Source organism: Dama dama, chromosome X (assembly GCF_033118175.1).
Source record: "Dama dama isolate Ldn47 chromosome X, ASM3311817v1, whole genome shotgun sequence".
Lineage (NCBI taxonomy): Eukaryota > Metazoa > Chordata > Mammalia > Artiodactyla > Cervidae > Dama > Dama dama.
The window spans coordinates 60878295-60950097 of NC_083714.1; the positions used below are offsets into that span (position 1 = coordinate 60878295).

A 71803-nucleotide genomic window follows, 5' to 3' on the forward strand; every position below is an offset into this window, starting at 1 on the left:
TTAGTGTGCAGTTGTCATCCTGGAACCTATCTTTACCCTCCTCTGGAGCTTCCCTTTTGCCTCTTTCTTAGGCTGGATCCTCTCCCCACTAACCCATTTCCTTCTTCTTTCTTGGTTTAAAGAGATTTCAAACATGGAACTATATCCTGTGATAAACAATAATGGAAAAGAATATTAAAAAGAATATATATATATGTGTGTGTGTGTGTGTGTGTGTGTGTGTGTGTGTTTGTATAACTGAATCACTTTTGCTCCACATCAGAGATTGGCACAGCATTGTCAGTCAATTATACTTCAATAAAAAATGTGAAATAAAGAGCTTCAAGAGGTTTAAAAAGATTTCTTTCTTGGTTTCAAAAGATACATGGGGGTAAATATTTTAAATTAGTTTTTATTGAAGTATAGTTGCTTAACAATGTTGTATTAGTATGAGGAGTAAATTTTTGAGACCCGACTTGTCTGAAAATGTATTTTTCCTATCTTCACACTTGATTGACACCTTGGCTGGGTGCAGAACTCTTAGTTGAAAATAACTGTTCTTCAGAATTCTGAAGGCATTTTTGCTAATCTCCTAGTTTCTAATGTCATATTGAAAAATTCAAAGCCATGTGATTCCTGTTCCATTATATGTGACCTGTTTTAACTTGTAGAGCTTGTAAAGTCTTCTTTTTAACCCAATGTTGAGAAATTTTATGAAACTGTTTCTCTGTGTGGGTCCATTTTCATCCATCAAGGATATTTCAATCTGAAAACTCATGACATCCACTTTGGGGAAAATTTCTTGACTATATTAAATATTTTATTTCCATTATTTTCTCTTCCATTTAGAATGCCTCCTATTCAGCTATTGATCTGCTGGACAAGTCCTCTAATTTTCAAATATTCTTTCCCCTATTTCAATCTTTGTTGTTCTGCTCTCCTTTCTGGGAGTTTCCTTCAGCTTTACCTTCAACATGCCTATTGAATTTTTCCTGCTTTTATATTTTTGTTTCCAGAGAGCTCTTTGTTATTGTAATTTTTCCTTTTAAAAAAGTGCCACTCATTCCTCTTTATGGCTTCTCTTAACTCTAGGGATACTAACAATAGTTTTTGGTTTTTTATAAAAAGTCTTTTATTCTCCTTTGTAGCAAACACCTATGGCAACCCACTCCAGTACTCTTGCCTGGAAAATCCCATGAACAGAGGAGCCTGGTAGGCTGCAGTCCATGGGGTCGCTAAGAGTTGGACACGACTGAGCAACTTCACTTTCACTTTTCACTTTCATGCATTGGAGAAGGAAATGGCAACCCACTCCAGTGTTCTTGCCTGGAGAATCCCAGGGATGGCGGAGCCTAGTGGGCTGCCATCTATGGGGTCGCACAGAGTTGGACACGACTGAAGCGACCTAGCAGCAGCAGCAGCAAATACCTGGTATGCATTGCTTCACATCCTCTCAGCCCACAGTTTAGCCCAGCCATTGCTATGGCAATTCTTTTTTTTCACAGGAGTAATCTGACAGTGCCTCACTTTAGCTGCACCAAGCATTGCTTTACACCCTAGGGCTCTTCTGACCTACATTTATGTTTGAGGGATTCAGCTCTCCACTGCAGCCTACACAACCTAGAAGTGCAAGGTAGTTGACATCCTTGACCAATGAGGGATGGGAGCCATTGGATTAATGCTCTCCTTTTTCATACCTCAGGAGGATAATTCTGAGGTAGGCTAAACATAGCTCCTCAGAAGGCACTGGCAAGATAGAACCCCAGTTGTCAACAGCAGTGACTACTTAATAATACATCCTTTTTTTCTTTCCATTTTACTATCCCAAGTTTCCATTCTTGTTTCCTGGGATTACATCCCAAAATAGATCACCTGCAGATAAGTCTACCTCAAGCTCTGCTTCGGGGTAGAGGAAACAGAAAAACTTTACATACCATTTTTGCTATGTTGGCCATTATCTGTCATATTAGAGACTTATTAGATCAGATGTGTACTGATCTTTGGCCATCTGATTATAATTAACAACAGGAAACTCAAAAGCTAACTGAAATTCAAAGCCTGTAGTTGGTGTTAATTGTGACACTCACTGTAGGATAATGTAGTCAGGCCATTTCATTGGGGAACACGTGACATCAATATATTTAGGTCTTTATTTTGGGGCTCTTATGATTCTCCAGAGAAGAGTCTTTCAGTCTCCTATCTGGAGGACACATACATGGCCACCAGCTTTCTGGAAACTGAATGGAGAAGAGGAATAAAGTATCAGTATTCAGTATGTAAACGTTCACGTAAGAAAGAGTTAGTCGCTCAGTCATGTCCGACTTTTTGTGACCCCTTGGACTGTAGCCCGCCAGGCTCCTTTGTCCACGGGATTTTCCAGGCAAGATGACTGGAGTGGGTAGTCATTCCCTTCTCCAGGGGAATCTTCCTGACCCAGGGATTGAACCCAAGTCTCCTGCATTGCAAGTGGATTCTTTACTGTTTGAGCCACCAGGGAAGCCCAAACATTCACTTAATCTCTATGCTTATGGTTGGATAACTTTGTCCTCAATTGTATCCTCCGCCCCTGGCTGGAGGTTCTCTGTTTTATCTTTTCCATAAAAGAAATCTCCAATCTTTTGCTAGGAAAAAGAACAGTTGCTATATGCATGAAATGAAGGAAGGATTCTGGGGATTTGCTTCTTAGACTTTCAACCAATGCCCCTATTTTCAGCCTCATCTTCATTCCCACTTTCAAAGGAGCTGTCAATTCCTCAGCCCTTTCGGGGGGTGGGGGGGCGGGCAGTGCAAATTGTTTTTTAGTATTATTATTATTATTAGTTGGAGGCTAATTACTTTACAATATCCTAGTGGTTTTTGCCATATATTGACATGAATCAGCCATGGATTTACATGTATTCCCCCATCCCGATCCCCCCTCCCACCTCCCTCTCCACCTCGATCCCTCTGGGTCTTCCCAGTGTTTTTTTCTCACTATTGTTATATATCTTCAGCCTTGTCAAATCTGCTGGGTAAATTACCCAATTCACCATTTGCTTTCCAGCTCTCAAAATACTATCTATGCAGTCTTTTTTCCTGGTTTTTTTTTTTTTTTTTTTTTTTTGGTTCTTGTGGGTTATGCCTTTTTAAAAAAATCCCTTCACTGTCATTTTTACATATTAAAAACACTTATTCTGGATACTAGTCCTTTTGTTATTATTTTGCAAGTCTTGGAGGTTTTCTTTCATTGTCATTTAAATGGATCTTGGTGAAGGAGCAAAACCAAATTCATATGTTCAATCTGCCAGCCTCAAGTAGAACCATGCTTTGCTTTTACAATTTAAAATACATATTTTCACATACAAGTGAACATTTCCAGAAGCGTAAAAGTCTAATGGAAAACATCTTCTTGGCCCCAGAGTCTTTCCAGAACACTTTGGATCACACCTTTTTGACTACCACTGAAACATCAGTTCCACTGTGGAGAACTTTAATGAACTGCAGTAGCCAGCATGTATCATGGATAGAAAGAACTGATAGAATACTGTGAAAATTTGCCATTACATTGGAAAGTGCTTTCAGTTCCTGTCTCAGCTTGCTAAGTCAGGGTCCCTGCCAAGGCTGAACAGACAATGTTTGTATGACATGATTTCAGGAAAAGGTCTCACTCTCAAGTTTGTATACTCCCTTCATTCTGCCATTGCCACCCTCCTTGGTGCCTGAAATCCTTTTAGCCAAAGACACTCTTTCTTTTCACAATCAAAGGGCAAACTCTCCAGGAGAGGAATGTGATGATATATGGTCACAAGAGGCTATTGATGGGTGCAGAGACTACCAGAGTTCTGAGTATTTGAGGTCAGAGAGAAGGCACCTTGAAGAAGGGCTGGGAGCATAAGAATAAGGGGAGGTCTAGAAAAGGGAAGCTTGGAATATTGGAAGTGAATATTTGAAGTTTTCTACTTCACAGTGCTGCCAAAGTTGGCAGGGGTGGAGCCTCAGCCTGTTACAGTTTAGAAAACACTTTCTTCACACTTATGAAGAGTCAACATTTCAATTCTTATCCCTGCTGACCTGCAATAAGATGGTAGGAGTCCAGGAAGACATGTGGAGAAGCAGCAAATGCAAGTGAAGACAAGTGCCACAGATGGAAGAAATATCAACCACAATAACAATGATGCATTTGTCTTTTGGATGCCTCCAGTGAGGTTATTTCAAAGTTGACAATAGCAAACAGAAAATAAGTATTTCAGGGAAGTTTAAAGATGCACTAATGTACCATTCGGCCTTGTGCTTACTAGTCTATGCCCTTCAGTCACAGGGCCATAGGCAAAATCACATGGTTGGTATAGACAGCAGACAGTGTAGACTCATTTGCAATCAGGCTGTCAGGGCTGTTTAATGTGTTTTGGAACGTACTTCAACCTCAGGCAGCTTGTGACGTGGCTCATAACAAGACAAAGCTTGCCACATTACTTTGGTCCTCATTACTGTCAGGCAACCCATTTGTTTTTAGCACAGGCTATGTATAGGGAAAATAATGGGATGCAAGCTCTGGTATGTATCTGTGGGATGAATGGTGAAGAAGGTGAAGTCTCTCCTGTGCCATGAAGGCCAGAGTTACCAATTTGATCTGCACTGGCTATATGGAGAGATATAAAGAGGTCTGACCTCTCATGCATTGGTGATGGGAATGGAAAATGGCATAGCCCCTATGGAGAGAAATTTGTCTCAATCTAGTAAAATTAGAGTGCATACATAAACCAATCACACTTTCCAGAAACTATTCCAAAGGCATACTGGGGGAAAAAAGCAAAAATGGCATACGTTCAATGTATTCATTGTGATATTATCTGTAATAGCAAAAGACTGAAAGAAACCCAGTACATCCATGAAATGGAATAATATACAGTTACTTTGGCTACCTGATACAAAAATCCAGCTCATTGGAAAAGACTCTGATTCTGGGAAAGACTAATGGCAAGAGGAAAAGGGTGTAACGGAGGATGAGATGGTTGGATGGCATCACTGACTCAATGGATATGATTTTGAGCAAATTCCAGGAGACAGTGAAGGACAGAGACACCTGGCGTGCTGCAGTCCATGGGGTTCCAGTCAGACATGACTTAGCAACTGAACAACAGTTACAAAAAGGGATAAAGAGAATTTTCATGTATTGACATAGAATGATCTCCAGGATATACTAAGTGATAAAAAAGTAAGATAGAGAAGTTTCTATAGTTTGCCATTTTTCTGTACAAAAAGGGTAGAAATCATATTTGCTTATATTTTTCAACAAGAAATATCAATAGTATAAACCAAGCTCTTTAAAAAAACTGGGAGAAAGAAAGAAGAGTGCAGTGATAGGAATGGAAGCTAAATTTCTCTGAATGTACCTAGTTATCTAGTTTTGATGTTGGAAGCCTTATTAAAAGTAAAATTAAATCTGAAGTAAAATAAAAAAGCAATCCTTAAAAACTGAAAACAAACTGAAACAATTGAACCTCACTGTATATTAAGTTAATAGCATAATCACACAAAGAAGAGAATCATGTCAAATGACTATAAAAAACAGTATTTTGGCTGTGTATTCCTAGAAATATATGGTCTAAGAATAAAATGATCCACAAAGATGGGAATTTGGCTCCCAGTGCAGGGGACATGTGTTTGATCCTTGGTCTGGGAACTAAGATCCCACAAGCCTTGCAGTGTGTCTTAAAAAAGAATCCCACGAAGAAATCTTAAACTGCTTTCAGTAGTTTTATTTTTAATCTAATATTGGCATGTTATTTTTAAATTACTATTGGCTTTTTTACAAGAAAGCAAATAAGTATGATGTATTTAGAAACCAAGATTATTGGGGTAAGAGAAAAAAAGATAAAAGTACAAAATAAAGAAATTAGGTAAAACCCTATACTATTATATTTGAATTGGAAATATTATAAACTCATATTTTTTTATGTTTTCAAAATATTTTCTTTAGCTCTATCCAGTGACAAGCCTAGAAGGAATGACAGCTCAGTAGCAACAAATGTCCAGGTCTGAGTCAGTAAATGTATAAGATGAGCCTGAGACATCTTGTAGCAAAAAGCAAGGAAACTATCAAAGATTACTGGGATTCTGTCAAAAGGAAAACAAGTCATTTTGAAGGAGATTCCACTGGCCAATGATGAGACAATTTGTGCATTAAAAGTAATGAATAGATATCTGCTTTTTTAATTTATTTATTTTTAATTGGAGGATAATTGCTTTACAATATTGTGTTCATTTCTGCCATATATCAACATGAATCAGCCATAGGTATACGTATGTACCCCATTTCTTGAACCTCCCTCCCACCCCCCATCCCATCCCAACCCTCTAGGTTGTCACAAGGTTTGAGCACCCTGCATCATACAGTAAATTTCCATTTAGCTCAAGCATATTAAGAGCTTGGAAGTGGAATTGCCATTCTTACAAAAATTTTTTTTAAACAATGGAGGGCACCAAAAATGGTGGAGTAGGTAATTCCAGGGTTCAGTCCATCCACAAAAGCAACTAATAAGCTATCAAACTTTCAGAATCAACTTTCTGGGATCTCTGGAATCTAGTAAAAAAAGAAAAACTCATACCAACCATGGGAAAGCTTAATGAAAAAGATGCTACATCACGAGAGGACAGTGGAATTTTTAAAAAATTGTATTTATTTATTTTTGGCAGTACTGGGCCTCCGGTGCTGCTCAGGCTTTTCTCTAGTTGCAGAGAGCAGGGGCTACTCTTTAGTTGCAGTGCACGTGGCTTCTCTTGTTGTGGAGCATGGGCTCTAGAGCATTGGGGCTTCAGTAGCTGCAGTTCCCAGGTTCTAGAGCACCAGCTCAATAGTTGTGGCGTATGGGATTAGTTGCTCTGCAGCATGTGGGATCCTCCCAGATCAGGGAACAAACCTGTGTCTCCTGCATTGGCAGGTGGATTCTTTATCACTGAGCCACCAGGAAAGCCCCAGGACAGCAGAATTTTAAATTGTGTGCTTGCCATTTCTCACTCCAGATTGGCAGCAGCTGTGGAGACAACAGCCTGTACTCCTGGGGCAGGTTGCTGTGCCAGAAGAAATGATGATATAAACCTTATGCTCCAAGAATTGTGAATGTGTATTTTGACCTGTCAAATCTGTTGCTTCCTTATTACTTGATTCCAAAAACTAGAGTATGGGGAAAATATTACAGCAGAGGAACCTGGCAAACACTACCTCAGCCAGGTGATCAAGTTTAACATCATTACTTATGTCATGTTGTTAGCATGTATCCTTGATATGATATGATGATGGCAAGCTTTATCTCTGTGATCTTCCTCCCAAGAACATGTAACTCCAGTCGAATCATAAGAAAAATATATATAAATTCTACAAATTACCTGAACAGTACTTCTCAGAACTGTCTTGGTCATCAAAAATAAGGATAGTCTGGGAAACTGTCACAGGCCAAAGGAGGCTTAAGGAGACATGACAGTTAAATGTCCTATTTTGTCCTGGGTGGGATCCTGGGAGAAAACGGGCTCTAGGGAAGAACTAGGAAAATCTGATTAAATGATGGAGTTTAGTTAATAAGTATATCAATAAGGGTTTCATAATTGTGACAGATGTACCATAGTAATGTAAGATATTAAGAATAGGAGAGGATATATATATATATATATGTACACATACACACACGCACATATAGTTGATTCACTTTGTTGTATAGCAGAAACTAACACAACATTGTAAAGCAATCATACTTCAATAAAAAAAAAAAGAAACTGGTTCATGAATTGCCCAAATCCAGAGTGCATGATAGTCTACAGAAAAAATGAGCCAGTTTCTTCAACAAATCAGTGACTTAAAAAAGGGAGTATGGACTATTATGGAATAAAAGAGACTTGAGACCCATTACCCAAGTGCAATGCACGAATCTTGTTTGGATCTGGATTTGAACAAACCAACATTACAAAGACATCTTGAAAGCATTTGTGAAAATTTGAATACAGACTGAAGTTAAGGAATTATTGTTAATTTCATTGGATGTGATGATGGCATGGTGCTTATGTGTATCTCTTAATGCCTTTAACAATTATAAATTGCACACCAAAGTAATTATTGTAAAATTTCCTTTAAAATCCTCCAGTCAGATGAAGAGAAACAATGATTGGAAGCTGATGAAATAAGAATGGCAAAATGATAACTGTTGAAGCTGGGTGGTGGTACATGAGAGTATATTATATCCCCTCTTTTATGTATGTTTGAACACTTTTATAATAAAAAGGTTTTTCTAAAGAAATGCAGATTAGGGGTATGAGCCCTACATCCCATTATGATTTACCCTTAGTTGTGTAATTCTGGTCAAGTCACTTCATTACAGTACCTGAACTCTTTCCTTAATGACTTAGAAATATAACTGATAAAGTGATGATGATAAATTTTATTGTCTATTATGTGCCTAGAATTATATCAAGTGATAAAAAGGAACAAAGAACTGCATATATCCTATTCTCCAGGCATCAGGGTTGGGGTGTGAGAGCTAGAGGAGAGGAAATATGGCTTTGGAAATGTAAACTATTATATGGAAGAAAACTATCATTTGTAATTCCATCATGCAGAAATAAACACAGTAAGATCTTGGTATATATTTATACACCTTCCAGACATTTTACTATCTACATACACTTGTCTTTTAAAAAAAAATAAAATTTGAACTATTCTGTATGTGTCTTCTTGGGTCCTATTTTTGCTTGTTTTGTTTTCTGTCTCTGTGTGTACTATTATGCCCTTAGAGTAATCAGTGGACACTATAGTATATGGAAACAAAAATAGGTAACCATGATCTAGTTTCTTTTTTCCCTTACACCTCTTTGAATAATTACAATAAGCCCTTTAATGAATATGTACCACATATGGTCATCTCTAGCTTAAATTCTTTTTTTTTTTAGCTTAAATTCTTGAAGCTGGTCTCTTGATATCTAGTTTTACTCTCTTGCAATTCATCCTTCACACAACACCAAAGTGATCTTCCTGAAATAGCCCTAACTACATCACTCCTCTGCACAGAAACTCTCAATGCAAGAGGTTGTGCAATTCCATATGTATGACATTCTCAAAAAGACAAAAGTATAGGGAAAGAGCACAGGTCAGTGGTTGCCAGGGTTCAGGGGTGTGGGGAGGGTGTGACTATAAAGGAGTAGTATAAGCAATTTCTTTTCTTTATTTATTTTTGTTGCACTGTGTCTTGTTGCTGTGTGCAGGCCTTCTCTAGTTGTGGCGAGCAGGGGCTACGCTTCATTGTGGTGCACAGATTTCTCATTGCAGTGGCTTCTCTTGTTGGGGAGCACAGGCTCTAGGGCACATGGGCTCAGTAGTTGTGGCACATGGGCTTGCTCCATGGCATGTGGAATCTTCCTGGGCCAGGGATCAAACCCATGTCCCCTGCATTGGCAGGTGGATTCCTATCCACTGTGCCACCAGGTAAGTCCAGGAAATTCTTTTGGGTATTGAAATTGTTCTTTGTCCTGATTGCAGTGAGCCAAGCCATGGGGAAAGAGCAAATTGAAGGGTCAAGTGAGGCAAGCAGAGGTGGGTAAACCAGAGAAGCAGAGTCAAATGGGTCAGAGAGCGAGAAGGGACTAACGTCCAAAGCCAAGAATATGAGCACATGGAGGACAGGAAATTATATAGAGTATGCTAAGCCATAGGATAGTTTGGGTAAATATTAGAGATAAGCTTTCTTCGTTCCCTTCTGTAAATGCATCTGCCCCCTTTAAAGAGCCAAAGCTGAGTATAAAATATCAAGTGAATTCAGTCCTACCCAGTTTAGACCATCTGACCGAACATCTATGGGGAGCAGGTGTATTAGAATAGGAGTGGTGTGAGCTTTGGAATAAAAAGACCAGGATTCAAATTCTGACTCTTTCCCTCAGCACAATAGTTGTGTGACCTTAGGCAAATCCCTCTCAACTTCAGTTTCTTCATCTGAAAAAATGGAGATAGATAGCATCTACCTCAGAGGACTGTTGTGATGAAATAAAATTATGTAAATGATCCAACATGAAGCTTGGTATCTAACAAGCACTAAACAGATAGGAGCCCACTTCCTTCATAGGCATCTATCATACTTGGCTTTATATTTCTAGTGAGTTGTATGCACTACATCTATCCCTCTCCAACCAGATATTAAACTTGTTGGGGACAGATACTGTGTGAATCATTTTTAGCATATATTTACTTTTTAAAGTAATATATTTTTCAGACTACAAACACCACATAAAATTATACAAAAGTCAAATATTGCAAACAACACAAAAGAAATCCCCAATCATCTTCCCTGCTTCCCCAACCAGAGAACTGCAGTAAAGAGTGTGGAACATTTTCCTCCAGCTCCTCCCACCACCATATTGTTGTTTTAGTTGTTTTTTTTTTTTTTAACAAAAAATGGGATCATTGTTGAAGTATGAGTCTCAAAATGTTCAGGAAAAGTTTTATACAAAGAGTGTGAACATGTGTCAAAGTTTAATTTTAACTCATGAAGGAGGAAACCAGCAGGATGGTAAAGTTAACTCAAAACAGGATGTGAGAACTGGTATTTATATACACTCAGTTAAAAAACAAGAGATTGCTAAAATAATATTGCAAAGTTAGAACCAAAGCTGATTAATGCCCAAGAGGGCAATAAGAACCAAAATCATGATGTCTTCTTTAGGTGGGCAGAAAGTGTCATTGCATCAGTTTTACAGAATTGTAAAATGACTAAATCCTCATCAGTTGTGCTAAATTACACTTCTCTAGACCCAAAGAGTCAGATGACACCTGAATAGGTGTGTTGGAAAATGCTTTCAATGTGACATTAAAGCATTAAGTAATCATCTCTTCCCTATGTATTAATTTCCTATGCTGCTTTAATAAATTACCACAAACTAAGTAGGTTTTTTAAAAAAATATTTTCCTATAGTTATGACAGTCAGAAATCCAAAACCAGCTTCATAGGGCCAAAATCAAAGTGTCAGCAGGGCCTGGCTCCTTCTGGATGCCTTATGGGACAATCTATTTCCTTGTTTTCATCCTAGAGCTTCATTTCTCAGTTTGTAGCCCCTTCCTCCATCTTTTTTTAAATTGTTGTCAACATATATTCCTTTTAATTAATTAATTAATATTTTCTTGGCTGCACCACCATGGGGTCTTAGTTCCCCAACCAGGAATTGAATCCGTGCCCCTTGCATTGGCCAGGTGGCACCAGTAGTAAAGAACACACCTGCCAATGCAGGAGACAGAAGAGACTCGGGTTTGATCCCTGGGTCAGGAAGATTTCCTAGAGGAAGAAATAGCAACTCACTCCAGTATTCTTGCCTGGAGAATCCCATGGACAGAGGAGTCTGGCGGGCTATAGTCCATAGGGTCACAAACAGTCAGACATAACCTAGCACCCTTGCAGTGGAAACATAGGGTCTTAACCACTGGACCACTAATGAAGTCCCCTCTTTCTCCATCTTAAACCCAACATTATAAAACCTTCAAATATCTCTGCCTCCATCTTCACATCATGTTCTCTCATAAGGATCAATATGTTTATATCTAGCATACCCAGATAATCCAGGATAAGTTCCTAATTCAAGGCCAACTGATTAGCAATTCTCCCTTAATTCTCCCTGGCCATATAAGATGGCATATTCACAAGTTCTGAGGATTAGGACAAGTAGACCTTTATGGCAGAGCAGGAGGTGGTGGGCATCATTCTTCCTATCACACCCTTGTTTCCAAGTTTTGAGTAATTCTTCATAACCTTATCCTATACATTTTGTTCTCCAACTTGCTTTTTTTCACCTATCTTTTCACTCAGCACATGCTGTATACACCTACATGATTCTTCTTAATGACTGGACAGTATTCCAATTATGGAATTGCAAAAATTTAATCTTTTCCCTATAGTTGGAAATTTAAGTTAATAGTTTTTCATGGAGACAAACAGTGCCTCAATGAATATCCTTATACATATTTCTCTGAACAATTGTGGCTATGTTTCCATAGGGAAAAATTTTTAGAGGTTAAAATTCTGAGACAAAAAGTATGCCATGTAATTTTGACAAATACTGACAAGCGACCTTCTGAAAATTTGTGCCAATACTTTACTCTCATACCAGTAATATGAGGGTGCCTATTTATCTCCAACATCACTTACACTCAATATTTTGGATTCACTTGTCTTTCAGCATCTATGTAGCTCTTTAAGATATCTACATAGACTCTGCAGGCACAAATTAAGAGTTTAATAGTTGATTAACAGAACTGAAAATTAGTTATTGTATTTACTTAACACACTCATGGCTGAATTTACCTTTGTTACATCCTCCTTGCTAGGCTTCTTTTTTTTAATTGAAGTATAGTTGATTTACAATGTTGTGTTAAGTTCACGTTTATAGCAAAGTGATTCAGTTACACACATGGACACACATATATAGATATATTCTCTTTCAAATTCTTTCCAATATAGGTTATTACAAGATATTGAGTACAGTTTCCTGTGCTATACACTAGGACCTTGGTGTTCATCTATTTTATATATAGTAGTATCTATGTGTTAATCCCATCCTCATAACTTATCCCTCTCATTAGAACAATGCAAATCCACATGTACAACTCAGAGGGCTTGTCCTAACAATGACACATTGGTAAGAGAGCTAATATGTATAAGTGTGTCTTGAATATTATAAAGTGCTATTCAGATGTTATTTCCATATATGGAAATGTGTTTTTGCAGGTAGCTTTCATATCTTACACAGACTGGCCTTGCTATTTCCTGGATTCACATGGCATTTGTTTTGTTGCCAAGGCCCATAACGTACTTTCACTGTGCACCCCAGAGTTTCTAAGGCCTGAAGTATATTACTGATGGTGCCAGTCTTTCAGGAGGAAAGGCATAAAATTGCGGGCATAGGCGTCTTCTGAAGACAGTAATTGTGTGGCTGAATCAAACTGACTCCATTTTGTCAGCTCTTAGGGCCAGAGTCCTACTCCCTCCCCTCTCTGCGTGACTTAGCTTTAGCCTACTCACTAGGAATGCACCCAACCCAGTTGAGTTCCCTATTAACTTTTAGCTTTGCCTTCATCTGATATGAAAACTGGAAGAATACTTTTTGCTGATCTGGATAAGTAATGATAATGAGACTCCTTGGATGGGGGAGGAAAGAACCCTGGTTCCTATAGGTGCAAATGTGTGTCTCCCTTGGTAGCCAGATTCTATTTTCAGCTTTGATCCCTTTTCAACTCCCCCATACCCCTTTCCGGGGCACAGAGTGCAGCTGTGAATATCCCTGGGTCATTGTCCACCAGATCCTGCCTATGCCCACAACAAACTTCATAACTGCACATTATGGAATTGCCTGCTTCATTTTTCGGTTTTAAAGCTCCTTCTCAGTTCAAAGGATATAACTCAATATCCCCGCCTCCCAACAGTAATAAAGCCCAAAAGCAAAAACTTCAGAGAAGGAGGATCTCCACTCTTGGAAATATTTTGGAGGGTCCACAGTCAACTGATTTGTACTAGAAGATTTGTCAGAGACAGAGTCTCGTGGATTTAGATGGACTGTCTGGGGGAGCACCCAACCCTACAGCCGTCAACCTCACCCTATCCCAGGAAGTAGTAATCAGTTCTGTAAAGCTAAAGACTATGGCCTTGTGAGGTGCAGGCATGAGGAGGGCTAGCTGAAAGAGCACTCAAGGTTGACCTAGACTCTCAGAGCTATGATGGCTCCAGGAGGGGTGTTATTCTGTAGTGTCCCCATTCTCTAGCATGCTCTGGGGGTCAGCTTCTCAACAGCAGTAAGGGCAGTGTTGGCCAGAGAAAATTATAAGAGAATGGGCTTCAGTACTCCTCTGCCCTGACTGGTTATTGCTGGAGGAAGTGGTCATACAAACCTGACTGGAATTGCTCCCTCCAGTTTTACTTCCACAACCGGGATCTGGAAGGTGTGTGTCTAAAAACATAAGGAGTCAAAATCCTGAAACTAGAAAGGAAATGATTCTCTTCACTATCCTTCCCCTCCCCGCCCAACCCAATTTCCCAACCCTCTCAGTCTCCAGCCTACAAGTGCATGTGAACACATCCTCGGTTTTCCTCCTAGGCTTTTCAGGACTTACCCTTCTCTAGAGTGAATTGAGTGGTACCCCTTGATAAGGAGTATTTGTGATAAAGCATGCTTGATACAAATCCAGCCACAGTCCATAAACTATTCTTGAAACCACTAACACATTAAAATAATTTCACAAAGGACCTAAGAGGACTTAGAAATTTACATCATGATCAAGAGTATAAGGTCTGGGGCCTGAGTGCCCAAGACTGAATCCTGGTTCTGACACTATCTGTGACCTCAGGCAAGTCACTTCACTTTTCTATGCCTTAGAATCTTCATCTGTAAAATGTGGAATCACAGTACTTACCCTCAAAACAGTTGTTTTGAGGATTGAATGAAATAATGCATATAAAGCACCATGCCAGACATATAGTAAGTGTTCATAAATATCAGCTAGCGTTTAATTCTCCTACAGTGCCTCATGGTTCTATGCCCATAGTCTTTAAAACTGACAACTATTAGTTTATTTATTAATAATACATTTCCTTAATATGTTCATTTGTCCATACTTAGCCTACTGAATTTTCAATGACATAAGAATAGTTGTTGCTACAATGGTCTAGCATTTCCCCCCGCACTTTGTAATTCTGTACTCCTTTTCCAAGGTCCATTTGCTGGCCCCATCTCTGCCTCCTCTCCCACTCAGATTTGCCCCTACAAAAGTACCCTGTGTTGAACCTCCCCCCACCTCCCACCCTTCTAGGTTGTTACAGAGCCCAATATTGTAAAGCAATTATCCTTCAATTAAAAATAAAATTTAAAAAATAAATAAAATAAAATTTAAAAGTACCCTGTGTTGCTTTAAGATTTCAGAAGGTAAAAAGGAGTAATAAAAGAAGTGTCTGCAGATGGAAAGGAGCACACTCCTCTGCTCTACTCTTATATTCCACAATGCATCTCCTGTGCATCTATAAGATTGCTATGGAACAGAAAGGCCACCACCTATATAGGAGGTTCTGAAGGTTCATTTGTGTAATGTATCACTGGTCTCTTCTCTGTGGATAAGGGCAGCTGGTTTTTCAAGTGGAACTTGCTCCACAATCTTCACCCTAAACTCTCTGCATTCCTGGCATATTAAGTCACTGAGGATGGAAAGGATACATGCAGGAAAATAAGTCTAGTCTGGTGTGAGCCACATTTTTCTGCCCTCTGTATCTCCACGTCAGCTCCAATTGGCTTGCCTGGGTCAACTGTGTGTCTCTATGTTCTCATAGCACCTGATCCTTAAGTAGCTGACTTACATGGCTTTTCTGGACCAAATTATAGCTCCACACTCCTCTTGCTCTTAAATAATAGAAGGCACATTAACCACTAGGGAGAAATTATTGCTTGAATTCCAAAGAGGCAGTGTGTTTTTCTGGAGATTTGGTAGGTTATTTCTTTCAAATTTACCTTGAATAACAATCAGAGGACAGTGGTGTGTGCTTTTTATGACAACCACCTAGATCTCCATCATGAAAGATGAGGATGAGGAATGAGGGAATTATGTTGAAAGAGGAAATCTCCACTTCTCCAAAGTCACTTTACTCTTCCCCAAACTAAGTATCCAATCCTTTCAGCCCCAAACAGTGGTTGAAGATGGCAAAACCACACGAGACATGTCAGGAAATAGGACAATTCTGGCTCATGCACTGCTGCTTAACAGAGGAAGTTATTCCAATATTAGATAAAAGGAGGAGAAATGGCAAAAGATAAATTCTTACCGAGATCCCAAGAGTAAGACTGGATGAGAATGAGGAGTCTTAGGTTAGATTGTTCACAATTCCTCACAGCATTGTGGTGGGCACAACTGATTCATGCTACCAGGAGTTCATCTTACTTTCTTGGTCTGTGAGGGGCAAGCATTAGTTAGGTAAATGTTAAGATACTCAGTCCCAATAGTCAGTGGCCATAGAAGCTTCATATCCTTGGTGATGTTAGAGGCATCCAGCTGACTTTCTCATCAAAATACCCAACTCATATGCGTGAAAGTTACTTAGTCATGTCCAACTTTTTGCAACCCCATGGATTATACAGTCCATGGAATTCTCCAGGCCAGAATACTGGAGTGGGTAGCTGTTGCCTTCTCCAGGGGATCATCCCAACCCAGGGAATGAACACAGGTCTCTTGCATAGCAGGCGGATTCTTTACCAGCTGAGCCACCAGTGAAACCCAAGAAAACTCGAGAGGGTAGCCTATTCCTTCTCCAGTGGATCTTCCCAATCCAACACATATGATATATAAACATTAAGATACATAAGGAAGGGAGACCTGCATTCCCCCACTGGGGGTGTAGGAATGAGCAGATGGTTGATAAGCACATGCTCCTTATTAGAAAATAAAATCTTGTGGGCAGAAAGCAGTACTGATGATGATTTAACGTGATCTGGTTTTCCTCCTCTGCCTTCACTCCACCTTGGGGTGTTAGCCACTCTCCCAACCCCAAACAACATAAAGTTGATGTCCTAGGTATTATTACCTCTTGTTCTCTGAAAAAAATGAATCAACAAAATACTCAGGAAAGTAGGAGACACAAAGCAATTTTCATTTCTTCCACACATTAGAAACATTTTCAATTACAGTTCAGCTTCTCTGAGATCTACATCAGAATTGGTCAAAGAGCACAACAAAGCCAGGTTGGAGGGAATCCTTGATAAAGAGGCAAGAAGAGTGAGCTTTGACTCAACCACTCCACTCAGCACACTGGAGGCTCATGCAGGTCCCTAAGATAAACAGTCACGCTGCTTTATGCCTTGAATGAATACTACTCTGTACTCCCTCCTCATAGTGTGTCTTTGAAGGGCTGCTGGGAAAAAAAAGATCCCTGATGAATGATCACTAGTAAAGTCCTAAAGGAGAGCTAACTCATTTATGGGACAGCTCTTTCAATAGTGGGGGTTTACCTCTTAATCACTGTTTCTCATTGGAATTGAAAGACTCCAGCCACGTTCACAGTTACAGGTTCCACATTAGTCAAACAGTTTCCTGGGCAGTACCCATAGGCTGTAAGCAGTCACATCCTCTGTTCAGTCAGGATATATTCTGGTGGGATTCTGAGTCATTCAGTTCAGTCCACAGAAAGCTCAGTAATGCTCAAGGGAATGAGCAGAGCTTAAAAGTCACAGACAGCCTTAGGTGCATGGATATAAGGTATCTCACAGGGCAGCCAGACAGCTGTCCAGGGTGGATGGAATATGAATGACATCTCTGACCCTCCCGGATATGTAGTAGTTACCTTGGTGTTCAAACATAGCAGTCAATCTTAAGGAAATAAAATCTACTTGAGGACTGCTCTTTCTTCTGATAGACTTACCAGAAAACTCAAAAAAATATGCTGACCTTTCTCACCCAAGAGCCTCATCATCTCCTTCAATTCTACAGCTGGTCTTGGCATCCCCCAACCCATTCCCAAATATCTGATAGATAGAATCAGGCAATGCTTTGCCTTGCTTCAGCATCAGCAGATGGCTCTGAGTTCTCAACCCTGCCCAGAGGGTGTCGATGGGAGCATACACAGTGGAGGTAGTCCACTACATTGTGAGTGAAGAGTGAGCGCAATGGATGCAAGTACTGGAAGAACAGGAGCATGAAGCCAATGGAAATCAGATAAGCAATAATGAGCTGCAAGGCGATCAAGGAATGACAGTAATTCAGTAACACTTTAACTCCAAAGAACTTAAAAACCAAGACCATGATCACATTCTCTATCAATCTCACACTATAGTGCAGGCCCATGTGTCCCCAGTTCTGACCTTTCTCAACAAGGTCCCTATCTGCTAACTTCAACTGCAAAGCTGACCAGCAAGAGAAGTTGATGCCAGCATAGAGGACAGTAACGGAAATCAACACCACCAGGGTGCCCACTCGGCTGAAATTTTTCTCAATGTTATTGGGCATCTGGGCACCACTCCTCCAGAACTTCACCCAAGGCTCAAAGAGGATGATCAGGAAGTTCAGCAGTAAGAAGGGCACAGCTTTCAACTTCAAGGTGGCTGAAAAGAGCACGAGAATCACGAGGCGGGAGGTGATCTCCAATGTCCGCCAAATGGTGATGCAAAGGACTTCTAGTGGCCCAAGGCGAATCTTGTATTCATCATACTTGATCTGGATGGCCAACATGTTGCAGAGGGTAGCCCCATAGGTGACAGATATCAGGGAAAAGACTATGAGCACTGCTGTAAGAAAGAAGAAACAGAAAAAATAGGCAGTCAATGTTGATGAACTTTGTACTCTGACCCAGAGACCCAGAGATCCAGAGAGACGATAGGCAAGACTTGAGGGCTTAAGTTAAGAGAAAACCTATGAATGAACACAGCTGTGTAAACCAGGAGCATTCACAGAAAAAAATGAAAATAAACTAATTATTTTGTGTGATAGGGACTGTAGAAGTTTTTCATTTCTCTAGTTTCTAAATTTCCCATGAAATTAGAAATGAACATGTACTGTAATACTTTAATTATCATATAAACATGCAAAATAAACATTTAAAAAAAGTGAGTCTCGATGTCAATATACTTAATGCCACTGAAATGTACACTTAAGATGGTAAAAAAAAAAAAAAAGTGAGTCTCAGAACAAGCATTGAAGGTTTCCCTGGTGACTCAGATCATAAAGAATCTGCCTGCCATGCAGGAGACACAGGAGATGTGGGTTTGATCCCTGGGCTGGGAAGATCCCCTGGAGGAGGAAATGGCAACCCATTCCAGTATTCTTGCCTGGAGAATTGCATGGATAGAGGAGCCTGGAGGGCTACAGTCCATGGGGTCATAGAAGAGTCGGACACAACTAACACTTTCAGTACTAGCACTGAGAGGTCACTAACACAAGAAGAGTACATATAAAGGGATAAGCAGCATCTACCTGATGAAACCTGAGAAAACAATGCTGGAGGCAGAGAGAACTCTATCTGCAAAAAATCCTGTCTTAGGAGACTCAGAGAGAATGCTTTTGGTTATAGAAGTCCCTGCTTTGAGGAATATCTTCTCCAAGGAAGTAATCTTGTTTGTGTGTGTTTCTAGAATATAAAATATATCCTGGAAATTCCAAGAGGGCAGAAAGGGCCATGTATATTTTGTTCACTGCTGTATCACCAGAACCTAGCACACTGCCTGGAGTATAGTAGGTGCTCGACAAATGTTTGTGGAATTAATGAAGAATTCTGAATTTAGAGAGACAGAATAAAATACCTACGATTAGATGTCCTTGGTTCAACAGTGCAGAAGCTTGTGCAAATCACTGAATATCTACGTGCCTCAATCTCCTAGGTCACTGATATATTCTAGAGTTGCTTGTATTAATCACCAGCAATGCCAGTTTATCACATCAATGGTGTGGTAAACTTTAGGAATCCCCAAATTTCTGGCAGAATGGTTTAAAAATTTTTTAAAAACCATTTCCTAGCCCATAACATCCATATCACTGAAGGATCAGTATGCTCCCTAACTTGCTCTCCTGAGTCTCAACTCCAGTGACCCTTTCTTTTTCTTCCTTCCTTTATATCAGAGGATACTGGTCACTAAGAAAGATCTAGCTCTCTCAAGGAGAATGAGGGGTCCAAGTGTGCTCATCCAAAAGAAACACTGGAGCTTTCTGTTATCATAAAAACACTGGATTCAGGGAATTACAGCCATTGAAATGTCAATCTAATCTGCAAGAGAAGCAAAGACCTCCCCATGGAAAGCCAAAAAGAAGCACAGCTTTGTTTCCAAGATCTTTTCCAGCTCTAAGTATAGGGTTGCGGTCTCAAGTACTGGAATGGGAGACTCAAAGTGTCTACTCTTAGCTTTATTTTTAATTATTTATAATTTTTTTCTAGTTGTATTGGGATATAATTGACATATAACATTGTATTAGTTTAAGGAGTACAAAAGGATTATTTGATAAACTCTTGGCTGTATAAACCACACTCAGTGCCGTTCTCAAGAGTTGATGCTCCTTATGGAGTTTAGAACATCAGGGCACATGTATAGCTGGCCAAGTGTGGTGATGCTTTCCCTTAACTGAGAACTCATTTGTTGATAGTAGTGTAATAAAAGGCAGAAAGCCTGATGCTTCCAATTAATGTAAAAACACCTTCCATCTGTCTCCCTAAAAATAGACACATGCCATAAGAGGTCATAATGCTGTTAGTGAATTTGCTCATCTATGCTGATCCAAATAGCCTCCCAGAGCAAATAGAAAAAAAGGGGGGGTAGCAAGGAGAAGATAGGAGGGTGGGTGAAAATGAGGAAAAGTGAAACCAAAAAGTAGTTTACAAAACCTTAAGAGAGAGGGTATCATCAGAAAGTTTTTAATAGGAGAAATCACCAAAGAATTGAAAATAAGGCCTTGCAGAAAGCTTCCCCTACAACCTTTGTATAGTGACATAGTTGGGCTTCCCTGGTGGCTCAGGTGGTAAAGAATCTACCTGCAATGCAGGAGACCTGGGTTTGATCCCTGGGTTGGGAATTTCCCCTGGAGGAGGAAATGTCAACCCTCTCCAGTATTCTTGCCTGGAGAATCACAAGGACAGAGGAACCTGGAGGGCTACAGTCCATGAGGTCGCAAAGAGTCAAACACGACTGAGTGACTAATATTGTCACTTCATAATTAGAAATATAGGTTCTAAAGGTGGATGTCCTAGATGCCAATCCTTTTTGCCATCCATTAGTTATGGAACCTCCAGGAATTTGTTTAACTTCTCAGTGCCTCTGTTTTCTCATTTGTAAGATGTGGATAATAACAAGTATCTTATAACATTGCTGTGAAGATTTAAATGAAATAATTACATTAGAGAAATCCCTGGAACATAGTAAACTCTATCTGCTAGCCTCTATCATCATCATCACCATTCTCTCTTTCCTAAAGTGCAGGAGATACATTTAACTTACATAGGCACTACCCTGACACTTAGGAAATTAGGTGATTTAAAAACTGATAGAACACCTAGACATAGGCCTCACAAAAATGTGTAAGACCTATAACAAGAAAATGATACAATTTTACTGAAGTATATTTAAAAATATTTAATGAAATGTACCTCAGTCAAGTTGTATATAGTTGGCCCTCTGCATCCACAGATTCAACCAAACATGTATGGAAAATACTTGGGAAAAAATTCCAGAAAGTTCCAAAAAGCAGAACTTGAATTTGCCATGCACTGGCAACTATTTACATAGCATTTACATTGTATTAGGTATTATAAGTAACCTAGAGATGATGTAAAGTATATGGGAGGATGTACACAAGTCATATGCAAATATTACACCATTTTATATGAGAGATTTGAGCATTTGCAGATTTTGGTATCCGTAGGGGGTCCCTGAAACAAACCCCTGCAGATACCCAGGATTGACTGTAATTTTCTTGTTAGAGTTCTTACATATTTATGGCATAGAGTGTAGTGATGCTTCATGGAGGTATATTTATCTCCAAACTCATCAAGTTGTACACATTAAATAGGAGATAGAGGTAGAGGTTTTTGTCATTCATACCTCAATAAAGTCATTTCTAAATATTAAATGAAATAGAGAGTTCAATTATCTTCTAACATGAAATTGACTGATCCTGCAAAACATGTAAACTCCCTCCAAAATAACCTAAATAATTGAGTGCAATCCCAGTCACATTCTCAATAAAATTTTTTTTCTTTCATTGTTATTGTTTTGCTTTGTTTTGTGTTCTGGTGGGGAATTGACAAACTGAAAATTCATTCTGTTTGGAAGATCAGGCTAAACTGCTCTATCAGATATGAGCTGTGAAAGGCCTTTGTAAGAAAGGCACAAGACCTAAAAGCAATAAAGAATTTGAATATATAAAAATTTAATACTTCAAAATGCCAGAAAATACAAGTATATTGTCCCTTACATATAGTGTGCTGCACATCTCTTACATGTATGACATATATATGCACATTTAAAATGTGTGTATGCGCACACATACAGAACATTATACAAATGTATACATACACACTTATCCACAGCTGGAAAGGAATAGGCAGAATAAGTGAATAGTTCATCCAAATGAATAAGGAAAAAACAAACATCACACTAGAAAAAGTACCATATATAGTACCATATATAGATAAGAACAGAACGTCCAAACATGAAATGATGTTCAGCTTCACTCATAAAGCAAATTATTAAAACAATTATCTTATAATTATACAGGTATTTAGCTTAAGATATGAAGAAACAGGCACATTCATACACTTGGGAATACAAATTCATGCAACCTTTTGGCAGTACTGACGAAATTCTAAACATGCATATCTTTTCTCCCAGCAATTCTACTGCTAAGAAGTTATTCTACAGAATCTCATTCCAGTACACAGACACTTTAAATAATAAACTTTAATCCTACCAACAGAAGATTAGGGAAGTAAGAAAGAATGGTCCAATTCATATAAAAGAAATATATAGTATATTTATCAAAATTATCATATATGCATATATAATTATTATATAAGTATATATAATTAAGTATTGAATAAACATTGGTATACTTTTGAAAAAACATGTTGCTGAAAAGAATGTTTAATACAGTCCTTTTTGGGCAAACATACATGGGTCATGTGCTCAGTCGTGTCTGACTCTTTGTGACCCCATGGACTGTAGCCTGCCAAGCTCCTATGTCCGTGGGGTTTCCCAGGCAAGAATACTGGAGTGGGTTGCCATTTCCTTCTCCAGGAGATTTTCCTGACCCAGGGATTGAACCCACATTTCCTGCATTGCAGGTAGATTCTTTACCATCTGAGCCACCAGGGTAGCTACACACACATGTATACATGTTTATATTTACACAGTAAAAAGAAGTCTGGAAGGATATACATTAAATTGTAAACAGATTACCTTTGGGAAATGAGATTACCTCTCCTATTTTACATATATTCTGTACAGTTTTGAATCTTTACCATAATCATGTCTGATTTTTATAATTAAAAAAAATAAGGACCAAAAATAGTAATACATGATCATGGCAAAAAGAAATTCAAAACATATAAAAGGGTATAAAGTAAAAGCTAAAAGCCAGGTGACTGCTCATTTTCACTCCCTAGAAGTAAATCGTTTCTTGCATATCTTTGTAGAAATAGTCTGTGCATATACAATTACCTGCAGGCCATTCGTTCTGTACATGAATTACTTTTATAATGCATAATATTTTAATTAAGTGATTTATTTACCCTCAAAATTCTCAGGAGAAATCATTTCCAGAGATTTTTCTCCCCAACTACCTTCAATTCTAGGTATGCAAAAAAGCTTCAAGACCAGCAAAACTTCATGAACAATTCTTAGCAGAGAAAAAAAGAGGACACATTTCCTCCCTACACTTATTTGAAACATGGAGCTTTATGAAGCAGGGTCAACAGGTAATAATAAGGAAATGGTCCAAAGCTGTACCCACAGCTGTAGCAGCTCAGGCCCAAGTAGATGAAGCTAATCTCAGGCTGTTAAAAGTCATTAACAGTACTTTATCTCAACTTTTGAAAACACTGACTCACACTTCATCCTCTGCTAGAGGTCTACTCATCCCAGGATCCCTCTTTTACAAATGGGAGATTAAGACAGTGACCTCTTTGGTAACTTCTTCTAAAGAACACAGAGAAGGTCAGAAGTGGGGCCAGGCCTGACTCAAACCAGTATTCAATCCATACCATTTTTCTTTCTCCCCACTGGAGATGGAAGGAAGGAGTGATTCAATCAGTGATTCCCAAAAGTGGCTGATCAGAATCAATCAGGGTACTTTCAAAAAATGCAGATTCCTGTATTAACTGACTTAGGCCTGAGTATGGAATTTAAGTTATAAAAGGAGCTTTCACCCAGTGATTATGTTTTCTCATGATCAGAATACTAGGGAAACTCTTATTAAAACGCAGTCATCCCTATACCAACCAACCAAACACCCTCAATCAATGTAAACGCTGTGGGTAGGAAAAATGTCCTACTGGCTGCTGGTATTACTCACTTCTTCTGGGCCCAGAGATGGTTTATCCATGGCATTTTTAGTTTAAATACCTTACCCAGGTTTAAGAAATCTGGCAGGCCTGAGATATCTGGCTCTGCAAGTTGACTATTGGTGCTGTCCAACAGAAAGCTCTATAATACCAATACAGTAATCATGAGGTATACATAGCTGCTGAGTACTTGAAATGTGGCTAGTATGACTGAGGAAGTACATTTTTAATTTTAATTTAAATAGTCACAGGAAGCTGGTGGCCAGTATATTGGACAGTTCAGGTCTAGATTTCTAAGACCCTTGATTTCAGTGGAACCCGCCCCTCGCCTGACCCCACTCACCTCTACCCAGGGGGACCTCTGCAGAGATCAGAGTCACATAGAGCTGATAGGTCAGCTGGGGCACTGAGCCCAGGAAGGCTTGAATCTGTGACATACGTTTGTAGGCATTGCGGTGCATAGCCAGGGTCCGGATGGAGTGGCCCACCTCCCATTCTATCAGCACCTCCTCGCCATTTATTAGCATCTTCTTTCGGGTGAGGCTGACATAGGGCTCCTCCTGCCCCTCTTTCTTCCACAGTGTGAGGTACTTAATCATGGCCTCCAAACATCTGCAGAAGTAAAGCATCATGGGAACTTAACTAAAGCTGTCCTAGGAAAGAAATTGGTGGTGAGGGGGGATAAATAACTCAGGAAGGTTGTGATACTTTTCTGCCATTCTTTCACTCCTGTTCTATTCAATTTTCATGAGTCAAACAGTTGGTCATGCCTTCTACAAATCACTTGAGTCTAAATCTTTTGTGTTCATTCAGTCATCAACCAACCTAAGAACACCAATTCAGAAGTATTTGAGGACTTAGAAATTTCTTTGTCTCCTTAAGAATAAGCCTATGACAGAAAAATGACTGGAATACAAAAACATTAATAATGTGTTGAGAGAAAATGATGAAGGTTCCAAAAGGCTCTGGTTTTCCTAACACCTTAAGTTCCTGAGGAAAAATGTTGCTTATTCAAACCTTCCAGCTTCATAATCAGGTCTTTTGAGCTCTGCCTTTTCAAGACAAAACCCACAAGTATAACTATCTCAGCCAAAAAGTCTTGGAGGGGATCTGGGAAAAAAACCTCTCAAATACACAGGGATGCTTATAAATCAACTATACTCCAATAAAATTTTTTTAAATAATTTAAAGGATACAAATGAAAGCCATTTAGCAACAAAGGTACTTAAAAAGACTTGGCAACTCAGAACCCAATGTACTATATACCTAGGGAACCTCAAAAGACCTCTTTAAAGCTTGTTCTGGGGGCCTCTTGACCTGTTAGGGAACAACAGCCTTTTAAACTTCATTCTTTCTCTACAAAAGAGGAAAATTTTCTTTGATTTGGAATCCCCCCCCCACACACACACACAGAAATGAATGGAAACTGTGGACTGTTTCTTATGATAAGTTGGAACAGTTGTGTCGAAATTTAAGCTGTCTTTCCTGACAGGCTAAGGGCTGTATTTATCTCACCCACTGCCTTATCACATAGTGGGCATTTGATAAACATTTGCTGAGTAAATAAAAGAGTAAGAAGGAAGCAAATAATACAGGGTGAGAAGTGATGGGAGGAGAAAATGATAATGGCAATGAAATTTAACAGGAAAAGAGACCAAAGACAAGTTCAGAGATTTATATGCTCTCTAGACCTCTGGCTCCTAATAGGAAAGAGCATTGGCCAGCTGCCATTCTCCACAGGATCTCTCTTTTCTTAAAGATGTTTATTTTATATTGGACTATAATTGATTTACAATGTTATGTTAGTTTCAGTTGTACAGCAAAGTGATTCAGTTCTACATACACATGTATCCTTTTTCAAATTCTTTTATTTAGATTATTATGAAATATTGAACAGAGTTCCCTGTGCTATACAGTAAAGTCTTTGTTGGTTATCTAATTTTTAAAAAAATATTTATTTAATTATTAGGCTTCACCAGGTCTTATTTGTGGTATGTAGCAGCTAGTTCCCCAACTGGGGATCCAACCTAGGTCCCCTGCATTGGGAGCACAGAGTCTTAGCCACTGGACCACCAGCTAAATCCCAGTTATCTATTTTAAAAATAGTAGTGTGTATGTCAATCCCAAACTCCCAATTTATCCCTCCCCTTCACCTTTCCCCTTTGGTAACCATAAATTTGTTTTCTAAGCCTATGATTTTGTTTCTGCTTTGTAAATAAGTTCATTTGTATCATTTATCCACAGGATCCCTTTGACATTGGTGCATGTGTGCCAGCTTGAATCATCCACACTGTAAGGAAAACTGAAATCCAGGAGAGAAAAAGATGGAAGGAGAAAACAGAGAAGAAAAAAAAAAGCAATTTTCTCCTCTGAGTCAGGAAAAATGCGTATGTGCACTTCCAACAAAAGATTTTAGATTTTAATCCAAGCCCATCAATGTTATTGCTGAATAAAATATGGGGGGGGTGCATGAAGAATCCTGTTCCTGCTTCTATTCTTAAGGCTATTTACTGGTTTACGTAAGCATGTTTGCCTTGCTTATAAATGGCACAACATGAGAATACATTTTCACTTCCAGAGGTATCTTTGAATTTCATATAAGAAAACACATAAGGTCCTCCAAACACCTTCATGTGCCTAATAGCACTAATCAAGTTCCTACCTACCTAAAAAAGTAATTTGCCTGAAAATAAGCATTATCAAGGATATGGTCTATGAGATTTTAATTATGTTTCCTGGCTGTAGGGTTAGCTGACTGAGATTATAAATGCTTTTCAATCATATCTAGTCAAAGTTAAATGATAAAAATGAAACAGAGTGCTCGACACTATGGATGGTCCAAATCAAAGATGGCTTGGGAGGCCACAAAGCAAAGAGAGAAGTCAAAATGGGGGGCTGGGGTAGTACTTACTGAAATTTGCATCTTCAGGAGGGAGGGGACACATATATGCCTATGGCTGATTCATGTTGATGTATGGCAGAGACCATCACAATATTATAAAGTAATTATCCTCCAACTGATATAATTTTTTTAAAAGAGCACTTGATCTTTTAATTCAATAGATTGCATTTGAAAAGGGAGAGAAGAATGGTTTCCTTGCTCCTCGGATAACATCTCTAAATGACATCTTGATTCAAAGTTCAAGATGAGGTCTTCCTTTCACAGCTTAACTTCAGAGATTTAGAACTGGAAAGGACCTTTAGATTACCTAGTCCAGAGGTTGCATAGGCCAGCTGAGTCACATTGGAAGAACGGCTGTGGCTTGTTTGGCTCAGACAGTGTTTTTATTTAATTACCAAAATCAGTTGTCAAAATATTAAGTCATTCTATTTCCCACAAAATCCCGTCTTGAGTGCTTCTCCTGAAAAGTTGGGGCCTTGGCGATGTTGGGTCTGGATTCCCACAAGGAATCAACGAACTGGAGCTGTGGAGCAGCTGCCTCCTTTAGGCTTATCTTGTGGAATCCAGATTGCCACAGTACTCACTACTCTCCATCATTTCTTTAACAATGAAACTTCATTTTTATTTATCATCACACATGAAGCTACTGTTTTTCTCATACTTGTCTTGCCTTGCTCATTTATGATACTTGCCTGGCCCCTGTTAAGTGTTTGAGTTTGAGACCCATGATCTAGTCCAAGCCATTTATTTTACAGATGAAGGAACTGAGGCTCAAGGCATCTTCAGGGATTTCACCAAGGCTACATAATTAGTCAATGACAGAGGGGGCGAGGGGGGCCCACTAGATTCCAGGTCTCCTGAATTCCAGGCCACTGTTTCTGTTGATGTCTCAAATTTTCACTGATGGAGCATAATCAATTACTCCCTGTTTAAATATATTGATAAAAATTTTTCTTTAAAGAGTAGAGTTCCATCCTTAGCCAGTTTCAGACTGTTTATGTCTCTGATGATGAAACATCTCCCCAATCGCAATTACAACATCAACACTATGACCCATATTCCTCAGCTGACTGCAGGTTTCTGCTTCTCTTGCAATCAAGATAAACTTGGTCCATTCTTTCCTACTGACCTCATAAATTTTGCAACATCTCTCTATCTTGAAAATCCCATAGCATCCAGATGAGACTTCTGATGCAGATGCCTGTTCCCCTTAGGATAAGGCACATTCTTATCCTTTCAAAGCAATCAGAATGGAAAGACTCAATATTATTATATTGTGCTACAGCATCCAGATAGACTGTCTTCCTTTGCCCCTTCTAACCATGTACCTTTATTGCAGAAAAATACAAAGGGATAAACAGGGGACGAATAAACTGCCAGGAAAAACAAACTACAAGGGGTTGGGGTACCAGATGAACATAAATGGCTTAAAATATTTCCCAGATGTCAAATAACTCCAGAAAATTTGAAAATAACAATCACAGCAGCCCAAGCAGCTCAGGGTAAAGAAACTGAATGTGAGATGGGACAGAGAGGGTAAGGAACTTCCATCCAATTTAAAGAGTGTCTAAAAGGCAGGGTCAAAATAACATACTCCAAAGCTATGGCCTGTGTTCACAAGGTGATCACATCAATTGGTCTCAAATTCAGATAGCAAACATTGTCAGATGAAGTCTTATTAATGGTACCAAACATGGTTTTGGAACACAGGTACATGCCACATGTTCATTGTGATGGCACTTAAGACTGCAGATAAGACTTTGTGGAAGGCAGGCTGGGAAGTCAAGAGTGGGAGGGAATAGAAGAATCGATTCAATTAGAGGCACAGTAGCAGTCTTAAAAAAATATTAAATTCATCCTTCTCTGCACAATGGGGGGAAGGGGTAGAGGAGGAGGGAAAAGATGCAAAAGTTGCTCACCTGATAACAGGTCCCAAGAGGATTAGATGCATAAACAATGATAGTGGCTTGTCTTTGGCCAGGTCTCTGTGGACAAAAATGAGGGTCAACTGGACCATGATGGATGAAAACATAAAGAAAGAAAAGGTGTATGTCATCCAGTAGGTTTCACTATTCTTCCGGTAGATTCTAACCATATACAAGGCAGATGCTGCCTCCCCACAGTACAAAAAGGTGGAGAAGAGGATGCCAAATGGAAAAGTAAATCGGGGGTTGGCCCCACGGATGACATCTTCCTCAAGAGAGGATATCGGCTCCACGTTTGGCTCTTCGGGAATTTCAAAAACTTGGTCCATTGTTGAGGTTCCAACTGTTGTGGTCTGGTTTTCAGACTACCGCCCCTCCCCTACCCCCCCAAAGAACGTGCAACAGCTGCAGTCCAAGTATTGGTGAGGAAAGCTGTCAAGTCCAATTCTAGTTAGAGCAGGAGATCCCTCTCTTCTAGTCCCAAATTAGACTTGTTGGAGTCTGAGATGAAGGATCCAGGAGTACCACTTTGAACTTGACTCTTGATTAGCCCGGGATTCCAATCGTCAACACACGTGCTGTGGAATTTGAACAAGGCAAAAGCAAACACCTTAGCGCCCAGTCAGGGGTCCAATTCCAGTCGTGTAAAGAGCCATGGGAACTGCTGTTTTGGTGGCGGTTCCGCCTTTCGCAGCCCTCTAGGCAGCGGGGCAGGCCGGTCTGTCGGGAGCACCCACACTCAGCAGCTGCTCTCAAGGAGCCCTGACCAGTGTGCTCTCTCAAATCGGCGGAGAACTGAGCCAGGGCAGAAGTGGGGGTTGCAGCCTGAACGTCCCTTCGGGATTCAGTTCAGTGCCCAGGTACTTAGCTATTGCTAAGCTGTGGCTATTAGCTCGCCTGCTCGCCGGCGCTCTCTCCGGACCCGCGCTTAGTCAAAGGTTCTCACGTAGGCTTCTCGGATTCCCCAAGCTCCGCTCCCAAGGCAGCCCGACCAGGGGCAGGAGCAGAGCCACAGCCCCATCCCCAGGCACAGTCACCGGGGAGCGAAGTGGCGTGCGCGTCCGCTATAGGATCCAGAGAAAACTGGAGGGGCTTCTTTTCCACCGAGAAACTTTGCTAGCGAAAAACACGACGTGCGGAGTGCCAACCCGGCCGGACAATTGTCACCAAACTCTTGGGCGCCGTCTGCTGCCGGGGTCCTGCCGGCCCGCAGTTCCAGCTGTGAGAGATCGGTGACTTCAGGAACTAAGGCACACAGAAGGCGGGGGTGAGCGGAATGGGAGAGACAGCTGGGACCAAACAAAACCAGTCTGCGACTTCCAGGGCGGGCAGATGAAGGATGCTCGGTGCGTAGAGGCGCTACAAAAGGGGGCTTGGGCCAACCTTTAGAAGGATTTCTTATCACGACCACCGAACCCTGGAGGGGGCTACAGCTTTCGTCTTGCCCCAGAGCAGCAGACGCCCACGTCTACCCCTCCCTCCCTAACTAGCTCGCTCCCACACTCGCTCAACCCACGCGGTTAAGCAGGTGTGTCTCTCTCGGCCTCAGGGTTGAATCTCCCTAGGTCCTATTGCCCTCCGGATTTTGTTACGGTTGGGTGGGGGACAGACTGGGAGGCAATCGGGCCATAGAGGTTTCCTTTCCAAGCGAGACTGTATGTAGCAGAAGGGAGAAAGAAAAAGATAGAGGGGGTGTCAAGACTCAAGGTCAGCCCACTGACCCATATTATATGCCTTGATTTCTCCACTTGAAAAATGAGGCCAGGGTAGGAACTTTAGAACGAACTTTCAGGTCTTTGGTTGGAAGGTTCTGAAGAGGTGCCAAACTCTAAATAGACTGGAGAGGAGCCAAGTGAGCTGTTAGTAAAAACTGAGAGGGGTGTCTCAAAGAGCTCTGAGAATTGCCTAGATTCTTAACAGCAATCCTCCCCCACTAGCTGAGCTTTTGTGCCTTCATTTGCATAAATCTAAACCCCAGGGGAAAAGAGAAAACATCTGCCTCTTGGTGATAATACAAATGTAGCAGAGCCTCGCCAATCTCCTTTTGCTGCAGGAAGTCAGTAAAAAGAATCTAGGTGAGGAATGGCCAAGTCACAACCACCAAAAGGATGGCCTGGAGAAAGGCTTAGTCCGGCTGTGGTGGTGCTTTTTCAACATTCCTGTTACTGCTGCATCCTTCCTCCAGGGCTGATCCAGGCACAGATGAGCTTCTACAAGGTTGTTGCCTTTTGAGACAGATGTGGCAGTTGGGTTAGCAGACTGATCCTGACTCCTTTCTGTTTCACAAGGTGGGTCAACAGTATCAGAGAACACTTCACACATAGGGTTGATGAAGTGGGACTTTCCAAAAGGCACCAAATTCTTTGCCAACAGTAAGTATGTGGTGTGCAACTTCCTGGGGGCTTCTTTGGAAACCTTTCCCCAGATGAATCACAAGTAGGGTGACAAACTTCTGTTTGCTGAGTTGATCACCCTAACATGGGAGACTGAAGCTAGGAAGAATGTAGAATCCCCATGTTTTTCTTTTTAGCCTTTCCTCCTTCCCTGTGCCCTTCAAAGTGTTAGCCACTCAGTCATGTCTGACTCTTTGCAACCCCATGGACTGTAGCCCACCAGGCTCTTCTGTCCATGGAATTCTCCCAGCAAGAATACTGAAGTGGGTATTCCCTTCTCTGTCCTTTCCCTTCTCCAGGGGATCTTCCAAACCCAGAGATAGAACCTTGGTCTCCTGCATTGTAGGCAGATTCTTTTATGTCTGAGCCATCAAGGAAGCCCTGAGCCCTTGTTACTCCCCAAATATGCAAATCTTCACTGCCTTCTTACATTGTTCTGTCTGACATTTAAGACTCTCTATAATCATCACACAATTTTCCTCTCCAGCTTCATCACCCACATTACCCTGCCACACCCTTTGCTCCAGTCCAACAGGTTTTCTCACTTAATCATACTTGCCTTGCTGTCTCAGTGCCTTGTTGAAGCTATTTACAACCCCCTTCACTCTTTTCTTCATTAGTCCAAACCCTAACCTTCTTTCCTTTTTTTTTTTTTAATTTGTTTCCTAACCTTCTTTCAAGGGGCAATTCAAGCACTCCCTCCTCCAGGAAGCCTATCCTCACCTCCCCATCTCTCATTTTCCCCTCTGTCTTAGTGCTAGTGGCATATACTCTCTTGTGCTAGTCCTTGGACTCTTTCTGTGTTTGCCCTGCCTCCTAAACAGAAGTGTAGACTCAGGGAGGGATGCTCAATTAATATTTATTGTGGTTCTTGTTGATGATAGTGATTAACAAGTGGTGATGATGATGAAGCTTCTTCCCCATGCTTCCTCCAGTAAAACATGCAAGACGCAAGCACACTCATCTCTAAAAGTTGTAGCCAATGTAGCTAGAGCATAAAATCCTGTGGGAACACCTACTGCCTCAAGCAGCCATTCAGTTCACAGAGGATGTCAGCCCTTCTCAGAGTTCCATTTTTTGGGGGTCAGTTTAGCACACAATTACAAATTGTTTCAAGTATACAAATTTTTATTTCACCACTAAATTACTCTGAGTTCCTTAAAGGCAGAGACACTAATGTTACATTTCTTTGATTCCCCCAAGGTTTGTATAGACCTGTAAATCTCCTGCTCTCTGATCCCCCTTACTCACCGGTGTCTCTATTTTCAGCCATAGGACTCTCTGGTGCTTTAGGTCACTAAATCCTCTGGTCTCTTATTTCTTTGTTCCTTTAGCCCTGCTGGGAGAAACTGAGAATTTGCCCTGTTTCTGTCCAACTCTCTTTCCTCTTTTAGGCAATCTCTAGACTCCAGCCCTTTATCTTCTTAAGACTAGAGACGCTGGAAATGCTGGTATTTGTGAGACTACTGTGGCCCTGGGAACCCCTTCCCCATTAACAGCATTGATCTCCCAAGGAATGACAATCTGAAGTGAAACCTCTAGGCTTCCCCCTGAGAGCTAGGCTGTGTTCAGGGGTTTGGTACGGCAGGAAAGGGAGACTCAAGATTTGACTCCTCACTCCTCCTACCTCTGATTCAGCAGGAACAGAGAATGGGTCTAAGAGCCATTGCAAAGCTCTTGACATATTTATTAGTTTTCAAAACCCCTCTGAACGACATAAGGCTCAGGGATAGGTTTGAGCTTGCAAAGCCACTGCAGCCAGAGCTGACTCATAAGAGGTAGCTGGCATACATGAGGGAAGAAGAGAGAAAAGAGAGAGATGGGTAGCAAGTGGCTGATAATGCAGTCTCACAACACTATCTAGTGGGAGGTGATGGGCAAGGCCTTGAGAAGCAGTAGTTAGGATGGAAGAATGGCTTCTGTCTATAGAATGCTCAGTTTGGACTGTCAGAATCCTTAAAAGATATATAGTGCAAAATCAGTCAGGTATCCTCTGGGCCTTCTCTTTTTGCTCTGAGTTCCCTGAGGACAAAGACTTTTGATTATCCTATTCCAGGCTACTCCCTCATCATCCATTTTTCAAAGTGGCTGCACCATTTTACATTTCCATCAGCTGTGTGTTTCTCTACATCCTCAACACACTTGTCTTTTTTTCATTATAGACATCCTAGTGATTTTATTTTTACAAAATTATTTATTTGGCTATGCTGTGTCTTCATTGCTTTTGTATGAGTTTTCTCTAATTGTGGCGAGTAAGGGCTGCTCTTCATTGTGGTGCGAGGGCTTCTCATTGTGGTGGCTTCTCTTGCTGCGTAGCATAGACTCTAGGCAGCACACATGCTCAGTAGTTGTGGCGTGTAGGCTATAAGTGTGTGGGCTTCAGTAGTTGCAGCATACAGGCTCAGTAGTTATGGCTTGCAGGCTCTAGAGTGTGGGCTCAGTGGTTGTGGCACACGGGTTAGTTGCTCCATGGCATGTGGAACCTTCCCAGACCAGGGATCGAACCCATGTCCCCTACAATGTCAGGCAGATTTTTATCCCATGCAACACCAGGGAAGTCCCCTAGTGGATTTTGATTTGCATTTCCCTGATGGGTAAATTGAGTGGGTGTATGTGTATAAGATCATTTGAACACCAGTTGGTCACAGCCAGTTATTTCAATAAACATTTATTTGTAATAGCAGTAAGTAAGACAAAGATCTCAGCTCTCAAGGAATTCACACAGTATAATAGACCTTTTTTTGAGGGCATTTCTGTACAGCATTTGAATCCCTTTATTTTGGGGAGAGGACATAAGACTCTTGCTAATAAGTAGGGCCCCCTTGTAGTTGGGGCACAGGCCTATGACTTAGGCTTCCTTAATGCAAGGAACTGGGAGCCAGTGACCCAAAGAAGTGGACAATCTCCAATTCAGACAGTCATGACAGTGTGCCTCTTGGTTCTTCCAATGTGAGAAGTGTCACTGACCTTTGCTCCAGTTAATATGCTTTATATTCACCCCAATATTTGCTGCTTTGCTCTGAAGCCCCACTGTTCCCAGCCAATGACTAAGCACAGAAGGAGTCAGGCCCATTTCTGGGAGACATAGGACTATGTGGCCTGTGGAACACAGGCCTCCCCTTTGGTAACAGGACTCCCCATCAGCCTGGTCCAACTTCATTAGCACTAAACTTCAGTCTATGACTCTTCCTACTCAACCTTCTTCTTTCCTTCTCTCATCCATAAAGGTCAGATTTACATTGCAGTTTAACAGCTCTCCCATCTTCTTCTGGCTCCCTCCCTACATTCTCTCACAAATATTTTCCCCAATAAGGCTCCACATGTCTAAGCCCAGCTGGGTTTTTGCATCTGTGAGGACCTGAGCTAACCCACTAATGGTGCTAGCATGATGGTAATAATGGTTACAGCCGTGATGTTGACTGTGTAGCCCTGAGTCAGGTTCTCCAGTCCAACTTGTGATTCTGGGAGCTATTCATTACCCACTCCAGTATTCTTGGCTGGGAAATCCCATGGACAGAGGATCCGGGCAGACTAGTATCCACAGAGTCACAAAGAGTTGGACACGACTGAGCATGCATGCATCCATGCAGTAGGGAAAATAGATATTCATCTGTTAAAAACAAAAAAGAACCTTAACCAACCATGTCACAGAACCATCTTTTTCAACTGCCTAACAGAACCTAAGTGAACAAAAAGGTTTCCCTAGTAGCTCAGCTGGTAAAGAATCTGCCTGCAATGAAGGAAACGCTGGTTCAATTCCTAGGTCAGGAAGATCCCATGGAGAAGGGATAGGCTACTCTCTCCAGTATTCTTGGGCTTCCCTGGTGGCTCAGACAGTAAAGAATCCGCCTGCAATGTGGGAGACCTGGGTTAGATCCCTGAATTGGGAAGATCCCCTGGAGGGGGGCATGGCAACCCACTTCAGTATTCTTGCCTGGAGAATCCCCCTGGACAGAGGAGCCTGGCGGGCTATAGTTCATGGAGTTGCAAAGAGTTAGACATGACTGAGCGACTAAACACAGCACAAGTGAACAAAATTAGGAGTGACTTTGTTTCTGAAAGCTGAAAGAAGAGTCTAAGGCAATTTCCAGGCTCACCCTGTCTCAGAAATGTATAGGTGGCTATGATGGGTGTCCAGATATTTTCTTCCCTCTCTGCCTTCAAGATCTGAAGGTGCATCCGGAGAGTTGCCTCAAGCAGCTGACTGTCAACTGAAACTGGAGAGACTAGGAGAAGCTTCTATTCAGGTGAGGCCTGGAAGAAAAGTGAAGCAGAAGACAAAAGTTCACAAACTACCAAGTAGGCATCTAAAGAGATTGTCTCATTCCTTCAAAAAGTGGTCTCTGCACCCACAGTACATTGTGAGCTCACTGACACCAGACAAGAAAATATCTTTGTATTATCAGTCCCCTACAAGAACAAAAAGGTTTTTTCTTTTTTTTTCTGAAATGTATATCATAAACAGCATTCACTGAAAGGTAGTAGAACTATAAAAAGTACAAAGTTTTAAAAGATATAAAATAAAATAAGAGATATATAATTGATAGCCAAGAACTAAACATAGATTAAGACATTTAGTGGGAAGAACAATTTCCCATTTATTTAGACTTATTTTATGAAAGGGAATCATATGTTAAATTAAGTGAAGAATTATGCTTTAAAAGAGTGCCTGATGGGAACAAGACAAGGGTGCCCACTCTCACCACTGCCATTCAACATAGTTTTGGAAATTTTGGCCACAGCAATCAGAGCAGAAAAAGAAATAAAAGGAATCCAGATAGGAAAAGAAGAAGTGAAACTCTCGCTGTTTGCAGATGGCATGATCCTCTACATAGAAAACCCTAAAGACTCTACCAGAAAATTAATAGAGCTAATCAATGAATATAGTAAAGTTGCAGGATATAAAATTAACACACAGAAATCCCTTGCATTCCTATATACTAACAATGAAAAAACAGAAAGAGAAATTAAGGAAACAATACCATTCACCATTGCAACAAAAAGAATGAAATACTTAGGAGTATATCTACCTAAAGAAACAAAAGACCTATACATAGAAAATTATAAAACACTGATGAAAGAAATCAAAGAGGACACAAACAGATGGAGAAACAACCGTGTTCATGGATTGGAAGAATCAACATTGTCAAAATGGCTATACTACCAATCTATAGATTCAATGCAATCCCTATCAAGCTACCATCGGTATTTTTCACAGAACTAGAACAAATAATTTCACAATTTGTATGGAAATACAAAAAAACCTCAAATAGCCAAAGTAATCTTGAGAAAGAAGAATGGAGCTGGAGGAATCAACCTGCCTGACTTCAGACTATACTACAAAGCCACAGTCATCAAGACAGTATGGTACTGGCACAAAGACAGAAATATAGATCAATGGAACAGAATTGAAAGCCCAGAGATAAATCCACGAACCTATGGACACCTTATCTTTGACAAAGGAGGCAAGGATATACAATGGAAAAAAGACAAACTCTTTAACAAGTGGTGCTGGGAAAACTGGTCAACCACTTGTAAAAGAATGAAACTAGAACACTTTCTAACACCATACACAAAAATAAACTCAAGTTGGACACGACTGAGCATGCATGCATCCATGCAGTAGGGAAAATAGATATTCATCTGTTAAAAACAAAAAAGAACCTTAACCAACCATGTCACAGAACCATCTTTTTCAACTGCCTAACAGAACCTAAGTGAACAAAAAGGTTTCCCTAGTAGCTCAGCTGGTAAAGAATCTGCCTGCAATGAAGGAAACCCTGGATTAAAGATCTAAATGTAAGACCAGAAACTATAAAACTCCTAGAGGAGAACATAGGCAAAACACTCTCTGACATAAATCACAGCAGGATCCTCTATGACCCACCTCCCAGAATATTGGAAATAAAAGCAAAAATACACAAATTGGACCTAATTAAACTTAAAAGCTTTTGCACAACAAAGGAAACTATAAGCAAGGTGAAAAGACAGCCCTCAGATTGGGAGAAAATAATAGCAAACGAAGCAACAGACAAAGGATTAATCTCAAAAATATACAAGCAACTCCTGCAGCTCAACTCCAGAAAAATAAATGACCCAATCAAAAAATGGGCCAAAGAACTAAACAGACATTTCTCCAAAGAAGACAAACAGATGGCTAACAAACACCTGAAAAGATGCTCAACATCACTCATTATCAGAGAAATGCAAATCAAAACCACAATGAGGTACCATTACATGCCAGTCAGGATGGCTGCTATCCAAAAGTCTACAAGCAATAAATGCTGGAGAGGGTGTGGAGAAAAGGGAAGCCTCTTACACTGTTGGTGGGAATGCAAACTAGTACAGCCACTATGGAGAACAGTGTGGAGATTTTTTAAAAAAACTGGAAATAGAACTGCCATATGACCCAGCAATACCACTTCTGGGCATACACACTGAGGAAACCACATCTGAAAGAGACACATGCACCCCAATGTTCATTGCAGCACTGTTTATAATAGCCAGGACATGGAAGCAACCTAGATGCCCATCAGCAGACAAATGGATAAGGAAGCTGTGGTACATATACACCATGGAATATTACTCAGCCATTAAAAAGAATTCATTTGAATCAGTTCTAATGAGATAGATGAAACTGGAACCCATTATACAGAGTGAAGTACGCCAGAAAGATAAAGACCATTACAGTATACTAACACATATATATGGAATTTATAAAGAAGGTAATGATAACCCAATATGCAAAACAGAAAAAGAGACACAGATGTACAGAACAGACTTTTGAACTCTGTGGGAGAAGGCGAGGGTGGGATGTTTAGAGAGAACAGCATCGAAACATGTATATTATCTATGGTGAAACAGATCACCAGCTCAGGTTGGGTGCATGAGACAAGTGCTCGGGCCTGGTGCACTGGGAAGACCCAGAGGGATCGGGTAGAGAGGGAGGTGGGAGGGGGTATTGGGATGGGGAATACATGTAAATCCATGGCTGATTCATGTCAATGTATGACAAAAACCACTACGATATTGTAAAGTAATTAGCCTCCAACTAATAAAAATAAATGGAAAAAAAAAAAAGAGTGCCTGATGGATTATGGACAGAGGTTTGTGACATTGTACAGGAGACAGGGATCAATACCATCCCCAAGAAAAAGAAATGCAAAAAAAGCAAAATGGCTGTCTGAGGAGGCCTTACAAATAGCTGAGAAAAGAAGAGAAGCTAAAAGCAAAGGAGAAAAGGAAAGATATACCCATTTGAATGCAGAGTTCCCAAGAATATCAAGGAGAGATAAGAAAGCCTTCCTTAGTGATCAATGCAAAGAAATAGAGGAAAACAATAAAATGGGAAAGACTAGCGATCTCTTCAAGAAAATTAGAGACATCAAGGGAACATTTCATGCAAAGATGGGCTCAGTAAAGGTCAGAAATTGTATGGACCTAGCAGAAGCAGAAGATATTAAGAAGAGGTGGCAAGAATACACAGAACTGTACAAAAAAGATCTTCATGACCCAGATAATCGTGATGGTGTGATCACTCACCTAGAGCCAGACATCCAGGAATATGAAGTCAAGTGGGCCTTAGGAAGCATCACTATGAACAAAGCTGGTGGAGGTGATGGAATTCCAGTTGAGCTATTTCAAATCCTAAAAGATGATGCTGTGAAACTGCTGCACTCAATATGTCAGCAAATTTGGAAAACTCAGCACTGGCCACAGGACTGGAAAAGGTCAGTTTTCATTCCACTCCCAAAGAAAGGCAATGCCAAAGAATGCTCAAACTACCACACATTTGCACTCATCTCACACGCTAGTAATGTAATGCTCAAAATTCTCCAAGCCAGGCTTCAGCAATACGTGAACCGTGAACTTCCAGCTGTTCAAGCTGGTTTTAGAAAAGGCAGAGGAGCCAGAGATCAAATTGCCAACATCTGCTGAATCATCGAAAAAGCAAAGGAGTTCCAGAAAAACATCTATTTCTGCTTTATTGACTATGCCAAAGCCTGCGACTGTGTGGATCAAAATAAACTGTGGAAAATTCTGAAAGAGATGGGAATACCAGACCACCTGACCTGCCTCTTGAGAAACCTGTATGCAGGTCAGGAAGCAACATTTAGAACTGGACATAGAATAACAGACTGGTTCCAAATAGGAAAAGGAGTACGTCAAGGCTGTATATTGTCACCCTGCTTATTTAACTTATATGCAGAGTATGTGAAACGCTGTGCTGGAAGAAGCACAAGCTGGAATCAAGATTGCCAGGAGAAATATCAACAACCTCAGATATGCAGATGATACCGCCCTTATGGCAGAAAGTAAAGAGGAACTAAAGAGCCTCTTGATGAAAGTGAGAAGGAGAGTGAAAAGTTGGCTTAAAGCTCAACATTCAGAAAACTAATATCATGGCATCTGGTCCCATCGCTTCATGGCAAATAGATGGGGAAACAGTGGAAACAGTGGCTGACTTTAATTTGGGGGGCTCCAAAATCACTGCAGATGGTGACTGCAGCCATGAAATTAAAAGACACTTACTCCTTGGAAGGAAAGTTATGACCAACCTAGACAACATATTAAAAAGCAGAGACATTACTTTGTCAACAAAGGTCCATTTAGTTAAGTCTATGGTTTTCCCAGTAGTCAAATATGGATGTGAGAGTTGGACTGTGAAGAAAACTGAGCGCCAAAGAACTGATGCTTTTGAACTGTGGTGTTGGATAAGACTCTTGAGAGTCCCTTGGACTGCAAGGAGATCCAACCAGTTCATCCTAATGGAGATCAGTCCTGGGTGTTCACTGGAAGGACTGATTTTGAAGCTGAAACTCCAATACTTTGGCCACCTGATGCGAAGAACTGATTCATTTGAAAAGACCCTGATGCTGGGAGAGATTGAGGGAAGGAGGAGAAGGGGACAATAGAGGATGAGATGGTTGGATGGCATCACTGACTCAATGGACATGGGTTTGGGTGAACTCTGGGAGTTGGTGATGGACAGGGAGGTCTGGCATGCTGCCGTTCATAGGGTCGCAAAGAGTCGGACATGACTAAGTGACTGAACTGAGCTGATGCTTTAAAACACAACTCATAATAAAAATAAATGAAAAAAAAATAAAACATAACTCATTAAGCAAAAAGTCTAGGACTCGGGTTTAATATTCTGAATTGGCAAATTTAAGACTTCGTTGGTGGTGAAGATTAGTTTTGTTATGAAAATTGGAATAAATTAAAGAGCTCTTTAGTTTCAATAATATTTAATACCATCAATTGAGTGCTTAGTATGTGCTAGGTACAATAAGTCCCCTACATACAAATGAGTTCAAGAGCACATTCCTATGTCCAATTTGTTCATAAGTCCAACAAAGTTAACCTAGGTATCCAAATAACAGAGTTAGCTATATAGTGGTGTACTGTATGTAACAGGTTTATAATACTTTTCACACAAATAATACATAAAAACAAACACAAAATATAAAGAAAACATTTTTAATCTAATAGTATAGTACCTTGAGAAGTACAGTAGTACAGTACAAAAGGTGGCATTCAGGGGCTGGCATCAAGTGAACAGGCAAGGAGGATTACTGACTAAAGGAGCAAGAGAAGGTGGGAGATGGTAGAGCTGAAGGATGGTCAGCAATAGGAGATGGAGGGCAAAATGCAGTTTCATCCATGCCTGATATTGATGCTACAGGTTCTCATTTCTTGCTGGATTCACTTCTATCTACCCTCTTTGACAAAATGATCCAGTGATATCTGGATAGTAGATCTTTTTTTTTTTTTCTCATCATAGATGACATGGTAGCACTGGACTGCATTCTGAACAGCCACTGCAACCTTCCTGTACCATTCTACATTCAGGTCCCATGCCTCAAAACTAACAGTGCCTCCTCAAATAAAGAAAACCCCCCTGCCATTCCCTATGTTGTGAAACTCTTCAGTTCTTCAGTTACTTCTTCCTCTTGTCTCTCTTTGCCCTTTCTCTGCGTTTCCAGTTACATCAGGTCTTTAGTAAGCACCCCGTGTTGCACAGCAACAGTACTGTACACTAAAGTACACAAGAGCAAACTATGTGTAGAGGATGCATGTACGTGACAATGTATGCATGTTTGCATCTTTGAAAGTTCGAAGCTTGAATGTTTGCCCGACGGGGACCTACTGTACTGTTTAAGCCATCTTACTTATGATCTCATCTAACACTCATAATGCCCTTATAGGATGGGGCTATAATCATCTCCAGCTGACAGATAAGGACATTGAAGCAAAGAAAAGTTAAGTGGCTTGTCTGGGCTAAAACAGCTTAGATAGTATGGCTGGTACCTGAACCTAGGCAGTCAGGCTGTGGTGTTTGGGCCCCAGTCATTTAAAAACAGAAAACAAATTATGTGGAAAATTCAAATATGACCTGCAGGGAAATATTAGGAATTGACTGAAAATTCCATGGATATCAGCCAGAAAGAAGATCAGGATTTCTGAAGTTCACATCTGAACTACTTTAACAGTCACCTAACTGGTTACCTTAGCTAGTTTCTGTATCTAACACTTTCTCTCCTTATCAAGATTCCTATGATTCCTCTATCATCATGTCACTCTTTTGATCAAAAGATTCCTAGGGCTTCTTTCTGCCTATCTGATAGATCTCAAACTTGAATGTGCATCATACACACCTGTGGAGCTTACTTATACTGATTTCCTAAGCTGCAACCCAGAAAATTTGATTTAGTAGGTTTCGGTGGGGCCTGGGAATCTGTGCTTTTAGCAAGCTTTGCAAAACTTTGGCCTAGGTAGACAAAGCCTAAACACTTTGTTCTAGCATTCAAGGCTGTCCATGACCTGGCCCCCACCCACCTAACTCATGCTGCTGCTGCCACTGCTGCTAAGTCGCTTCAGTCATGTCCGGCTCTGTGCGACCCCATAGATGGCAGCCCACCAGGCTCCCCCATCCCTGGGATTCTCCAGCCAAGAACACTGGAGTGGGTTGCCATTTCCTCCTCCAAGGCGTGAAAGTGAAAAGTGAAAGTGAAGTTGCTCAGTCGTGTCCAACTCTTTGCGACCCCATGGACTGCAGCCTACCAGGCTCCTCCCTCCATGGGATTTTCCAGACAAGATTACTGGAAAAGGGTGCCACTGCCTTCTCCACATAGGAACACTCTATTCTAGAAAGGCCACTATCCTCAAACTTCTCATGGAGGGGGGCATTTTTAACTCTAAACCTTTGCCCACACCCTCCTACCCATCTGGAATGAACACCTGCCTTCTTTCCTCCTATCCAAACACTACATCCTTTAAGGTGAAGCCCAAGTTTCAGCTCCACTACAAGACTTAAAATCCTTAAACTCTCCAGCCCAGAAGGTTATCACTCTTTTTCTGAACCATCAAGTCTCTACTGTCTGATCGCAAACCTTTTGGTATCTAACTGATTTCAAGAGTATCTGCCTTGCTTCCCCAATTAGACTGATGACTGCCACTACCCACATGTGGCTATTTAAATGTAAGCTAATTAAGATTAGCTGACCCATACCTCCACAGGAGACTCAAACACAGGTCTGGCTCAGTCTCTGTGGGGTCTCTGGGTCCTGATGTGCACAAGGTTTTGTCTGAGCCCTCCAAGCATCTCTGGCGGGTATGGAGTTTGATTCTAAATGCAATTTCACTCCTCCTACCATCTTGCTGGGGCTTCTCCTTTGCCCTTGGACATGGGGTATCTTTTTTTGGTGGGATTCAACATTCTCCTGTCGATGGTTGTTCAGCAGCAAGTTGTATTTTGGAGTTCTTGCAGAAGATGAATGTATGTCCTTCTACTCTGCCATCTTTCCATACATCAAAACCATCCCCAAGAAAAGGAAATGCAAAAAGGCAAAATGGTTATCTGAGGAGGCCTTACAAATAGCTGAGAAAAGAAGAGAAGCTAAAAGCAAAGGAGAAAAGGAAAGATATACCCATTTGAATGCAGAGTTCCAAAGAATAGCAAGGAGAGACAAGAAAGTCTTTCTCAGTGATCAATGCAAAGAAATAGGGGAAAATAATAGAATGGGAAAGACTAGAGATCTCTTCAAAAAAATTAGAGATACCAAGGGAACATTTCATGCAAAGATGGGCACAATAAAGGACAGAAATATTATGGACCTAACAGAAGCAGAAGATATTAAGAAGAGGAGGCAAGAATACACAGAAGAACTGTACAAAAAAGATCTTCATGACCCAGATAACCATGATGGTGTGATCACTCACCTAGAGTCAGAAATCTAGGAATATGAAGTCAAGTGGGCCTTAGGAAGTATCACTATGAACAAAGCTAGTGGAAGTGATGGTATTCCAGTTGGGCTATTTCAAATCCTAAAAGATGATGCTGTTAAAGCATTGCACTCAATGTGCCAGCAAATTTGGAAAACTCAGCACTGGCCACAGGACTGGAAAAAGTCAGTTTTCATTCAATCCAAAAGAAAGGCAATGCCAAAGAATACTCAAACCACCACACAACTGCCCTCATCTCACACGCTAGTAAAGTAATGCTCAAAATTCTCCAAGCCAGGCTTCAATAGTACATGAACCAAGAACTTCCAGATGTTCAAGCTGGATTTAGAAAAGGCAGAGGAACCACAGATCAAATTGCCAACATCCACTGGATCACTGAAAAAGCAAGAGAATTCCAGAAAAACATCTACTGCTTTATTGATTGCACCAAAGCCTTTGACTGTGTAGATTGCCACAAACTGTGGAAAATTCTGAAAGAGATGGGAATACCAGACCACCTTACCTGCCTCCTGAGAAATCTGTATGCAGGTCAAGAAGCAACAGTTAGAACAGGACATAGAACAACAGACTGGTTCCAAATTGGGAAAGGAATATGTCAAGGCTGTATATTGTCACCCTGCTTATTTAACTTCTATGCAGAGTACATCATGCAATTGAAGTGCAAGCTGGAATCAAGATTGCCAGAAGAAGTATCAATAACCTCAGATATGCAGATAACACCACTCTTATTGCAGACAGTGAAGAGGAACTAAAGAGGCTTTTGATGAAACTGAAAGAGGAGATTGAAAATACTGGCTTAAAACTCAACATTCAAAAAACTAAGATCATGGCACCCGGTCCCATCATTTCATGGCAAATAGATGGGGAAAGACTGGAAACAGTGACAGACTTTATTTTCTTGGGCTCCAAAATCACTGCAGATGGTGACAGCAGCCATGAAATTAAAAGATGCTTACTCCTTGGAAGAAAAGCTATGATCAAACTAGATAGCATATTAAAAAGCAGAGACATTACCTTGCCAACAAAGGTTCGTCTAGTCAAAGCTATGGTTTTTCCAGTAGTCATGTATGGATATGAGACTTGGACCCTAAAGAAAGATGAACTCCAAAGAATTGATGCATTTGAACTGTGGTGTTGGAGAAGACTCCTGAGAGTCTCTTGGACTGCAAGGAGATTGATCCAGTCAATCCTATAGGAAATCAGTCCTGAATATTCATTGGAAGGACTGATGTTAAAGCTGAAACTCTAATACTTTGGCCACCTGATGTGAAGAACTGACTCATTTGAAAAGCTCCTGATGCTGGGAAAGATTGAAGGCAGGAGGAAAAGGGGACAACAGAGGATGAGACAGTTGGAAGGCATCACCAACTCAATGGACATCAGTTTGAGCAAGCTCTGGGAGTTGGTGATGGACAGGGAAGCCTGGCATGCTGCATTCCATGGGGTTGCAAAGAGTTAGACATGACTGAGTGACTGAACTGAACTAAGATGAAATAAAATTACAAATTCTGTTTCTCAGTCACACTGGTCATATTTCAAGTGCTCAACAGCCACGAGTCTCGGTCAGCACAGACGGTGAACACTTCCACATCACAGAAAGTTCTAATGGACAGCATGGCAGGAGGCTGCTATGATTGTCACAGTCACAGCTACCATCTTACATACATTCCCTATAAACACTGCTTGCTCTGAAGCTAAAGTAAATATGTATCCTGACCACAAGAAATGGGTTTTCTTTTTAAACTCTGATTCCCATTTCCAGTAAAAATAAGGAGCTCAGAAGATAAGTCTCAAATGTAAATATCACTCAGCATTTCTAATCAAGTCTCAAAACCCTTGCCTTTTCTCAATTATCATCCTCCTTGAACTCTTGGCTGTACTTGGCATTAAGTAGAACAGATTTCCCTTTTCTACTCAAAATGCTCTCTTCCTTTGCTTCCAATGATGCTGTAACAAGAACAATCATCATTAATATACTGAGCTCTTACCAGTGTCTAGCACTGTGTTAAGCGTTTTATAGACTCACCAACCACATAAAGTAAATACTATTATTATCACCATTTTATGGATGAGGCATCTAAAGTTCAAAGAAGTTAATTGATTTGCTCAAGGTCACAGAGCTAGTAAGTGCTGGAACCCTAAACCTCTCTTAAGTTCGTTGCTAGATCAAATGCCTAGATCAAATAGGCATCAATTAGGCATCAAATAGGCATCAAATAGGCATCAATTCCAAAATCAAAGAAAGGAAACAACCCATTGAAGGGAATCTCTTCTTTTCTTTTCTCCCTGCTTTTCTACAACTCTCTTTCATTCTATCTCATATACCGCTCTGATAGATTTTCAAGGTCTTAGCAGCCTGGGGAATTTAAACCCCATTACTAAGTAACTGAGAAAAAGTAAACCATAGCAGGTCAGGGAGAAGAGAGACCATGTACTGTCATTCATTTACAGGAATTCTGTCTCTTCCTAAATACCCTGTAGGCCCTTAACATTAAAATTTGTATTATTTAGGGCTTAGAATTTCTATTCCATTTTAATTACACTGGAGACCTCTTATAGTTTTCCTGTTCTCTGCCCTAAGCTTTATGTCCAGCAGCTAGTGCCAGAGTTAGTCAAACATGACAGAGAAATGCTGGAGGAGTTCGGCTTTAGGTTGAAACAGTCACCTGCTTGCTAGTGTTTCATGTTACCCTGTTTACTGATACCCTTAAGCAGGTCAAACTCAGCATTCATGGCCAGTACACAAAGGATGAGGATACAGGAAAAAACAGTTTATAGCAACCTTGATTTCTGACTTCATGTAAAACAGACAATTAACCTGTTGATCTCCCAAACTCACCAGACTCCCATAATGTGTTCTGAGCTACACAAGATATAGTTACTTGAGACAGGGAGCTACATTAATGACTGTACAGACCCTTCAGGGTTTGAAGACTCCATTACTTAGGTCAGAAAAGAATAAGGAGTATGGAAAAATCTCTGTATCTTCCTCTCAGTTTTGCTATGAACATTAAAATAGTCTAAAAAATAAAATCCTTGTGGTGGCCAAGGTTGGGGGTGTTGGGGAGGGATGAATTGGGAGTTTGGGATTAGTAGATGCAAACTAGAGGGTGGATAAAGAACAAAGTTCTACTGTATAGCACAGAGAACTATACTCAATATCCTGTGATAAATCAGAATGGAAAAGAATACAAAAAAGAATGTTTATATATATAACTGAGTCACCTTGCTGTATAGCAGAAATTAACACAACATTGTAAATCAACTATACTTCAATAAAACTAAGTAGAAAATAAAGTCTTAATAAAAAAAAGAAAAATAAGAAATACCAGTTTCTCTTCCTAGCTCTGCCACTAACTGGCTCTGTGTGTATGTGTATAAATATTTATTGAGGATTTTTCTTCCTTTTACTATCCATTCACGTACCTTAAACGTTATAGGATATTGTTTTGTGTCCATATATTTTACATAAATGTAATTATACAGAATTTTATGCAAGTTTTTTTTCTCAAAAGTATGGTTTTGATACATTTTACTCAGTTCTATGTTGCTATATGTAGTTATAATTCATTTCAACTACTTCATGGAATTTCGTCAGATGAATACACCATACTATAATTTATGTATTCATTCTGTTCATAGTCATTTAGGTTGTTTTTCATTTTTTATTATCACAAGCCAAAACCTTCAGTGGACATCTGTACATGCATGTTTCCTTGTTCCCACATGGAAGAGTTTCTCTTGATTAAAACTCCATAAGTATGTCATGTGGCAACCCAGATGGGAGGGGAGTTTGGGGGAGAATGGATACTTGTATATGGGTGGCTAAGTACCTTTGCTGTCCACCTGAAACTAGCACAACATTGTTAATCGGCTATACTCCAATATAAAATAAAAGTTTAAAAAAATAAAAAATAAAAATCCATGAGTGGTATACACCTGAAACTAACACAACATTGTAAATAAACTATACTTCAATCAAGTAAGCAAGCAAAAAATTAATAATAAAATGTATGATTAAAGAAATCCATGAGTGGAATTACTTGGTCATAGGGTAGGCATAAGTTCAGCTTTAGTAGACAGTGGCAAATACTCTTCCAAAGTAGTTATACCAATTTACACTACCACCAATGGTGGAAGAAAGTTCCAGCTAATCCACGTTTTTATCAGTGCATGGTACTGTAGATCATTTTTCATTTTAACCTCTCTGGTGGATGTGTGGTGGGATTGCATTGTGGTTTTAAGTTTTAATTCCCATGACAACTACTGAGATCAAGCACATTCCATAGGTCTATCATCTGATATGCTTTCCTAAAGCAGATATGGACAAGAACAAGGAAGAGGTGAGAAAAAGGGTGTATGGGGGTAGACTAAGGGATGTGGGTGAGATAAGAACACTGTACAAAGGAGAGTCTAAGAGCAGTAAATTACACTTTCTGAGCAGACCAGTTTTTTTCAAAGGGCTAGGCAAGTGTACACAGATTAAGGAGTCTCTTAAGTTCTGCAGCTAAAGGTGTTATAAAGGTGCATGTGAACAGGTATGTTAAACATGTTTGAAGTAAATCATAAAAATCTGGCAAGGGTCAAAAGTTAAGTTCTCTTTTCTACAACAGCAGCAGCTCTGGATACTTCCTGGCACAACTCACCAATGTGTTCTCAAGGTACTCATCTCAAAAAATGACAGATCTGGCCTTGTGGATTCCATTTACAAGACCACATGATGCCAATGTTAAAGAGTAAAGAATGGTAAATATTCTTCACTTCCTGCTTTATTGAAGTATGATTGACAAAATAAAATTGTAAAGATTTAAGGTGTACAACATGATGTTTTGATATATGTATACATTTGATACATGTATAGATTCATCTAACGCAATGAACCTATGAGCCATGCCGTGTAGGGCCACCCAAGACAGATGGGTCATGGTGGGGAGTTCTGACAAAATGTGGTCCACTGGAGAAGGGAATGGCAAACCACTTCAGTATTCTTGCCTTGAAAACCCCATGAACAGTATGAAAAGGCAAAAAGATAGGACAGGAAAGATGAACTCCCCATGTCGGTAGGTGCCCACTGGAGATCAGTGGAGAAATAACTCCAGAAAGAATGAAGAAATGGAGCCAAAGCAAAAATAACACCCACTTGTGGATGTGACTTGTGATGGAAGCAAGGTCCGATGCTGTAAAGAGCAATATTGCATAGGAACCTGGAATGTTAGGTCCAAGAATCAAGGCAAATTGGAAGTGGTCAAACAGGAGATGGCAAGAGTGAACATCAACATTTTAGGAATCAGAGAACTAAAATGGACTGGAATGGGTGAATTTAACTCAGATGACCATTATATCTACTACTGTGGAGAGCCATCACAGTCAATGGATGGAGTAGCCATCATAGTCAACAAAAGAGTCCAAAATGCAGTACTTGCATGCAATCTCAAAAATAATAGAATGATCTCTGTTGTTCGTTTGATCTCGCATGTTCATTTCCAAAGCAAACTGTTCAATACCACAGTAATCCAAGTCTATGCCCCAACCAGTAATGCTGAAGAAGCTGAGGTTGAATGGTTCTATGAAGACCTACAAGACTGTCTAGAACTAACACCCTAAAAAGCTGTCCTTTTCATTATAGGGGACTGGAATGCAAAAGTAGGAAGTCAAGAAACACCTGGAGTAACAGGAAGATTTGGCCTTGTAGTACAGAATGAAGCAGGACAAAGGCTAATAGAGTATTGCCAAGAGAACACACTGGTCATAGCAAACACCCTCTTCCAATGACACAAGAGAAGACTACACATGGACATCACCAGATGGTCAACACCGAAATCAGACTGATTATATTCTTTGCAGCCAAAGATGGAGACGCTCTATACAGTCAGGAAAAAAAAAAAAAAAAGATCAGGAGCTGATTGTGGCTCAGATCAAGAACTCCTTATTGCCAAATTCAGACTTAAATTGAAGAAAGTAGGGAAAACCACTAGACCATTCAGGTATGACCTAAAGCAAATCCCTTATGATTATACAGTAGAAGTGAGAAATAGATTCAAGGGATTAGCTCTAACAGACAGAGTGCCTGAAGAACTATGGACGGAGTTTGTGACATTGTACATGAGACAGGGATCAAGACCATCCCCAAGAAAAAGAAATGCAAAAAGGCAAAATGGCTGTCTGAGGAGGCCTTACAAATAGCTGTGAAAAAAAGAGAAGCTAAAAGCAAAGGAAAAAAGGGAAGATATAACCATTTGAATGCAGAGTTCCAAAGAATAGCAGGGAGAGATAAGAAAGCCTTCTTCAGCGATCAGTGCAAAGAAATAGAGGAAAACAACAGAATGGGAAAGACTAGAGATCTCTTCAAGAAAATTAGAGACACCAAGGGAACATTTCATGCAAAGATGGGATCGATAAAGGACAGAAATATCATGGACCTAACAGAAGCAGAAGATACTGAGAAGAAGTGGCAAGAATACACAGAGGAACTATACAAAAAAGATCTTCATGACCCAGATGATCACAAAGGTGTGGTCACTCACCTGGAGCTAGACATCCCGGAATGTGAAGTCAAGTGGGCTTTAGGAAGCATCACTATGAATAAAGCTAGTGGAGGTGATGGAATTCCAGTTGAGCTATTTCAAATCCTAAAAGATGATGCTGTGAAAGTGTTGCATTCAATAGACCAGCAAATTTGGAAAACGCAGCAGTGGCCACAGGACTGGAAAAGTCAGTTTTCATTTCAATCCCAAAGAAAGGCAATGCCAAAGAATGTTCAAACTACTGCACAATTGCCCTCATCTCACACACTAGTAAAGTAATGCTCAAAATTCTCCAAGCCAGGCTTCAGCAATACATGACCTGTGAAATTCCAGATGTTTTAGAAAAGGCAGAGGAACCAGAGATCAAATTGCCAACATCCATTGGATCATCAAAAAAGCAAGAGAGTTCCAGAAAAACATCTACTTCTGCTTTATCAACTATGCCAAAGCCTTCGACTGTGTGGATCACAATAAACCGTGGAAAATTCTGAAAGAGATGGGAATACCAGACCACCTGACCTGCCTCCTGAGAAATCTGTATTCAGGCCAGGAAGCAACAGTTAGAACTGGTCATGGAACAACAGGCTAGTTCCAAATAGGAAAAGGAGTATGTCAAGGCTGTATATTGTCACCCTGCTTATTTAACTTATATGCAGAGTACATCATGAGAAAGGCTGGGCTGGATGAAGCATAAGCTGGAATCAAGATTGCCAGGAGAAATATCAATAACCTCAGATATGTAGATGACACCACCCTTATGGCAGAAAGTGAAGAAGAACTAAAGAGCCTCTTGATGAAAGTGAAAGAGGAGAGAGAAAAAGTTGGCTTAAAGGTCAACATTCAGAAAACTAAGATCATGGCATCTGGTCCCATCGCTTCATGGCAAATAGATGGGGAAACAGTGGAAACAGTGACAGACTTTATTTGGGGGGGCTCCAAAATCACTGCAGATGGTGACTGCAGCCATGAAATTAAAAGATGCTTGCTCCTTGGAAGAAAAGTTATGAGCAACCTAGACAGCATATTAAAAAGCAGAGACATTACTTTGCCAACAAATGTCCGTCTAGTCAAGACTATAGTTTTTCCAATAGTTATGTATGGATGTGAGAGTTGGACTATAAAGAAAGCTGAGTGCTGAAGAATTGATGCTTTTGAACTGTGGTGTTGAAGAAGATTCTTGAGAGTCCCTTGGACTGCAAGGAGATCCAACTGGTCCATCCTAAAGGAAATCAGTCGTGAATATTCATTGGAAGGACTGATGCTAAAAATGAAACTCCAATACTGTGGCCACCTGATGTGAAGAACCGACTCATTTGAAAAGACCCTGATGCTTGGAAAGATTGAAGGCGGGAGAAGGGGATGACAGAGGATGAGATGGTTGGATGGCATCACTGACTCAATGGACATGAGCTTTTGTACACTCCAGGAGTTGGTGATGGACAGGGAGGCCTGCAGTGCTGCAGTCCATGGGGTCACAAAGAGCAGGACATGACTGAGCAACTGAACTGAACTGATACATTGTGAAATGATTACTACAATCAAGCTAATTAACGTATCTATCACCTCAAAGTACTTTTTAAAAAAAATATTCTTTTTACTGAGCACCAATCAAACAGAATTTTCTACAGTATTCAATAATAGATTGTAAAGTAACATGGTTTAGAGTACAGTATTCAAACCTTCATATGCATGTGAATCCCTTGAATATCTGTTACAATACAAATTCTGACTCTGGAAGTATGAGGTGATACCTGAGATTCTGCATTTCTAACAAGCTCCTGCATGCTGCGGATCTAGGACCACTCTTTGTGTTTAGAACATGAGCTGTGAATCAGACAGACCTGCGTTTAAATCCCAGCTCTGGTTTCTTAGCTGTGAAATCTCTGGTAAGCTATTTATTCTCTCTGAGCCTTACGTTTCCTCACCTATAAAAAGATGAAAACAATTACTGACTTCATAGGGTTTTTGTGAAGTTTAAGTAAAATAATGCATATAAAACATGTATTGTGCTGTGTATGGAGAGAGTAATTGATAAATGCCAGCTATTGCTAATATTCTATGAACTGGCACACCTACACATTATGATACTCTGAAGACTGTGCTTCAGAATGATTATGTGGAAGCACTGCAAGAGCCTAGATTAATCAGAGAGAGACAGATTGAATCATATTTAGTCATACTTTATGTTAGGCTTACTTTATTATATTCTAAGTCTTTGAAAATTGAGACTTCATCTGTTTCAGTCAGGGTCCCAGCAGGAGACAGATGGTATACTCAAATTAGCATAATTAGTGGAAAGTTTAACAAAAGTACTATCCACAAAAGTGTGAGCAGAGTATAGGAAAACAAAGAAGGATATATGATAGTGCAGTAACCTGGGGCTGTTACCACTTCTACACCCAAAAGGATGATGGGAGGAGGCACATACCAGAAAAAAGAGAATGTGGTGTATAGAGGGTCCCCTTGAAAGGCACTATGACCTTTATTTTTAGTAAAGGAATAATAGCAGCCAGCCAGAGGCAATCCTATTGGAAGAAGCCAGGAACACTCTGACCTTAGTTTCTTTTCTCCCTTTCCAGTCCCACCAGGGATCTCCACTGCCCAAACCCTACCAGAGGCCAAGAAAGAAAGGGAACACACTGATGTAATCCATATAGATTAGCTTCCTGGGGCACAGAGAAGGGTATAAGAGGGAAGAGGGTGGACCAGGAGGGATAGGCAAAAATATCTGGTGCACCATTCATGACACGTGTACTCAACCAAACTACTATCCAGAACAGAATTCTATTCTTCTGACCAAGCCAAAAAAGAACAGACTACTGTTTTAGTGTTAGTCACTCAGCCATGTCTGACTCTGTGACCCCATGGACTGTAGCCCACCAAGTTCCTCTGTCCGTGGAATTCTCCAGGCAAGAATCTTGGAGTGGGTTGCCTGTTTTAGACAAAGCTAAACTCAACTAGTTTATCACCAACTAATTCCAGGTGGCACTGGCAGTAAAGAATCCGCCTGCCAAGGAAGCTATGGTACATATACACAATGGAATATTACTCAGCCATTAAAAAGAATTCATTTGAATCAGCTCTAATGAGATGGATGAAACTGGAGCCCATTATACAGAGTGAAGTAAGCCAGAAAGATAAAGACCAATACAGTATACTAACGCATATATATGGAATTTAAAAAGATGGTAACGATAACCCGATATGCAAAACAGAAAAAGAGACACAGATGTACAGAACAGACTTTGGGACTCTGTGGGAGAAGGCGAGGGTGGGATGTTCTGAGAGAATAGCATTGAAACAACTATACTATCAAGGGTGAAACAGACCACCAGCCCAGGTTGGATGCATGAGACAAGTGCTCAGGGCTGGTGCACTGGGAAGACCCAGAGAGATGGGATGGGGAGGGAGGTGGGAGGGGGGATCGGGATGGGGAACACATGTAAATCCATGTAAATGACATGCTGATTCATGTCAATGTATGGCAAAAACCACTACAATATTGTAAAGTAATTAACTTCCAACTAATAAAAATAAATGAAAAAAAAAAAAAAAAGAATCCGCCTGCCAATGCAGGAGATGTAAGAGACACAAGTTTGATCCCTGGGTCAGGAAGATCCTCTGGAGGAGAGAATGGCAACCCACTCCAGAATCCCATGAACAGAGGAGTCTGGTGGGCTACCGTTCATAGAGCTGCAAAGAGTTGGACACCACTGAAGCAACTGAGCATGCACACATGCAAAGATCAATAACTTCCACAGTATTTCTCCATCAGATGTTCTACAATCACCCAAAACTCAACACAGCTAAAACTGAAATCATCTTCCTCTACCACCATAACCAACTTCCCCATTTCCATCAAAGGTGGTCTTTGATATGTCAATCTCTCAGCCTTAAAACATTCTTCCCTTTCCTTCTTGTATATTTAAATCTTACCTACTTACCTTTAAGTTGTGACTCAAACACTTCTCCCTCCTCCAAAAGGTCTTCCCCCAGCTACTTTAGCATACAGTGATTTCCCTTTTCTCGGACCCTCATTGCCAGTTATTTAGTCCCTAATGTCAGGTATTGCTATTTAACTAGCTTGGGGTATGCATACCATTGCCCCAACTAGATAGTACACTTCTTGAAGGCAAGAACTATGTCTTAACTTTATTTTTTTCTCCTTGTCAAGACCAAGCATCTTGAGACTTGATGAATGTAAGTCCATGACAAACACCTAAAGAATGAAGAATAGGAAAAGAATAGCTGAGTTCAAATTTTTAATTTCATTTTTCTATGAGAGCATCTCAGAAGAAGGCTCTCTGAGGAACTGATGACCTTATGTAGAAATATGCAAGCACAAAGGACAGCTTTGCTCTCATCTATCCACTTGACATTTTAAAAACACTCCTCAAATAACCCTTGGGTTAAACAGAGAATCAAAACAGAAATTAAAAACTGTTTAGAAATGATGAACAAGAAAATCAACATGCACCAAAACCCATATAAGCAGCTAAAGTGGTATGCATAAGAAAGCTGTAACATTAAATTCATTTATTTGTTGTATATTCAAATATATTTCAAATGATAATATATGAATTATCCTGACTGACAAAAATGAATTAAAGTAAACTCAAGAATACACATAAATAAAAGAAGGAAAGAATTAAATATTTTTTCAAAATTAATGGCCCATTTCTCACTAGTCTTCCTTCTTACAACAAAAACAAACCCTGGACAAAAATAACAATTAAGCATAAGAAGACTCTGAAAAGGGGAAGGAAGAAAGTAGACTGCCTGGAGACTTTAGGATGTGAGTAACACTACAGTCCTAAGTTGCCTGGGATTTCTTTTTGCTTCTCATATATTACAGATAGGGCACTAGAGAAGCCTACAACCAGAAATTGTCAAAAGGCCCAGACCAAGAAAAGTTCCAAGAAAATATTGTTCCCTTTAGTTAAATAATCAAGGGAATGGTGGCCTAGTAGAACAGAAAATCTTTTTGATAATACCCAACCTACTCTAACCAAATATGAAAGGAAAAAATGTCCCTTCCCTGTGGTGTGAGCAGTACCAAATAGAGCCACCCATGTCTGGCCTCACATGGCAGCAATTAGACAGGGAGAGTTGGCCCTCTGTCTCCCCCACAGGGGTAATATCAGTGGGATCAAACAGAGGGCAGAACTTCCACCCCACCTTCCTGGTAACAAAGAAGTGGAACAAGGCAATGCAGGATAGTGATAGCTGGCACTCCATTTCCCCACTGGAATAATCTTAGTGGAACCATCCCCACCTGGCAGCAGTGAGGTAGTGAGAGTCAACATCCCCATTCCCCATTCTTCCCCCTGGCAGTGGGGAGGGTCTAGCAGGGAGCTAAACTTCCACTCCCTCCCAGCAATAACTGGAAAGAAATGAATGGAGCCCCAGGGGGACTGTGGGTAAATGAAAAAAGAACAGAATTTATAACAGTGAAGTCTAAGAAAATAAGGAAAAAAGACTATGGGACCGAGAAAGTATTCAATATTTGAAGAAATGATGGCTGAAAACTTCCCAAAGGATAAAATGTGGATATTAGTAGACTGTGATAAGTTACTCACATATAAATGTAATAATGAGAACAACTACTAAAAAATCTATTAAAAATACTCAAAACCTATATAGACAAATCAAAATGAAATTCTTTAAAAATGTTCAAGTAACACACAGCAAGGCAGAAAAAACTGAGAAGAACAAAAGGCAAAGGGAACAAACAAACAAAAATTAAACAGCAACAAATATAAGCCTTAACATAGCAACAATTACACTGAATGTAAATGACCTAAGTAAACCCACTAAAAAATGAGTTCGGCAAAGTGGTTTAAAAAAAAGATACATGACTCAACTATGTTGTCTACAAGAAATCCACTGCAAACATAATGGCATAGCTAGGTTGAAAAGAAAAGGATGTAAAAACATATACCATGCAAATAGTGTGAAAAGATAAAATAGACTCTGGAACAAAGAAAATTATCAGAGACAGAGAAGGACATTACATAATGATAAAAAGTCTAATTCTGCAAGAAGACATAGCAAATCTAAGTGTGTATATACCAAACAACGGAGATGCAAAGTATTTTATAGAGCAAAAAGAAATTGAAATGAAAAGACAAATAAATACACAATCCACTTAGAAAGTTCAATATCCTTCTCTCAACAACTGACAGAACTATTAGAAAATCAGCAAGGATACAGAAGAATTGAACAACAATATCAACCAACATTTGTAAAACATTTAACCCAATAGCAGAACAGATAGTCTTCTCAAAAACCCATGGAATACTGACCAAGATAGACCATTTCTTAGACCATAAAATAAATCTGAACAAATTTAAAAGAACCAAAAATAGAAAAGTATGTTCTCTGACCACTGTGAAACCACACTAGAAATCAGTAACAGAAAAACAACAGGAAAATCTCCAAACATTTGGAACTTAAGCAACTCACATATAAACATATCATGAATCAAAAAAACCCCAAGGGAAACTTTAAAAATACATCAAACTGAATAAAAATGAAAATACAGTATAATTTGCAGGATGCAGGCAAAAGCAGTGCCAAGAGAGAAATTTATAGCACTAAATCCTTACATTAGAAAACAGGAAAACTCTCAAAAAATAATCTAAGTTCCTATCCTACTTTAAGAAATTATTTAAAAAACAGCAGTAAAATAAACTTAAAGCAAAGAAGGAAGGACGTCATAATGATAAGAAGAGAAATCAATAAAATTGAAAACAGAAAAACTACAGAAAATCAATGGGAAAAAAGCTGGTTCTTTGGGGGAAAAAATCAACAAATTTGATAAACCTTTAGAAAGACTAGCCAGGAAAATAAGATGTAATTTATCAACATCAGGAATAAAAGAGGAAATACTGCCACAGAACTTGTATATATCAACAGCATAAGGGAATACCATGAACAACTTTACACAGATAGATCTGACAACTTACATGAAATGAACCAATTCCTTGAAAAGCACAAATTATCACAACTCATTCAATATGAAATAATTTCATTAGTTCTATAACTATTAAGAAAATTAAACTCATAGTTTAAAAACTGCTGAAAGCGAGATCTCCAAGCCCAAATGGTTTTATTAGAGAACTCTATCAAACCACTTAAAGAAATAACATTAATAATATACAATCCCTTTCAGAAAAGAGGAAGAAATTCCAAATCACATAATGAGGGCAATATTATCTTGAGATAAAAATCAGATAAATCCAGCAGAAAAAGAAGAAAACTGCAGTGCATTATCACTGATGAGCAGACTCAAAAATCCTCAACAAAATATGAACAACTAGAATTCAGCAACATATGAAAAAAATTATGCATCATGATTAGTCACTCAGTCATGTCTGACTCTCTGTGACCCCATGGACTATACCCTTCCAGGTTCCTCTGTCCATGGAATTTCCCAGGCAAGAATACTGGAGTGGGTTGCCATTTCCTCCTCCAGCGGATCTTCCCAACCCAGGTATCAAACCCAGGTCTCTTGCATTGCAGATGGATTCTTTACCATCTGAGCCATCAGGGAAGCCCCAATATATAAAAATAATTATGCCCACAACTAAGTGAGGTGTATTCGCCAGATACAAGGCTGGCTCAATATTTGAAAATAAATGTAATCCAACTATCAACAGACTTTAAAACAAAAAACATATTGTCATTTCAAATGATGTATAAAAAGTGTTTGACTAAATTAAACATCTGTTCATGATAAAAGCTTTCAGCAAATAAGGAATACAAGATAACTTCATTAACCTAGTGAAGAACATCCATGAAAAATCAGAGCTAACATCTTCCTTAAGACTGAAAGACTGCAGAAGATGTAGCCGGCCGTGGACGAGATGTTTCCTGAGGGCGCCGGGCCGTATGTGGACCTGGACGAGGTGGGGCGGGCCGCGCTGGGCCAGGCGGGAGCGGCTCCACGGCCGGCTCTCGGGCGCGCTTCGGGGCAGGGCCGAGAGAAGGCAGCAGCCTGCAGGGCCCAGTGCTCGCCCTCCCCGCAGTGCCTGCCTTAGCGCTGGGCCCCTGGGAAGCCTATGGGCGGCGGCCGGGGCTGAGGCAGGAGGCAGCACTGGGCTCCTGATAGACTTGGCAGCCAATGAAAAGGCAGTTCACGCAGACTTTTTCAATGATTTTGAAGATCTCTTTGACAATGATGATATCCAGTGAGGTGTGTCCAGTGGTGCATTTGGTCAAGCTTAGCCACGTGGTGGTGTGGTGGGTCTCCTTAAAGGACAGTTTCAGGTGGTTCCAGAGAACTTGTGGGAATCGCTAGAATTTAGGAGATGATTAGCCAAGAAAGAGAAGAAGGTTTTAACCATCTGGAGGAGGCCTGTTAAACTCTGAATGTGGCCAGCTTTTGTCCTTAACTTCAGTTAAAATAAAGTGATGTTATTACTTGCAAAAAAAAAAAAAAAAGACTGAAAGACTGAATGCTTTCAGAAACAAGGTAAGAATGTCTTCCTCTAACCACTGCTATTCAACACAGTACTAGACATTCTAATCACACAATAAAGCAAGAAAAATGAAATAAATGGAAAAAAAAATTGGAAAGGAAGAAATACAATGACCTATTTATAGATGACATGATTGTCTGTGTAGAAATTCTGAAGGAAGACATGCACATATGCACACACACACAAACAAACTACTGATACTACACACAATAAGTTGGATGGATCTAAAAGGAATTATGTTAAGTGAAAAATTGAATCTCAAAAGATTATGTAGTGTATGATTCCATTTGTATAACATTCTCAGTGATAAAATTATAGAGATGAAGAAGAGATAAGTGGTTGCCAAGACTTAGAGAAAGAAAGATGACTGTGACTATAAAGGGGTACAATGATGAATCTATCTGGTTAAGAAACAGTTCTATATTTTTATTATGGTGGTGGTTATAAAAATCTATACATGTATTGCAAACATTATCCTCAATGGTGAAAAATTGAAAACATTTCCCCCAAAGTCAGGAACAAGACAAGGGTGCCCACTCTCACCACTACTATTCAACATAGTTTTGGAAGTTTTGGCCACAGCAATCAGAGCAGAAAAAGAAATAAAAGGAATCCAGAATAGAAAAGAAGAAGTTAAACTCTCACTGTTTGCAGATGACAAGATCCTCTACATAGAAAACCCCAAATACTCTACCAGAAAATCACGAGAGCTAATCAATGAATATAGTAAAGTTGCAGGATATAAAATTAACACACAGAAATCCCTTGCATTCCTATACACTAACAATGAGAAAACAGAAAGAGAAATTAAGGAAACAATACCATTCACCATTGCAACGAAAAGAATAAAATACTTAGGAATAAATCTACCTAAAGAAACAAAAGATCTATATATAGAAAACTATAAAACACTAGTGAAAAAAATCAAAGATGACACAAATAGATGGAGAAATATATCATGTTCATGGATTGGAAGAATTAATATAGCAAAAATTAATATACTACCCAAAGCAATCTATAGATTCAATGCAATCCCTATCAAGCTACCAATGGTATTTTTCACAGAACTAGACCAAAGAATTTCACAATTTGTATGGAAATACAAAAAAACCTTGAATAGCCAAAGCAATCTTGAGAAAGAAGAATGGAACTGGAGGAATCAACCTGCCTGACTTCAGACTATACTACAAAGATATAGTCATCAAGACAGTATGGTACTGACACAAAGACAGAAATATAGATCAATGGAACAAAATAGAAAGCCCAAAGATAAATCCACACACCTATGGACACCTTATCTTTGACAAAAGAGGCAAAAATAAACAATGGAGAAAAGACAATCGCTTTAACAAATGGTGCTGGGAAAACTGGTCAACCACTTGTAAAAGAATGACACTAGAACATTTTCTAACACCATACACAAAAACAAACTCGAAATGGATTAAAGATCTAAATGTAAGACCAGAAACTATAAAACTCCTAGAGGAAAATGTAGGCAAAACACTCTCTGACAGAAATCACAGACCCACCTCCCAGAGTAATGGAAATAAAAGCAAAAATAAACAAGTGGGACCTAATTAAACTTAAAAACTTTTGCACAAAAAAGGAAACTATAAGCAGGGTGAAAAGACAGCCTTCAGAATGGGAGAAAATAATAGCAAATGAAGAAACAGACAAAGGATTAATCTCAAAAATATACAAGCAGCTCCTGCAGCTCAACTCCAGAAAAATAAATGACCCAAACAAAAAGTGGACCAAAGAACTAAACAGACATTTCTCCAAAGAAGACATACAGATGACTAACAAACCCATGAAAAGATACTCAATATCACTCGTTATCAGAGAAATGCAAATCAAAACCACAATGAGGTACCATTACACGCCAGTCAGGATGGCTGCTATCAAAAAGTCTGCAAACAATAAATGCTAGAGAGGGTTCAGAGAAAAGGGAACCCTCTTACACTGTTGGTGGGAATGCAAACTAGTACAGTCACTATGGAGAACAGTGTGGAGATTCCTTAAAAAACTGGAAATAGAACTGCCATATGACCCAGCAATCCCACCGCTGGTCATACACACCAAGGAAACCAGAATTGAAAGAGACATATGTACCCTAAAATTCATCGCAGCACAGTTTATAATAGCCAAGACATGGAAGCAACCTAGATGCCCATTGGCAGCCAAATGGATAAGAAAGCTGTGGTACATATACACAATGGAATATTACTCAACTATTAAAAAGAATGCATTTGAATTAGTTCTAATGAGCTGGATGAAGTTCAGTTCAGTTCAGTCGCTCAGTCATATCCGACTCTTTCTAACCACATGAACCACAGCACACCAGGCCTCCCTGTCCATCAACAACTCCTGGAGTCCACCCAAACCTGTGTCCATGGAGTCGGTGATGCCATCCAACCACCTCATCCTCTGTCGTCCCCTTCTCCTGCCCTCAATCTTTCCCAGCATCAGGGTCTTTTCCAATGAGTCAACTCTTCACATCAGGTTGCCAAAGTACTGGAGTTTCAGCTTCAACATCAGTCCTTCCAATGAACACCCAGGACTGATGTCCTTTAGGATGGACTGGTTGGATTTCCTTGCAGTCCAAGAGACTCTCAAGAGTCTTCTCCAACACCACAGTTCAAAAGCATCAATTCTTCGGTGCTCTGATTTCTTTATAGTCCAACTCTCATATCCATACATAACCACTGGAAAAACCATAGCCTTGACTAGACGGACTGGAGCCCATTATACAGAGTGAAGTAAGTCAGAAAGAAAAACACCAATACAGTATATTAATGCATATTTATGGAATTTAGAGAGATGGTAACGATGACCCTATATGCAAAACAGCAAAAGAGACCCAGATGTAAAAATAGACTTTTGGATTCTGTGGGAGAAGGCAAGGGTGGGATGATTTGAGCAAATACCATTGAAACATGTATATTACCATAAGTGAAACAGATTGCCAGTCCAGGTTCACTGCATGAGACAGGGTGCTCAGGGCTGCTGCACTGGGATGACCCTGAGGGATGGGATAGGGAGGGAGGAGGGAGGGAGGTTCAGGATGGGGAACACATGTACACCCATGGCTGATTCATGTCAATGTATGGCAATAACCACTACAATACTGTAAAGTAATTAACCTCCAATTAAAATTAATTAATTAATTTTAAAATATCTATACATGAAGACCCAGAGGAATCAGGTGGAGAGGGAGGTGGGAGGGGGGATTGGGATGGGGAACACATGTAAATCCATGGCTGATTCATGTCAATGTATGACAAAAACCACTACAATATTGTAAAGTAATTAGCCTCCAACTAATAAAAATAAATGAAAAAATAAAATAAAATATCTATACATGTGTTAAAATTGCCCTGAATTTCAGAGACAACTGGATTCCACCTGCAAAAGAATGAATTGGGCCACTTGCTCATACCATTCATGAAAATTAATTTTAAATGGTTGAACCTAAGTATAAGGGATAAAATTATACAACTCTTCTAAGAAAACAGGCATAAATCTTCATGAACTTGGATTGTACAGTGGTTTCTTAGATAAGATACCCAAAGCACAAATAAGAAAAGGAATAAGAGGTAAATGGACTTCATCTATTTTTTAAAATTTTGCTGGAAAGGACACCATTAAGCAAGTAAAAACACGACTCATATAATGGGAGAAAATTTTGCAAGCCACATACCTGATAAAGTTCTTGAATCAAAAATGTATAAATAACTCTTACCACTGAACAATAAAAAGACAAGCAAGCAAGCTTTTCAAATAGATGGAAGATTTGAATAGATACTTCTCCAAAGAAGATATACAAATGGCCTATAAGTACTTAAAAAGATGCCCAACATCATCAGACATCAGAGAAATGTAAACTAAAAAACTGGAAATAGAACTGCCATATGACCCAGCAATTCCACTTCTGGGCATACACACCAAGGAAACCAGATCTGAAAGAGACACGTGCACCCCAATGTTCATTGCAGCACTGTTTATAATAGCCAGGACATGGAAGCAACCTAGATGCCCATCAGCAGACGAATGGATAAGGAAGCTGTGGTACATATACACCATGGAATATTACTCAGCCATTAAAAAGAATTCATTTGAATCAGTTCTAATGAGATGGATGAAACTGGAGCCCATTATACAGAGTGAAGTACGCCAGAAAGATAAAGACCATTACAGTATACTAACACATATATATGGAATTTAGAAAGACGGTAATGATAACCCAATATGCAAAACAGAAAAAGAGACACAGATGTACAGAACAGACTTTTGAACTCTGTGGGAGAAGGCGAGGGTGGGATGTTTAGAGAGATCAGCATCGAAACATGTATATTATCTAGGGTGAAACAGATCACCAGCCCAGGTGGGATGCATGAGACAAGTGCTCGGGCCTGGTGCACTGGGAAAACCCAGAAGGATCGGGTGGAGAGGGAGGTGGGAGGGGGTATCGGGATGGGGAATACATGTAAATCCATGGCTGATTCATGTCAGTGTATGACAGGGGCCACTACAATATTGTGAAGTGATTGGCCTCCAACTAATGAAAATAAATGAAAAAAAAAAAAAAACACAATGAGATACCTCATTGCACACCACAGGATGGCTATAATCAGAACGATAGATAATAAAAATACTATCAAAGAGTGGCAAAGCTGGAACCTTCATACACTGATGATGGAATTGTAAATGGTATAACTGCTTTGAAAAACAATCTGGCAGTTCCTTAACAATTTGTTTCCCATATGACTCAGCAATTCCATGCCTAGGTGTATGATCAAGAGAAATAAAAAGATAGGCCCGTACAAAATTTTGAACATGATGTCATCACAGCAATATTCCTAAGAGCCAAAAAAAATAAAAACAACCCAAAATCTGCATCAACTGATGAATGGATAAACAAAATGCTGCATATCCAATGCAATTGAATATTATTTAGCAATAAAAATAAATGAAATACTAATACATGCTACAACATGGATGAATCTTCCAAATATTATGCTAAGTGTAAGAAGCCTTTCATAAAAGACTATATATTGTATGATTCCATTTACATGAAATGTACAGAATAGGCAATCAATAGACAGAAAGTAAATTAGTGGTCACCTAAGACTAGGGGTGGGAAGGAAAGATGAGTGACTTCCAACAAAGAATACTCTACACAGCAAACTTTAGATTAGAATTGAAGGAGAGATTCAAAATTCTCTAGACAAGCAAAAGGTAAGGGAGTTCATCAGCACTAGATCAGCCTGATAAAAAATGTTTAAAAGACTTCTTTAAACCAAAACAAAAGGACACCAATTAGTAACAGGAAAACATATGAAAGAAAAATTTCATTGGTAAAGGTAAATATACAGTAAAATTCATAAAATCTAAAAAGGGGCTGGATTAATCACTTATAAAGCTAGTATGAAGGTTAAAAGACAAAAGTAGTAAAAAATAACTACAACCATTATAATTTGTCAATGGATACACAAGATAAAAAGATGGAAATTGTGACATCAAGAACATAAATCATGGGGAGGGAAGTAAAAATATAGAGTTCTGGAATACATTCATACTTAAGTTCTTATCACATTAAAATAGACACTTTGCTATGGGACTCAGGGAACTCAAACCAAGGCTCTGTAACAACCCAGAGGGATGGAATGGGGAGGGGGAGGGAGATTTAAGAGGAAGGGGACATATGTAGACCTAAAGCTGATTCCTGTTGATGTTTGGAAGAAACCAACACAATAATGTAAAGCAATTATTCTTTGATTAAAAATAAATTTTAAAAAATTTAAAAAAATAAAAAATAAAATAAAAATAAAAATAAATTAAAAAAACAGTTATAAGTTATTATATGTAAGCCTCATGGTAACCACAAAGCAGAAACTTATACACAAAACATACAGAGAAAGGGTGACAGAAAATCATCAAATCACAAAGGAAGAGAGCAAGAGAAGAGGAACTACAATGAACAAACTTGCAATAAATACACACCTATCAAAAATTACTTTAAATGTACATGCACTAAATTCTCCAGTCAAAAGACATAAAGTAGCTTGAATGTATATATACCAAAAAAAGACCCATATACATGCTACATACAAAATACTGAAAATGAAAGATGGGGAAATATATTCCATGCAAATGAAAACCAAAAGAAAGCTAGAATAGCTATACTTATATCAGACAATATAGACTTTAAGACAAAGACTGTAAAAAGAGAAAAAGTCATTACATCATGATAAAAGGGTCAACACATGAAGGGGATATAACATTTGTAAATACTTATGCACCTAACATAAGAGTATCTAAATAAATAAAGCAAATATTAACAGACCTAAAGTGAGAAACAACAACAACACAAGAGAAGACTCTACAAATGGACATCACCAGATGGTCAACACCAAAATCAGACTGATTATATTCTTTGCAGTCAAAGATGGAGAAGCTCTATACAGTCAGCAGAAACAAGACCAGGAGCTGACTGTGGCTCAGATCATGAACTCCTTATTGCCAAATTCAGACTTAAATTGAAAAAAGTAGGGAAACCACCAGACCATTCAGGTATCACCTAAATCAAAACCCATATTATTATACAGTGGAAGTGAGAAATAGACTCAAGGGATTAGATCTGACAGAGAGAGCGCCTGAAAAACTATGGACAGAGGTTAATGACACTGTTCAGGAGACAGGGATCAGACCATCCCCAAGAAAAAGAAATGCAAAAAGGCAAAACGGTTGTCTGAGGAGCTGTGAAAAGAAGAGAAGCAAAAAGCAAAGGAGAAAAGGAAAGAAATACCAATTAGAATGCAGAGTCCCAAAGAATAGCAGGGAGAGATAAGAAAGCCTTCTTCAGTGATCAATGCAAAGAAATAGAGGAAACAATAGAATGGGAAAGACTAGAGATCTCTTCAAAAAAATTAGAGATACCAAGGTAACATTTCATGCAAAGATGGGCACAATAAAGGACAGAAATGGTATGGACCTAACAGAAGCAGAAGATATTAAGAAGAGGTGGCAAGAATACACAGAAGAACTGTACAAAAAAGATCTTCATGACCCAGATAATCACGATGGTGTGATCACTCACCTAGAGCCAGACATCCTGGAATGTGAAGTCAAGCGGGCCTTCATCACTACAAACAAAGCTGGTGGAGGTGATGGAATTCCAGTTGAGCTATTTCAAATCCTAAAAGATGATGCTGAGAAAGTGCTGCACTCAATAGACCAGCAAATTTGGAAAACGCAGCAGTGGCCACAGGACTGGAAAAGGTCAGTTTACGTTCCAATCCCAAAGAAAAGCAATGCCAAGAGTGCTCAAACTACTGCACAATTGCACTCATCTCACACGCTAGTAATGTAATGCTCAAAATTCTCCAAGCCAGGCTTCAACAATATGTGAACCATGAACTTCCAGATGTTCAAGCTGGTTTTGGAAAAGGGAGAGGAACCAGAGATCAAATTGCCAACATCTGCTGGATCATTGAAAAAGCAAGAGAGTTCCAGAAAACATCTACTTCAGCTTTACTGACTATTCCAAAGCCTTTGACTGTGTGGATCACAATAAACTGTGGATAATTCTGAAAGAGATGGGAATACCAGAGCACCTTACCTGCCTCCTGAGAAATTTGTATGCAGGGCAGGAAGTAACAGTTAGAACTGAATATAGAACAACAGACTGGTTTCAGTTAGGGAAAGGAGTATGTCAAGGCTGTATATTGTCAACCTGCTTATTTAATTTATATGCAGAGTACATCATGAGAAAGGCTGGGCTGGAAGAAGCACAAGCTGGAATCAAGATTGCCAGGAGAAATATCAATAATCTCAGATATGCAAATGACACCACCCTTATGCAGAATGTAAAGAACTAAAGAGCCTATTGATGAAAGTGAAATAGGAGAGGGGAAAAGTTGGCTTAAAACTCAACACTCAGAAAACTAAGATCATGGCATCTGGTCCCATCATTTCATGGCAAATAGATGGGGAAACAGTGGAAACAGTGACAGACTTTATTTTGGGGGGCTCCAAAATCACTGCAGATGGTGACTGCAGCCATGAAATTAAAAGATGCTTGCTCCTTGGAAGAAAAGTTATGAGCAACCTAGACAGCATATTAAAAAGCAGAGACATCACTTTGCCAACAAAGGTCCACCTATTCACGACTATGGTTTTTCCAGTAGCCATGTATGGATGTGAGAGTTGGACTATAAAGAAAGCTGAGTGCCGAAGAATTGATGCTTTTGAACTGTGGTGTTAGAGAAGATTCTTGAGAGTCCCTTGGACAGCAAGGAGATCCAACTGGTCCATCCTAAAGGAAATCAGTCCTGAATATTCATTGAAAGGACTGATGCTGAAGCTGAAACTCCAATACTTTGGCCACCTGATGCGAAGAACTGACTCATCTGAAAAGACCCTGATGCTAGGAAAGATGGAAGGTGTGAGGAGAAGGGGACGACAGAGGATATGGTTCGATGGCATCACTGACTCAATGGACATGAGTTTGTGTAAACTCTGGAAGTTGTTGATGGACAAGGAGACCTGGTGTGCTGCAGTCCATGGAGTCGCAAAGGGTTGGACATGACTGAGTGACTGAACTGAACTGAAAGTGAGAAATAAACAACAATACAACAATTTTAGGGGACTTTAACAACCCAGTTTTACCAATGGCTATATCATCCAGACCAAAATTCAATAGGAAAACAATGGCCTTAAACAACACATTAGACCAGATGGGCTTATATATGCATGCGCGCACACACGCACACACACACACAATGGAATATTACTCATCCATAAATATGAACATTTGATATTTGCAATAACATGGATGTCCCTGGACTTGATGGCTCAGCAGATAAAGAATCCACCTGCAATGCAGGAGATGCAGAAGACACAGATTCAATCCCTGGGTCAGGAAGATCCTCTGGAGAAAGGAATGGCAACCCACTCCAGTTTTCTTGCCTGAAAAATCCCATGGACAGAGGAGCCTTGCAGGCTACAGTCCAAAGAGTCCCAAAGAGTTAGACACAGCTGAGAAACTGAGCATGCACACACAGATGGACCTGGAGAGTATTATGGTTAGTGAAATAAATCAGACAGAGAAAGACAAATACTGTATTGTATCACTTACACGTAGAATCTAAAAAAAATAGTAATATAACAAAAAAGAAATAGACTGACAGATATAGAAAACAAACTAGTGTTCCCAGTTAGGAGAGGGAAGTGGGGAGGAGCAAGAGACGGGTAGGGAATTAAGAGGTACAAAGTACTATGCATAAAATAAGGTACAAGGATATATTGTACAGTACAGGGAAAATAGTCAATATTTTATAATAACTATAAATGTAATATAATCTAGAAAAATTTTGAATCACCATTTTGTACAACTGGAATTAATATAATATTATACATCGTATCCAATTCTTTGTGACCCCATGGACTGTAGCCTGTCAGGCTCCTCTGTCCATGGGATTTTCCAGGCAAGAATACTGGAGTGGGTTGCCATTTCCTTCTCCAGGGTATCTTCCCAACCCAAGGATCAAACCTGGGTCTCCTGCATTGCAGCCAGAGTCTTTACCATCTGAACCACCAGGGAAGCATCATTCACAACTGCCAAAAACTGGAAATAATCCAAATGTTACTCAAAAGATACAATAAATACACTGTGGTACATCCACACAATGGAACACTATTTAGCAATAAAGAGAAACCAAGTATTTATAAACACAACTATTTGGATGAATTTCGATGGCATTAGGTTGATATTTAAAAAGCCAATTTTAATCACAAATGTATGATTCCATAAATATAACATTCTCCAAATAAATGACAAAACTATAATGACAGAGAACAGATTATTAGTTGCCAGAGGTTAGTGGTAGGGGGGAGGTTGAGGTAGACATGAAACGATAAAGGGATAGCAACAGAGAGTTTTTTGGGGGTGACAGAACTATTCTGTATATAGATGGTGGTGGTGGATACATCAATCTATGTGTCTTAAAACTGTATAGATGCAGGTGTTTAAAGTCTATGCTAATATGTGATAAACTTTAAAAAGAAGAAAAAAGGAAGGAATAGAGCATAAACATGTAGATTAAATAAGATAATGGTTACTAGGGTGTTTGCTTTATAGTAACTCTTCAAGTGAAGTTTTGTGTAGTTTTCTGTATCTTTATTTTAATTAAATGTTTAAAATAAAAGGGATGAAAGGGGAACAAACTGGGTCAGGGAAGGCTTCTTCTGAGGAGGTAACAAGAAGACGAGAGAATTGAGAGATGACAATAAAGCATGAAAGTGAAGAATGGGAGGAGAGTATTTGAGGCAGAGAACTGGAGGCAAGAGATAAGAGGTAATATAGAAGGAGGTCCTGATGCAAGAACAGGTAGCTGTTCGTATCCCAGCAATAGGATATCTGCATGTGTGTGTGTGCGTGTGTGTGTAGATTTATTACAAGGTATTGGCTCATACATTTATACAGTCTGGCAAGCCCCAAGTGTGTGTGTGTGTGTGTGTGTGTGTGTGTGTGTGTGTAGATTTATTACAAGGTATTGGCTCATACATTTATACAGTCTGGCAAGCCCCAAGATCAGCAGGGTGAATTGGCAAGCTAGAGATCCAGGAGAGTCAACTGTTTAGTTCCAGTAGGAGTCCTAAGGCCTGAGAACCAGAAGAGCAGATGGTGTAGTTCCAGTTCAAAGACCAGCAGGCTCACGATCCAGGAAGAGCCATTGTTTCACTTTGAGTCTGTAGGCAGGAAAGAAGTCAATGATCCAGTTCAAAGGCAGTCAGACTTCTGCCTGACTTTTTCCTCTCTTACTCGGGTAAGGGTCAGCTTTTTTTATTTTATTCATGCCTCCAACTGATTTTTAGTCACTCAATCATGTCCAACTCTTTGCATCCCAGTGGACTATAGCCCACCAGGCTCCTGTGTCCATGGAATTCTCCAGGCAAGAATACTGGAGTGGGTAGCCATTCCCTTCTCCAGGAGCTCTTCCCTACCCAGGGATCTAACCCAGGTCTCCTTCATTGCAAACAAATTCTTTATCATATGAGCCACTAAGGATGAGTTCAAATTAGGGAGGGCAATTTGCTTTCCTGAGTCTATTTAAAAGTTAATCTCACCTAAAAACACTCACAGAAACACCCAAAATAATGTTTGGCCAAATATCTGGGCACACTGTGGTCCAGTCAAGTTGACACACAAAATTAACTTATTATAGAATGTTTACTACAAATGTACAAAACAACTTCATTAGGCAGGGTAAAGAGAGTTGACCCAACTAACTTTGGAAGTAGAATCTGGGACACTAAAAGCAAAAGCAACTGCACTAAGGAAATGTGACTGAGGTATGTTCTTTAGTTAGTAATAATGTATCAATTCATTAGAAAAGACTGATGCTGCAAAAGACAGAAGGCAAAAGGAGATGGGGCTGCAGAGGATGAGATGGTTAGATAGTATCAATGACTCAAGGGACACATCAATTTGAGCAAACTCCTGGAGATACTAAATCCGAGGAATTAGGAAGCTTGGCGTGCTGCACTCCATGGGGTCGCAAAGAGTCAGACACGACTTAGCAGCTGTACAACAACAGCAACAACAAATGTATCACTTCTGGTTCTTTAATTTTAACAAATGTACCATACTAGTGTAAGGTGTTACAGAAATGAATAACAGAAACCTCAAATAAAACAGAGTCAACAAATCAGAAGAGGAGCTCTCACAACTTAGGACAGTAGCAGCCCGGATCAAGAAGAAAAAAGAAAGACTTCCTTTTGTCGCCTGGCAAGAGTTTAGCCAATGAGAGATTGCAACAACTCAGCCAATGAAAAGCCATTATACTTGGAACTCTCAATTCGTCCGATGCACTGACTGCTTATTAGACCTCCCAACTTCCTTTCCCTAACAGTCTTTTTCATCTGAGGCAGAGGGTTTTGTTTGTGGCAGCCATAGTTGCAGACCCCAGGGTATAACTGTTTGCTGATTCTGAGTAAATCGGTTTTTACTGGAGAAGTGACTGGCAATCTGTTTAAGGTGAACATTTTGGTATCCAATGCAGGGATACAGAGAAGACCCGCCCCCCCAACGACTCTGAGACTGGTAAGCAGATAGGTAAGTTAACTAAAAAGTCCATTGAGATTTTTTTTAATCACCAGCCCTGAGGCCTAAGGGTAAGTTTTTCTCCTGGGGGTTTATTCTGATTAAATCCTTATTCTGTCTGTGAGTACCTTGTTAAGCACTTCGGCCTGTTTTTTGTTTTGTTTTGTTTTGTTTCAAACCAGGCTATTCCAAATGAAACTATGCTAGCCTTCAGCTGAATTTCTTTTGGAACAGGAGCTGTTTCATTGAAACTGTGCTGTTCAGTCTTCAGTCTGCCTCATTCAGGATTAGGCTGTGCTGAGCAGCCTTTGGCCTGGTTCCTTTAAAACTAGACTGTTCACTTAGAACTGGCTGGTATAGGCCTGCAGGGTGTTTGAGCCCATGGAAATTCCCATGGATGGAGGAGCCTGGTAGGCTGCAGGCCATGGGGTCGCAAAAGAGTCGGACATGACTGAGTGACTTCACTTTCACTTTTCACTTTCACACATTGGAGAAGGAAATGGCAACCCACTCCAGTGTTCTTGCCTAGAGAATCCCAGGGACGGGGGAGCCTGGTGCTGCTGTCTATGGGATCACACAGAGTCAGACACGACTGAAGTGACTTAGCAGCAGCAGCAGCAAGCTGTTTTAGGCTGTTTGAAAATTACTATTTTACTCTAAAGAAAAACCTCTGAGAAATGTGATTCCAGTTACCTAAATACTTTGAGGGTGCCCTTACAAGAATCCTGACTGATTTTATGTTTAAAAATCTGTAGTCCTTCCTTATGCACATTTCTAAGTAAATGGACCAACCTAACCAAAGGCAGTTTAGAACATGAATGGGCATTATGGAGAAATACTGAAATCCCAAACTTACTTTTCTTAAAACCAAATTGGACCACCACATCTGTAAAATTTCCAAAACTGAATGGAATGCCTATTTCTATATTATATTTCATTATTTCCTGATAATGCATTATCAGGAGCCTAAAATTTCATCTCTGCAAAGTAAGATTTTAAGATCAGCTGAGGCAACCAAAGACAAAATGGCTGCCAAAGCCTCACGTTCCTTGTCCCTGGCTTCTGTATCTCGAATACTGTCTCCAGTGTCATCTTGTTCCTTTCCCCTGACTCTGCCTCCAGCATCATCCTCCTTCTGCCCTTTTATACCACTCATACCTCATCTGTAACCCTCAGTTCCCCCATACTAATTCTCTTGCCAAACTTTCCCTTTTCTTTGAAACTCCCCTGT

General features: G+C 39.9%; 1 protein-coding gene and 1 long non-coding RNA gene across 2 annotated transcripts; one reads left to right on the forward strand and one right to left on the reverse strand.

Annotated features, from left to right (window-relative positions):
• Positions 1-16594: 16594 nt before the first annotated feature.
• Positions 16595-30296, reverse strand: XKRX (XK related X-linked). The gene is made up of 3 exons (XM_061136620.1): positions 28815-30296; positions 24337-24605; positions 16595-18237 (listed from the first exon to the last, which is right to left on the reverse strand). The coding sequence occupies exons 1-3, from the start codon at positions 29147-29149 to the stop codon at positions 17492-17494; spliced, it is 1350 nt and encodes a 449-aa protein (XP_060992603.1). The 5' UTR covers positions 29150-30296; the 3' UTR covers positions 16595-17491.
• A 27529-nt stretch (positions 30297-57825) lies between these two features.
• Positions 57826-58407, forward strand: LOC133052210 (uncharacterized). The gene is made up of 2 exons (XR_009691999.1): positions 57826-57893; positions 58069-58407. It is a non-coding gene; the product is annotated as an uncharacterized LOC133052210 (long non-coding RNA).
• Positions 58408-71803: the final 13396 nt, after the last annotated feature.

Coding starts and splice junctions, on each gene's coding strand:
- XKRX (XM_061136620.1), bottom strand. CDS start 29,149: ATGGACCAAGTTTTTGAAATTCCCGAAGAGCCAAACGTGGAGCCGATA. Junction 24,606..28,814: donor CTCTTGGGACCTGTTATCAG/GTGAGCAACTTT, acceptor TTACTTCTGCAG/ATGTTTGGAGGCCATGATTA. Junction 18,238..24,336: donor AGAGGTCCCCCTGGGTAGAG/GTGAGTGGGGTC, acceptor TCTTTCTTACAG/CAGTGCTCATAGTCTTTTCC.